The 72,089-nt window shown below is 35.1% G+C and overlaps 1 protein-coding gene across 1 annotated transcript; it reads left to right on the top strand.

The window, feature by feature from the left end:
- The first annotated feature begins 22,656 nt into the window (after window positions 1–22,656).
- LOC149789927 (uncharacterized) lies at window positions 22,657–68,857 on the top strand. The gene is made up of 10 exons (XM_089973144.1): window positions 22,657–22,726; window positions 30,212–31,003; window positions 37,613–37,690; window positions 45,998–46,086; window positions 53,642–53,723; window positions 59,300–59,566; window positions 63,994–64,578; window positions 65,094–65,308; window positions 67,818–68,066; window positions 68,732–68,857. The coding sequence occupies exons 1-10, from the start codon at window positions 22,657–22,659 to the stop codon at window positions 68,855–68,857; spliced, it is 2,553 nt and encodes an 850-aa protein (XP_089829270.1).
- Window positions 68,858–72,089: the final 3,232 nt, after the last annotated feature.

Here is a 72,089-nt window from a genome sequence, read left to right as displayed (position 1 = left end):
CCACTTTGATAACATACTGATGCAAGACAAGACATTCAAATAGCACTTGGATTGTACCCTGATCAAAGATAACACATACCATTGGCATTTTGATAATGCCCTGGTACAAGATCAGACATTAAATGAGCACTTATTACCCTGATCCAAGATATGACATTCAGTGTACACTTAGTATCCTGGTCCATGATACTATATTAAATTAGCACTTAGATAGTGCTGTGATCCATGATAAGATATACAATTAACACTTTGATAGTACCCGGATCCAAGATAAGACATTCAATTAGCACTTAGTACCCTGATCCAAGATAAGACATTCAATGACCTCTTAGATGGTATACAATACGAGACATTCAATTAGCAATAGAATGCACCCTGATCCAAGATAAGACATAATATTGGCACTTTGTACCCTGATCTATGATATGACATTCAGTGTGCACTTAGATTGTACCCTGATCCATCATAAGATATAAATTAGCACCTAGTACCGTGATCCATGATAAGATATACAATTAACACTTTGACAGTACCCTGATCCAAGACAAGACATTCAATTAGCACTTAGTGCCTTGATCCAAGACATTCAATTAGCAATCAGATAGCACCCTGATCCAAGATAACACATACAATAGGCACTTTGATAATACTCTGGTTAAAGATAAGAAATTCAACGAGCACTTAGTATTTTGGTCCTAGAAATAATATTAAGTGTGCACTTAGATAGTACCTTGATACATGATTATACATTAAATTAGCACTTAGTGCCGTGATCCAAAATACATACAATTAAGAGTTAGATAGTACCCTGATCCAAGATAAGACATTTAATAAGCACTTAATGTCATTATCCAAAATAAGACATTCTAATAAGCACTTAGATAGTACACTGTTCCAAGATAAGACATTCAATTAGCAGTGAGTACCCTGATCCAAGATAAGACATTCAATTAGCACTTAGACAGTAAACTGATCCAAGATAAGACATTCAGTTAGCACTTAGACAGTAAACTGATCCAAGATAAGACATTCAGTTAGCACTTAGACAGTACACTGATCCAAGATAAGACATTCAATGACCACTTCGATGGTACCCTGATCCAAGAAAAGACATTCAATGAGAACTTATTGCCCTGATCCAAGATAAGACAGTCAATTATCACTTAGTAACCTGAGCTAATATACGATAATCCATTAGCAATCCAAGATAAGACATTCATTTAGGACTTAGCTAATACCCTGATCCAAGATAAGACATTCAATTATTACCACCAATGTTACAAGACATGACATTAAATGAGTACTTCGATAGTATCCTGATTCAACACAGGATATGCGGTAAACACTTTGATAGAACAATGATCCAAGATAAGACTTTCAATTAGCACTTAGATAGTACCCTGATCCAATTTAACGCATTCAATTAGCATTTAGATAGTACCTGATCCAAGAGAAGACATACAAATTGCACTGAGGTAGTACCCTGCTCCAAGATAACACATTCAGTTAGCACTTAGATTGTACCCTGATCCAAGATAAGACATTCAGTTAGCACCTAGATTGTACCCTGATCCAAGATAAGACATACAATTAGCATTTATATAGTACCTGATCCAAAAGAAGACATACAATTTGCACTGAGATAGTACCCTGCTCCAAGATAACACATTCAGTTAGCACTTAGATTGTACCCTGATCCAAGATAAGACATTCAATTAGCATTTATATAGTACCTGATCCAAAAGAAGACATACACTTTGCACTAAGATAGTACCCTGATCCAAGATAATACATTCAGTTAGCACTTAGATTGTACCCTGATCCAAGATAACACATTCAGTTAGCACCTAGATTGTACCCTGATCCAAGATAAGACATTCAAGTAGCATTTAGATAGTGCCTGATCCAAGAAAAGACATACAATTTGCACTGACATAGTACACTGATCCAAAATAACACATTCAGTTAGCACCTAGATTGTACCCTGATCCAAGATAAGACATTCAAGTAGCATTGAGATAGTACCCTGATCCAAGAAAGCACATTCAGGTAGCACTTAGATAGTTCGCTGATCCAAGATACGAAATTCAGTTACTATCACTGATGTAGGTCTCTGTTTCAAGATAGGACATTCAATGAGCACTTCGACAGTACCCTGATCCAAGACCGGACAGTCGGTAAGTACTTTCATAGCATGCCGATCCAAGATAAGACATTCAATTACAACTGAGATAGTACCTTGATCCAAGGCAAGACATACAATTAGCACTTAGATAGTACACTGATCCAAGATAAGGCATTCAATTAGCATTCAAGACAAGACATAAAATTAGCACTTAGACAGCACCCTGATCAAAGGCAAGACATACAATTAGCACTTAGATAGTACTCTTACCCAAGATATTAAAATTAGCATTTAGATAGTACTGTGATCCAAGACAAGACATACATTAGCACTTAGATAGTATCCTGGTCAAATATAAGACAGTCAATTAGCACTTCCACTGTACGCTAATCCAAGATGAGACATTTGGCCAGCACCTAAGTTGACACGTTTGCTAAGCGCAGCTATAAAGTCATGCATAAGCTATAAATCTACTGTCTTCAAAATATTACCACGGCCATTTGTTCACGGCCAGACTGCCGCGGGTAAGTGATAATCTCTTAGAAAGATGATATGACCAGCCAGAGACCCGTAATCTTTAATCGGCACAGGCTATAGATCCTGCCAACTGGACAACGGTTTGCCGTATCACACCAACATGTTAAAGTTTTGTTCAGGGATGAAAAGAAAGCCGCTGGGTGAATGGGGGTGTTTTTATCCGTCCCTACATGGACATAAAGCGAGAAGGACATTGTCCGCTAAGTTTGATTGGATCGGGTTACAGCGACATCCAATCAGAACTTAGATAGAGGATGTGATTATAATTGAGATCCGAATTATGACTTTCATAACTCGTTAGCAGATGGTTTCTCATGGGAAGATTGCTGAGCAAATAGGGTTACTCCGAGAAAACCACTCATAATTTGGCGGTAAAACTTATAAGCAGATTCTAAGGAGGACAAAGCTTCGAAAAGGAAGCTTTATAGCGGACAGAGAACTTCCGGTTCTGTTGAGTCACGAGTCTCCAAGAGGGGAGACGGAAGTGAGACTAGTCGAACAGCAGAAGGCGACAGAAGTCTAGTCGGTCGAGACAAGTTGGATAGAAGGTGAAGGAGGAGAAAAGTTGAGGAGGAGCAGTATAGAGAAGTCGAAGGAGAGGAGAAGGAATTGGGAGAAATAGGATGGAAGAATGTCATAGATGATTAGAATACAATGACATATAAATCGATCTCACATTGCTGATAAATTGATGCAATAGGTTATTAAAGAGTCGAGAGGAAGGAGTGCAATTGGAAAATTGAATCATTGCCTATTTAACTGTTATCAAATTGTTCTTCATAGAATTTTAAACTGTTGCATATTTAGCCGTCTAACCGTCGGCAGTGCTGACTCGGGCCTCGGAGATTAACATCTTTCACTAATTTAACTTCCATCCAAACTTAAGCCAGGGTGGGACTTGTAACATAGTTTAATTAAACATCGGGAGCACCCCTAACAACCATAACAACAAAATCCTTCACATAGATAGTACACTGATACAATATCAGACATTTAATTAGCACATAGATAGTACCCGAATCCAAGATAATAAATTGAATTACCACTTAGATAGTATTCTAATCCAATATAAGAAATTGAATTGCCACTAGCACTTAGATAGAACCTTGATCCAAGATATGATATTTAATTACCATTTAGATAGTACCCTGATCCAAGATAAGACATTCAACTAGCACTTAGGTAGAACCCTGGTCCAAGATATGACATTTAATTAGCACTTACACTGAACCCTGATCCATGATAAGACATAAAATTATCACTTAGATAATATCCTGGTCCAAGATAAGAAATATAATTAGCACTTGGTTAGTACCCTGATTCAAGATAAGACATTGAATTATCGCTTAGACTGTACCCTGATCAAAGATATGACGTTCAATTAGCACTTAGAAAATACCCTGATCCAAAATAATAAATTCAATTATCACTTAAACTGTACCCTGATCCAAAAAAAATACATTCACTTAACATTCAGTATTACCTTGACCAAAGTTATGACATCAAATTAGCACTAAGATTGTACACTGATCCAATATACGACATTCAATCAGAACTTGGATAGAACCCTGATCTATCAATTAACACAAAATGCCCTGATCCACGTTAATACATAAAAATGGCATTTAGATAGTAACATGATCCACGATAAGAAAAAAATTAGCACTTGAGTAGTACCCTGATTTAAGATCAGAAATTCAATTACCACTCAGATATTATCCTGATCCAAGATAATATATTCAATTCGCACTTGAGTAGTACCTTGATCCAAGACATGCAATAATCATTTAGATAGTACACTGATCCAAGAGAAGACATTCAATTAACACTTGAATAATATCCTGATCCAAGATAAGACATTCAAATAGTACTAAGATAGTACCCAGATCAAGGTTAGAACATTCATACAACATTTAAATAGTGCCCTGACTCAAGATAAGGCATTCAGTTAGCACATAGATATTAACCTGGTCCAAGATAGAACATTCCATTAGCACTTAGTACCCCAAGCCAAGATAAGACATTAAGTAATCACTTAGATAGTACCATAATCCAAGATAGGACATTTGGGTAGCACAAAGATAGTACCAAGACCAAGGAAAAGATATTCAATTAGCATTTAGATAGTACCATGATCCAATATATCACATTAAATTAGCACTTAGTATCCTGATCCGAGATAGGACATTCAATTAGCAGTTAGATAGTACCCTGATCCAAGAAAAGACATTCAGTTAGCACTTAGGCAGTACCTTATCCAGAATAGGACATTCATTTAGCACTTAACCACTAATATGATCCAAGAAAGGACTTTCAATTATAGCTATGGTATATCACTCATCCAGTACATGAAATTCAATTAACACTTAGATAGTAAACTGATCCAATATAAGACATTCAATTCGCACCTAGATAATACCCTGATCCAAGATAGGACATTCAATTAACACTTAGTACCCAAATCCAAGATAAAACTTTCATTTATGACTAAAGTATATGACTGATCCAAGACATGACATTCAATTACCTCTTAAGGTGCCCTGATACATGATACGACACTCAATTAGCACTAGTTAGAAACATGATTCATGATGAGATTGAATTACCAATAAGGTAGGTCCACGAGGCAAGAAATAACATTCAATTAGCTCTTAGATAGTACCCTGATCGAAGATAAGTCATTCAGTTAACACTTAGATAGTACCCAGATCCAAGAAAATACATTCAATTAGTACTTAGATAGTACCTTGATCCAAGATATGAAATTAAATTAGTACTTATATAGTATCCTGATCCAAGATAAGACATTCAATTAGCACCCAGTACCCTAATCCAAGATAGGACATTCAATTAGCACAAAATTCAAGATAAAACTTTCAATTATCACTAAAATATCTCCTTGATCCAAGGCATGACAGATCTTAGATAGTACCGTGATCCAAGATAGGACTTTCAAATAGCACATAGATATTACACTGATCCAAGATAAGACATTCAGATGGCACTTATTTGGTACCAAGATCCAAGATAATTTGTTCAATTAGCACTTAGTACCCTGATCAAAGAGAAGACATTCAATTAGCCCTTAGAAAATACCCTGATCCAAGATAACACGTTCAATTATCACTAAGGTATGCCCCTGATCCAAGCCATGATATTCAATTAGTACTTACTTCCCTGATCCAAGAAAAAAAACATTCAATTAGCACTTAGATAGTTCCCTGATCCAAGATAAGACATTCATTAAGCAATTAGCATTTCCTTGATCCAAGATATCACTTTGAATTATCACCTACATTGCACCATGATCAAAGAAAAGACATTCAATGAGCACTTGGATAGTAACCTGACCAAAAAAATAAGCACAAAATATCCTGATTAAAATTAAGACATACAAAAGGCACTTAGATAGTAACCTGATCCATGATTAAACTTACAATTATCACTTGAGTAGTACCCTGATAAAAGATCAGAAATTCAATTAGCAATTAGATATTACCCTGATCCAAGATAAAACATTCAATATGCATGTGAGTAGTACCATGATCCAAGATAAGACATTCACTTAGCACTTAGACAGTACCCTGTTCCAATATAAGACATTCAACTAACACCTGAGTAGTACCCTGATCCAAGATAAGATATACAAGTAGCATTTAGACAGCACCATGATCCAAGATATGACATTAAATTAGCACTTAGATAGTACCCTGATCCAAGATAAGACATTCAGTTAGCACTTAGAGGTTACCCTGATCCAAGACAAGACATTCAATTAGTGCTTAGATATTACCCTGATCCAAGATAAGACATTCAATTAGCACTTAGATAGTACCCTGATCCAAGAAAAGACATTCAATTAGCACTTAGATAGTAACCTGATCCAAGACAAGTCATTCAATTAGCACTTAGATAGTACCCTGATCCAAGATAAGACATTCAATTAACACTTTGACAGTACCATGGTCCAAGATAAGACTTTCAGTCATCACTAAGGTATGTCCTCACTGCAAGATATGTCATTCAATTAACACTTTGGTAGCACACTGAGCCACAATAAGACATTCAATTGGCACCTATACATTACCCTGATACATGGGAAGTAGCATACTAATTGGGCTGGACATAAGGAAATAATTGTTTCATTGTCCTAGTGAGCACACAGTGTACACTAGTTAATATCCTGCATCACTATTTACTTCCAATTGCCGATTCATAGGTATTGAGTACAATATATGTATACACATAATATGAATGTAGTTTCAAATAATGCTCAGTGTTGTTGCTGCAACACAATACAAATGATAAAATCAAACATGAACACGCATCTGCAAATAAAAGAATTCAAGCCGGCACATGAATGCAATGAATCTCACAACAAGGGCAGTGTCACAGAAGCAATGAATCTCACAAGGCAGTGTCACAGAAGCAATGAATCTCACAACAAGGGCAGTGTCAAAGATGCAATCAATCTCACAACAAGGGCAGTGTCACAGAAGCAATCAATCTCACAACAAGGGCAGTGTCACAGAAGCAATCAATCTCACAACAAGGGCAGTGTCACAGAAGCAATCAATCTCACAAGGGCAGTGTCACATAAGCAATCAATCTCACGACAAGGGCAATGACACGAAAGCAAGTCACAGTGGTGTGGAGTAGTATGATGTATTGAACATAGAACAGGGGCAATGTCATGTAAGCAATTGAAAGTGGTCTGTGGTAGTATAAAATAATGAACCTCACAACAAGGGTAGTGCCAAAGACGCAAGTCACAGTGATCTAGAGTAGTATAATGCAATGAACCTCACAACTGTATTGTCACAGAAGCAAGTCACAGTGATCTAGAGTGGTAAAGTGGAATGAAAAACAACAACAACTGTATTTACTCAGAAGCAAGTCACAGTGGTCTAGGTAAGTATAATGGAATAACAACTGTAATATCACAGAAGCAAGTCGCAGTGATCTAGAGTAGTATCATGGAACGAACAACACAACAACTGTAATGTCACAGAAGCAAGTCACAGTGATCTAGAGTAGTGTAATGGAATGAACCTCACAACAACTGTAATGTCACAGAAGCAAGTCACAGCGATCTGGAGCAGCATAATGCATTCCGTCATATGAGAAAGAAATGGCCATTAATCCATAAATATGGATTCATTTGTCAATAGAGAAAATCTGTTGAAAATTCATTTGTTGTCACAGAAGCAAGTCATGGTGATCTAGAGTAGTGTATTGGAATGAACCTCAAAACAAATATAGTGTCACAGACACAAGTCACAGTGATCTAGAGTAGTATTATGGAACGAACAACACAACAACTGTAATGTCACAGAAGCAAGTCACAGTGATCTAGAGTAGTGTAATGGAATGAACCTCACAACAAACGTAGTGTTACAGACACAAGTCACAGCGATCTAGAGTAGTGTACTGGAATGAACCTCACAACAACTGTAATGTCACAGAAGCAAGTCACAGCGATCTGGAGCAGCATAATGCATTCCGTCATATGAGAAAGAAATGGCCATTAATCCATAAATATGGATTCATTTGTCAATAGAGAAAATCTGTTGAAAATTCATTTGTTGAAATTTAATGCAAAAAAAAAATAAATAAAACAAAACACAACTGAAAAATATTGATTCAAATAAAGCATCTCTGACACAATTAAAGCATGCCCAAACAGTTCTACAATTTCACTGTACTAACTAGCTCACATAAAATGGTTTAAAATGACAATACTGCATAGTAACATTTTAAACACAGAATGATAACCTTTTCAATTGACATAGTTTTGATTAATGCAATGAAAAAGGCGGTGGTGACGCAGCTGGAAAAATAGTTTAATCCTATTTCTTTATTGCAAATGCATTGTTTGGATTTATTCTGCAAAACTGTAATTAATTTCTCCTAAGATGTCGGCCATTCAAAGGTCATGCCTGGCCTTGAGTACAGAACAACACAGGAGGCTAGGGTACCAGACAAATATTTGTCATATTCGTTTAGCTAAAGTGAGACAACAGAACAAATGTCTCATACCAAACTCATCACAATAACCAGTCTCTGGATGGATCGCCTACAGCCACGCTGTCTCATATCAAACTTATCACAGTAGCCAGTCTCTGGATGGAACAACTTCAGCCACATCATGTATAACTGCCAAATATATTATAAAGTGTTTGGAAGGCTGCAGTCATATTATAAATACAGACAGACAGACAGACATATAGATAGATAGATAGATGCATAGATAGAGAGACAGATAGATAGATAGATAGATAGATAGATAGATAGATAGATAGATTATCATTTGGGATCCAAATATAAAATATGTCAACATTCCTTATGTTGTATTTTCTGAATTTATGGTCTCTCAAACTGACAAGCCATCCTCCATCTCACCACAGTCAATGGCTTCAAGGCTACATAGTACCATTCGGAGAAAGAGTACTACACATAGCTGATTGAGAGAGACTACTATACCATAGCTGACCGATAAAGACTACTACACCATAGCTCACTGGGAGAGACTTCTACACCACATCTGACTGGGAGAGACATCTACACCACATCTGACTGGGAAAGACTACTACACCACATCTGACTGGGAAAGACTACTACACCACATCTGACTGGGAAAGACTACTATACCACAGCTGACTGGGAAAGACTACTACACCACAGATGACTGGGAAAGACAACTACACCACATCTGAGAAAGACTACTACACATAGATCACTGAGAAAGACTACTACACCATAACTGACTGGGAAACACTACAATACCATAGCTGAGAAAGACTACTACACGACAGCTGACTGGGAAAGACTACTACACCACAACCGACATGAAAAGACTACAATACCACAGCTGATTGGGAAAGACAACTACACCACATCTGAATGGAAAAACTACTACACCATAGTTGACAGGGAAAGACCACTACACCATAACTGACTGAGAAAGACTACTACACCACAGCTGACTGGGAAAGAATACTACACCATAGTTGACTAAGAAAGACTAATACAGCATAGATCACTGGGAAAGACTACAACACCATAGCTGACTGGGAAAAACTAATACACCATAGCTGACTGCGAAAGACTACTACACCACAGCTGACTGTGAAAGACTAATACACCACAGCTGATTGAGAGATACTAATACACCAAAGCTGACTGACAAGCCTGAAGAAACAAAATTTGGTTATTGTATACAACTGAATATCATATACAAAAAGACACATGATACTAGGAACAATTGCTGATACTTGGCACAGTTAATGATAATTGGTACAGTTGCTGATACTAGGTACAATTGCTGATACTAGGTACAATTACTCAAGAAGAAATACTAGTTACAGTTACTCAGGAAGACAAAATAAAATTTGCTAGAGATTTAATTATAATTGACTGGAATTTGACGCAATAGAAGCTGATTGGCTCAAATAAATCTGTGATTCTTCTAGTGTAGTTAACTGGCATGTGGAACAAGCTGATTGGCTCAAATAGATATGTGATACTTCTAGTGTAGTTACCTGCATTTGGGACAAGCTGAATAGCCTAACAGTAACATAATAATATGACCCCAAAGTTATGACATTTCCAAATCGAGGTTCCATGTCTAACAGAAAAATTGGTATTCCTGATATCATATTCATGACACTTCCAAACAGTGTGACTATGGCAATCGGTAAAACAGAACTAATTACCTCATAGTCACGACACTTCCAAATCGAGTATCTATGGCTAACAGCAAAACAATACTCCTAACCACATAGTCATGACACTTCCAAATCGAGTATATATGGCTAACAGCAAAACAATACTCCTAACCCTATGGTCATGACACTTCCAAATCGAGTATGTATGGCTAACAGCAAAACAGTACTCCTGACCACATAGTTATCACACTTCCAAATCTAGTATATATGGCTAACAGCAAAACAGTACTCCTAACCACATAGTCATGACACTTCCAAATCAAGTGTATATGGTTAACAGCAAAACAGTACTCCTAAACCTATAGTCATCACACTTCCAAATCGAGTATATATGGCTAACAGCAAAACAGTACTCCTAACCACATAGTCATGACACTTCCAAATCGAGTGTATATGGCTAACAGCAAAACAGTACTCCTAACCACAGTCATGACACTTCTAAATCGAGTATATATGGCTAACAGCAAAACAGTACTCCTAACCACATAGTCATGACACTTCCAAATCGAGTGTATATGGCTAACAGCAAAACAGTACTCCTAACCACAGTCATGACACTTCTAAATCGAGTATATATGGCTAACAGCAAAACAATACTCCTAACCACATAGTCATGACACTTCCAAATCGAGTATATATGGCTAACAGCAAAACAGTACTCCTAACCACATAGTCATGACACTTCCAAATGGAGTGTCCTTGTGTTAGGATAAAGCAATACTATAACCTTCTGGCCATGACACTTCCAATGCATGGGTTAACAGTAAAACAGTAATCCTGGAATCAGAATAACTGCACTTCTATATGGACTGTCCTTGCCAAACAACAAAACAGTATTCCTGACCCCCAGTGAAGACACTCACAAAATAAGTGTGCATGCCAACAGTACAGTAGTATTCATGACACCCAAAATAAGTGTGCATGCCAAAAGTACAGTAGTATTCATGACACCCAAAATAAGTGTCCATGCCAACAGTACAGTAGGATTCATGACAATCAAAATAAGTGTCCATGCCAACAGTACAATAGTATTCATGGCACCCAAAATAAGTACCTATGCCAAGAGTGCAATATTATTCATGACAACCAAAACAAGTGCACATGCCAACATCACAATAGTATTCATGACCCCATAATCATGATACTTCCAAAAATGAATTCCCATTACAAGCACTTAAACAGTATGCCTGATGTTGTTGTTGTAGTTGTTGTTGTATGGTTTAACGCCATTTTTCAGCTCAAGATCAGTATTAATGGTGGAGGAAGAACCAGGGAAATCCCCGGAAAGAACCACTGACCCTTGAGAAGCTACTGGCAAGCTTCCTCACATACCCACATGGGCCAAATCCGAGACTCAAACCTACATAGACAGAGGTGAGATGGCAGTGATCTGTAACAGAAAGTGCTTTAGACCACTCGGCCACTCGGGGCCCCAGTATGCCTGATTGCATAATAATGACACTTTGAAAAGGAGTGTTGATGCCTAATAGTAAAACAATATTCTGTCTCATGAATCATGACACTTCAAAATAGTGTCTCTGACTAACAGCAGAACAGTATTCCTGACTCATGACACTTATTTCCTTGCCAGGCATTAAAACAGTGCTCAGCCCCAGTATTTGTGAAACTAATGGATGTCCAAATGTATTGTTCTTACAAAACAGTAAAACATGACTTGGACCACATAGATGTGACAATGGAGTACCCTTGCACATCAGTACTCTGCAAGATGACCGCAGAGCAAATAATCCTCATTTTTATGTGCTCAGCAAGGTGAATACAGAGCATGTCAATGGTATTCATGTAAAAGGTATGCATGTAAATGGTTTGTATGTAAATGTATACATATAAATGGTCTGCAGGTAAATGGCATGCATGTAAATGGTATACATATAAAAGGTCTGCAGGTAAATGGCATACATGTAAATGGTATACATGTAAATGGTATGCATGTAAATGGCATGCATGCAAATGGCATGCAGGTAAATGGCCTGCATAAAAATGGGATGTATGGAAATGGTATGCATTTAAACAGTTTGTAAAATAGATCTCGCAAGCTAATGTCTCTTTAAATTAATCTGTCATAGCCATTAGTTGTACACACTTGTGATGTCATCTCACTTAGCCATTGGTTGTGCAGTCTTGTGATGTCATCTCACTTAGCCATTGGTTGTACACTCTTGTGATGTCATCACATTTAACCATTGGTTGTACACTCTTGTGATATCATCTCACTTAATCATTGGTTGTACACTTTTGTAATGTCATCTCACTTAATCATTGGTTGTACGCTCTTGTGATGTCATTTCACTTGACCATTGGTTGTACACTCTTGTGATGTCATCTCAATTAGCTGATGGCTGTACACTCTTGTGATGTCACTCAATCACTAGCTGTACACTCTTGTGAAGACATCTCACTTAGCCACTGGTTGTACACTCTTGTGATGTCATCTCATTTATCCGTTGGTTGTACTCTTTCCCATGATATCATCTCACTTAATCATTGTTTCTACACTCTTGTGATGTCATCTCATTTTGCCATTGGTTGTACACTCTTGTGATGTCATCTCACTTAGCCACTGGTTGTACACTCTTGTAATGTCATCTCACTTAGCCATTGGTTGTACACTCTTGTGGTGTCATCTCACTTAATCATTGCTTGTACACACTTGTAAGGTCATCTCGCTTAGCAATTGGTTGTACACTCTTGTGATGGCATCTTAAATTATCATCAGGAACCAACAATCAAATAACAGCTGTTTTAATCTCCTTGTCAGCTAAAGTGTTCATCAAAAGATAAACATGACAGACATGGAAAATGTGCCATACATACATACAGATATGGAACTTGACCATAAGCATTACAGGCATAGAAAACATGCCATAGGTACATACAAACATGGAACTTGAACATAAGTATATACAGACATAGATCACATGCCCAGGTACATACAGATATGGAACTTGACCATAAGCATATACAGATATAAAAAAATGACATAGGTAGGTACATAAAGATATGGAACTTAGCTATAAGCATATACAGGCATAGAACAAATGCCATAGGTGCATACAGATATGGAACTTGACCATAAGCATATACAGATATATACAACATGCCATAGGTACATACATATATGGAACTTGACCATAAGCATATACAGACATAGAACACATGCCATAGGTACATATAGATATGGAACTTGACCATAAGATTATACAGACATAGAAAACATGCCATAGGTACATACAGATATGGAACTTGACCATAAGCATATACAGAGATAGAACACATGCCATAGGTACATACAGATATGGAACTTGACCATAAGCATATACAGACATAGAACACATGCCATAGGTACATACAGATATGGAACTTGACCATAAGCATATACAGACATAGAACACATGCCATAGGTACATACAGATATGGAACTTGACCATAAGCATATACAGACATAGAACACATGCCATAGGTACATACAGATATGGAACTTGACCATAAGCATATACAGACATAGAACACATGCCATAGGTACATACATATATGGAACTTGACCATAAGCATATTCAGACATAGAAAACATGCCATAGGTACATACATATATGGAACTTGATCATAAGCATATACAGACATATACAACATGCCACAGGTACATACATATATGGAACTTGACCATAAGCATATACCGACATATACAACATGCCATAGGTACATACAGATATGGAACTGGACCATAAGCATATACAGACATAGAACACATGCCATAGGTACATACAGATATGGAACTTGACCATAAGCATATACAGACATAGAAAACATGCCATAGGTACCTACAGATATGGAACTTGACCATAAGCATATACGGACATAGAACACATGCCATAGGTACATACAGATATGGAACTTGACCATAAGCATATACAGACATAGAACACATGCCATAGGTACATACAGATATGGAACTTGACCATAAGCATATACACACATGGAACACATGCCATAGGTATATACATATATGGAACTTGACCATAAGCATATACAGACATATACATCATGCCATATGTACATACATATATGGAACTGGACCATAAGCATATACAGAAATAGAACACATGTCATAGGTACATACATATATGGAACTTAACCATATGCATATACAGACATAGAACACATGCCATAGGTACATACAGATATGGAACTTGACCATAAGCATATACAGATATATACAACATGCCAATGGTACATACATATATGGGTCTTGACATTAATCATAAACAGACATTGTACTAAGCCATCAGCAAATACACAGAACCATGCCACAACCACAGACATTGTTGTTGTTGTAGGGTTTGACGCCATTTTTCAGCACAAAATAGGCTATACATGGTAGCCAGTATTAATGGTGGAGGGAGAACCCGTGAATTCCCCAGAAAGAACCACTGACCCTCGAGAAGGAACTGGCAAGCTTTCTCACATACTCACATTGGCCGAATCTGAGACTCCAACCCATGCAGACAGAGGTGAGATGGCACTGATCCATAATGTAGAGTGCTTTAGACCACTCTGCCACTCAGGGCCCCCAAACAGACATTGAACATGCTTTAAACACACATATACAATTAACCATGCCACAACTATAAACAGACACTGCACATGCTTTAAGCACACACATACAATTAACCATGCCACATTGCACATGCCTTATGCACTCACATACAATTAACCATGCCACAAGCACAAACAGCCATTGCACATGCTTTAAGCACACACATACAATTAACCATGCCACAAGCACAATTAGACAATGAACATGCTTTAAACACACATATACAATTAACCATACCACAAGCACAAATGGACATTGAACATGCTTTAAACACACATACAATTAACCATGCCACAAGCACAAACAGACATTGAAATGAATACATTATTACAAGTCATTATTTTTTAACAGGAATATTATGCACAAATCATGAGAATATTGGAGACAGAAAGAGTTCGCAATGATTTCCTTTTAGCTGCCATATTATGATAAGAAAATATTACACACTGTTCAGTAAAAGATATAAATAAATCAAAAAAATAAAAGATAGATGCATCTTCTTAATATGAGTTAAGGTTTTGCAAGGACCCTGCACACAACTTAGAGAGTAATGAAACAGGCAGTTTTCTAGTCTTTAAGGTAATTGCATCCTTCAAAATCAGGACCAAGTCTCTTTGTCAATTACTACAATCAACGACTTGCAAGATCACCATACAACACTATATACAAGCGATTTGGAAATAGCATGAATCAGTCGACCCGGTATAATACGGTCAGCAAAACCTGAGTCAACCGATACCGTAATTATCAGAATGACCGAATTTATTCAGAATGAATACGTTGATAATAATTACGGAATCAATTAAATCTGACTTCACTTGCGTGTCATACGGGAATGGGGAAGGCTAAACTGGTTTTTGTTTTTTTAATCGATATACAATTTTCCGATCGGAAGAAAAACGGTTACAATTACCCTAATAAAGGCTGCCGGAAGCAAAAATCAGATGATTACAGATGCGTATACATGTACGGGTAGCCTCCTGATGATTTGGAAAGACACAAGTTTGACATGATAAGGAGACATTTTCTAGTTGGAAGCCGATTGCGGAGACAACGTGTGACCACTAGAGATGATATTTAATAGATGTCACAGCTTCTTATACAACATACTGGACTTCGTCATATCGATCACTGAATGAACCCGTCCTCGGTCGCTTTCATCGCTGTTAAAACTCAATGGGCATGCGCAGGACAGGTCGAGACTAATGAGCCCGTATGGAAGGCGGCACGAGTTACCAGATTCCGGTTAAGCAGCGAATTGTGGATAAATTGTGAATAAAGTATTTTTCCCTGGTATAAGTTTCATATCCATTTTGGTGTAAATAATTATCACGTTTACATACGTTTATCGTCTTATGATGATTTAATAGTTCTGACGTAATGTAAGCAGTCAGAACTATTAGTATTAATAATTCTGACGTAATGTAAGCAGTGCGATAGTTGTAGTAGCAATAAGGCAGTAGTAGTAGTGGTACTAGTAGTAGTAAGAGTATGTATGTCGAATAGCAGTACAGTAGTAGTAGTAGCTGAAGTAGAAATAGTAGTATTAGCAGCAGCAGCAAGATAGTGATTGTAGTAGTAGTAGCAGTTGAAGTAGTAGTGAGAGTATATAGGGGACGCTGACCAGTTATGTACTTTTGAGAGAGTGACGTATGTAAGGTGAAGTTGTTTGCATTTAAAACATCCGCAATGGAGAGAATCTTGGCATACCTCTATGCTACATTGAAGTAATTTGGATGATATTTCTTTGGATATTAAACTTTTAGAAACTGTACATGATCTAAACAAACTGCTAACTAAAATGACTGCTCCCTTGTGCTAAAGAAAACAGACTGAATTAGTCTAAGATACACTATCCGTAGCAGCTATTAAAATAGGGTAAATGAATTTTGACAGACAAGACAATACCATCTAGTGAAAGTGCAATTAATAAATTACTTAATATATAAAATGTTTTAAAAAGCTATCGGCTCTTCTTTATACAGTTTACCTCTGAATTTCAGGAAGTGAAAATGACCAAGTGGAGCTAGCAACTTTTTTGAAAGGTGCAGATCTGGAGTAAGGCCAAGCTGTATACCATAAAACCAAATATTACACCTATAAATCATAAAAAACAAAGGGAATTTAAGTTTGTTTTTTTTTTTGTTTTAACTATACCTAAGATACACGATGTCTTTTTTTTAAATAGCCAGTATAACAAGTGAGGAAAGCCGGGGAAATTCTATTTCTTTACAATTCTACCCCCACCCCCATGCAAAATACGAAACTGTAGAACGCCACCATAAGTAGGAATACGGTAGTGGTAGTAGTAGTAGCAGTAGTAGTAGTAGTGGTTGTTAGTAGTAAACAGATGATTGTGAGCTAGCTAGATGGCTACAGTGCGTCGATGCTAGTGGTCGCGGGTTTGAACCCAGCAGAATCATAAAATTGGTTTATAAAAGTGGTACTTAGCAGCTGCCTCTCACTAGCACCTGCTACATGTCTGCGGCGTGATGCCCCCGTACTGAACGTCACTATAAACTGTCACACTGCTGACATCGTAGCAATATGACTAAAATCGATAAATCTGCATTAAAATTCCACAACCCAAAACAAACTCACCTGAGCTACCTACCTGTGTAACTAACTTGACGGAAACCTAGACTTAGGTAACTATATAACACACTGATACTTGCATGTCAGCACTATATATTTCCGTTATTATTTGAATTTATTTATTTTTCAGATTTATTCTCTCCATCAGCCATGTTGCTTACTCAAGTAAACCTGAAGAAAGAGATACGCATGTTGTAACTAAGTCAGTTGAATATCCATTGTAGTATTTGTCTGCACACGCCAATAGCTTGCCAGATAAGGTCAACACTTAATAGCACGGTTTGTTGTCATGCAATGATTTGCTGGTTTTGTGTATGATAACAAGACTTTGCTTGGAGACAAGTACAATCATTTACAGAGAACACCGACTGGTGAACTTCTGAAAGTTGCATTTTAAGGAATTTATAGATATTCTGTAAGTATCAGTCGACTATTTATTTCTATAAAACATTAATTTATATTGAGTCAACGCGTGAAAATGAAATAACGTTGTGCTTAATGCGCATAGTCCTACATTTACTCAAATCAAGGTCAACAACACTAGTCTCTCCAAGAGTTGTTCAGTTAATGATACGTTATCAATTAAACTCACAGAGTTTTTAAGTTTTCAAACATATGTTATTGATGATACAGAGAGTTGTACATCCTCAGTGACAGATATTCACATACTAAATCCCGGTTAACTCACATCTAGGTTATTTAATGCACAAAAAGTTGTTTATTTTTAGCGAGTGCGATTATAAGGTTAAAATATCATGTGCACGTCATTTCCTGTGACAATGAGGTCAATAAGAGTAGATGAAGATTCTTTAAAAGAAATCATTACTGGTATTTACAGGGATTGTTAACATCCACTATTATTATACTCACCACTAACACCCCATCTACACTATGTATACACAACACTAAAACCCCCCAATTATTTACACGTTCCACTAACTCTCCATATACATTTTTACACAAACCACTAACTCCCTATCTACACTATTTACACACCACTAACAACCCCTCTACACTATTTACAAACGCCACTAACACCCATATACAATATTTATGCACACCAATTACTCCTCCTCTACACTATTTACAAATTCCACAGACTCTCCATCTACACTATTAGCACACTATATCTACATTATTTACACACACCACTAACTCTCCATCTACACTATGTACACAATCCACTAACTCTCATCTACTTTACTTGCACACAGCATTAACCCCATCTACACTATTTACACAAACCCCCAGCTACACTACTTACATCAATAACTCCCCATCAACACTATTTACACACACCACTAACTCCCCTCTACACTATTTACAAACTCCACTAACTCTCCATCTACACTATTTATACACAACACTAACTCCCCAAATTATTTACACACTCCACTAACTCTCCATATGCATTATTTACACAAACCACTAACCAGTAACTCCCTATCTACATTATTCACACACCACTAACAACCCCTCTACACTATTTACAAACGCCACTAACACTCCATATACAATATTTACGCACACCAATAACTCCTCCTCTACACTCTTTACACACTCTATCTACATTATTTACACACACGACTAATTAACCATCTACACTATTTCAGTACACCACTAACTCCCCATATAAACTATTTACATCCTCCACTACTCTCAATCTACAATATTTACACACTCCACGAACTCTTCAACTACACCACTTGTACACACCCCTAACTCCCCATCTACACTATTTACACACATCACTAACTCCCTTCTACACTATTGACACACACAACTAATCTTCATCAGCACTGTTTACACACAACACTAACTCTCCATCTACACAATTTACATACATCACTAACTCCCCCTCTATATTATTTACACTCATCAGTAACTCCCCATCTACACAATTTACACACACCACTTTCTCCCCAGCTACACTATTTAAACACACCACTAACTTTCCCTCTAACTATTTACAAACTCCACTAACATTCCATCTACACTATTTACACACACCACTAACTCCCCCTCTATTTACACACTCCACTAAAATTCCGTCTCCACTATTTACACACTCCACTAAATCTCCATCTACACTATTTACACACATTGCTAACTCCCAACTACACTATTTAAACACACCACTAACCCCTTCTACACTATTTATACACACCACTAACATTTCATCTAGACTATTTAAACACACCGCTAACCACCTCTACACTATTTACACACTCCACTAACATTTCATCTATACTATTTAAACACACCACTAACCTCTCTACACTATTTACACACACCACTAACCCCTCTACACTATTTACACACTCCACTAACTTTTCATCTATACTATTTACACATACCACTATAAAGTGCCACACTGCATACATCGTAGCGATATGACTGAAAATTTGTTAAAGCTGCGTTAAAAATCCAAATAACACACACTCCACCACCACCATTATAATTTAGTATTTACCTCTAAAACTGATCTCCCAATCCACATCATTTACACCCACTAACTCCGATTATATAGTATTTTCCCACCACTAACTCCCCATCTACAGTATTTGTACTCACCAATAACTCCACACCTACATTATTAACACTAATAACTCCCAAAAACAAAGGTACAATGCTTCGTCCAGTCATTGTAACTATTAGCTACTCTAATATGTACAAGATTATTTAGATACACAACACCTCCCTAAGATCACACAAAACCACTAAGATCACTCTACACCTCTTAGATCACACAAAACATACTAAGATTACACAACACCTATAAGATCACACACCACCTCTACGATCACATAAAACCACTAAGATCACAGTACACCTCTAAGTTCACATAAAACAACTAAGATCACACAACACATCTAGGGTCGCACAAAACCACAAAGATCATACAACACCTCTAAGATAACACAACACCTCTACGACCACATAAGACTACTAAGATAACACAAAACTACCAAGATCACACAGTACTTCTTCGATGGTACAAGACTTCTAAGATCACACACCACCTCTAAGATCATTTAAAACAACCAAGATCACACAACACCTCTAAGATCACATAAAACCACTAAGATCACATACCACCTCTAAGACCATATAAATCAACTAAGATCACACAAACCTACTAATATCACACAACACCTCCACGATGGCACAAGACCTCTAAGATTAAATAAAACTACTACGATCACACAACTACCTTAAAATCACACAAAACAACTAGGATCACACAACACCTCTAAAATCACATAAAAACATTAAGATCACACAACACCTCTAAGATGGCACAAAATCACTAAGATCACACAACACCTCACACAATCACATAAAACCAATAAAATCACACAACACCTCTACGGTAACACAAAACCTATAAGATCATACAACACTTCTAAGATCAAATAACACCTCTAAGATGGCAAAAGATCACTAAGATCACATAAAACCACTATGATCACACAACACCTCTATAATCACATACATCAACTAAGATCACACAACACCTCTAAGATTAACTAAAACCACTAATATGTCATAACTTTAATATGACACAAGATCACTAAGATCAAAGAACAACTCTAAGATCACACAAATCCGCTAAGATCACGCAACACCTCTAAGATCAGACAAAACCACCAAGATCACAATACACTACTGAGAACACGCAACACCGCTAAGATGTCACAAGATCACTAAGATCACCTAAACCACTAAGATAAAATAACCACTATGATCACATAAATTAACTAAGATCACACAACACCTCTAAGATCACATAAAACCACTAAGATAACGCAACTTTAATATGGCACAAGATCATTAAGATCAAACAACACCTCTAAGATCACACAAATCCATTAAGATCACACAACACCTCTAAGATCACAAAAAACCAATAAAATCACACAACACCTCTAAGAAGGCACAATATCACTAAGATCACATAACATCACTAAGATCGCACAAATCCAATAAAATCACACAACACCTCCAAGACCACACAAAACCACGAAGATCACACAACAACTTTAAGAATGCACAAGATCACTAACATCACACAACACTTCAAAAATCACACAAAACCACTAAAATCACACACAAAACCTCTAAGATGACACGAAACCATTAAGATCACACAACACTTTTAAGACCACACAACACCTCTAAAATCACACACTAACTGTGAGATGGCACATTATCATTAGGATCACACAAAACCTCTAAGATCACAAAACACCCTAAGAACACACAAAACCTCTAAATTTACACAAAACCTCTAAGATCACATACCACCTCTAAGATCACAAAACACCTCTAAGATCACACAACACATCTATATGGCAAAAGATCCCTAAGATCACAAAACACCTCTAAGATTACACAACACCTATAAGATCATACACAACTACTAAGATCACATAACACCTCTAAGATGGCACAATATCACAGATCCCATAACACCTCTAAGATGGCACAAGACCACAGATCACACAACACCTCTAAGATCACGCTACACTTCTAAGATCACAAAACACCTCTAAAATCACATGAAACCACTAAGACCACACAACACCTATAAGATCACACAAAACCACTAAGATCACACTACACCTCTAAGATCACACAAAACCACTAAGATCACAGTACACCTCTAAGATCACACAAAACCACTAAGATTACACAACACCTCTAAGATGGCACAATATCACTAATATCACAAAACACTGAGATGAATAGGGAACATAAATATGATTGCATTTTGCGTGCAAAAAAGAGTGTATGTAATTGCAGCTTTAATAAGCTCTTTACACACCAAAATGTTTACGCGATTTCATTTGTATAGATATTTTATTTTACAAGCAAGTTGATCTCTGTACAATAATTCATGAACTAAATATTAGTTATTTATATTATATCGACACGGCTAGAATATTCCTGTCTGTATTTTGCAGCCCAGTCATCCTGTCAGCATTGTGTTAGGTTGAAAACTCCTTTCACTTGGAGTGAATAACCCTGAAGCACAATCATATAAAAAATATAAAATGGCTACAGGAGGAGAGAAAGAAGTTGGTTACAGTCTTGCCAAGGTTGGAACTCTGACACTAGAAACCAGTAAGTGATCCATAAGTTGCATATACAAATCCAGTGGAGTTTGTCAATGAATATTTTCATAATCTCCATACGGATACTTGTACTATATTCATTACATGGTGGAAAATGTCAGTTTCTATTTTATACTCATTTGTTTCCTAAGGTCTGACATACCAAATGGAATATGACAGTTAATAAATTCATATTTTCGTAGTCTTTATGACATAAATCTCGTATATTTATTCGAATATTTAAGTGAATACTTTGAATTTCGATCTTAGTTTCATACTCTATTATTACCTATTGTCGGGCATACTTAATGGAATATGTCAGTAAATATTTTCATACCCTGCATGCATATTCTTTTAATACATATATTATAAAGGAAAGACAGGAATGACCGTGTGTACTAGCAATACAACAGCCAGTGGGAAACACATCAGAGTTGGCTAAGCCTAAATACTGCAGTAACCTTAAAACTATAATGTAAAACCATAAGCTCAGGTTTTGGTAATTTGATATTCCAACTGGCTGCAATGCAAGTCTTTTCATTGGTTATACGTGTAAGCTTTCACCATGACACCTATTATACTGGCTTTCTGTAAGATGACATAGTCTGATGGCTATACATACACATATAAAAGAGATCAATAACTGAACCTACTCTCTTTCTTCAGTGTAGTGTGTTCCTAAGTAATGTTCATTCATATGCAAAGTGAACCGACCGATAGCGATTGTGACTGCGTAGTTGACAGGTAGGAACATGTTCTTGTCACTGTTGGCAGGTAATCTTACCACCACAATGCTACGTTTCGTTTTTACTGAGGTTAAAGAATGATTTACCTACATGTATAGCGCCAAAATATCTGCCATTTGGAGAGGTATTAGATTTTTGTAAGAAAAGAGTCGAATTTTTATGTATTCCTTTTCTCGCACGGACGATGTTCAGACTACCTTTCTTGGGATGATCTCGATCTAGAAGCTGTTCTTACGGAGTACAGATATTATGAACACAAAGAAGACTTGTATAGATGACGACGATTTTGTTCATAAAGCATCCCCAAACAGATGTGTTGTTTGTCTCTGGCACAAAGTAGATTCAAGAAAACATACAGATTTTACGCATGCGCGTTATTAAAAGATTGGAAATTAGACGTCACAAGAATAACACTTTGTATTTGTATGTTTTCAACTAACAAACATCTAAACCAAAGAGTCTCATTTTGTTCCTAATTGAGTAGAATTTCGTTGAGGAATAATGTTCTTGTTAATGTCTTTAAGAACATGTTTTGCAAGATTGTGCGTAAAAGAAATCCTATCCTCCAAATCCAGTATAATTTAGTCTATAGTCTAATTTGTTGGCATAAATCTCAAATTTGTATTGTTATTAATATTTTTATTTATCACAAGCATGTCTCCGCAAGATGGCAACATAAGACTGCATTGATCGTGTAATCATATGAGGTGCCGTTTTATTATTGTATGCTGTAAAATACATTCGATGTATGATATACATAGTCTCGTGTATGATAGCATAACTTCAGATTCATTATATTATTATTTCTTTCAATTTATTGTTTTATAAATTAGATGCATTTCTTAAATTTGTCTAATCAATGATTTAAAGTCCGTCCGAACTGAATGAAATGTGTTGGATATAGGCGATATTTCGCAATAGTAAAAAGAGAATTCAAGTGTGAAAAAAACTCGCGACTAAACTTAAATTTAGGAATTTCTTGTACACTAATTAATTAAGATGTTATGCTCGTCAAATATTAACTACAAATTTAGTTGTTTGATATAATAAAATGAAATGATATCACAAGATAGATATAATATCATAAAATAAGGAAAAAGGGTAAAATGGCGCCTCATATTACTAGGTCTAATATGGTTGATGATCATACTATTTAGATTTATATATGAATATTATAAAAACGATATTAGTTTGACATTGGGTCGGTAATAGCCCTACCCACCCCACCGTCAACCAGGGTTATTATCCAGTAAAAGAATACGCTATTATTTTGACATGTGTAGAGTTAGAGGTTGAATATTCTCCCACCAACCAAACCGTCGCTCGTGGGTTGTATCCACCATAGTACATGTTATTATTTGGACATTTGAAGGAAATAGCCATTTAATAATCACTCCACTCGCGCAACCATCAAACAGGGTTACAATCCGTCAGTGTGGACTGGTGAAGAACACTCTGAGTCGTGCAATCAGAGGCTCATAAACGCTTTTAACACCTTGACCTCAAGCCAGTTCGATGTTGCTTGGACCACAGAAGTCACGTTTTATCGTCAGCCAGAACGTCAGACTCCTGTGGTTGGACCATATCACACACACACACGTGCGTGTGTAAGGTATTGTTTATTAAATTTTAATCCGCCTATGGCATTTATAAACATTGTTTAGACCCCTGTCATCAATTCTATAGATCAGTCACGAATTTCCATTGATCACTGATTAATCACTAATGACGTACGAAAATAACGATACAAATATTAAGAATTTCCAGCCACCCACCTCATTCATAAAGGACAGAGTGCGTAGGAATCTGGAGTGAGAGAGAAAACTTATTTGAAACTGAACCTTAACCAAGTAGCCTACTATAACTTGGATAGTTGCAACGGTATGTGTACACTTTCCATGGGATTTATCTACAGTGTTCATAATATCAGTGATACAAATTCGCAATAATCTGTAGAAATTATAAGGTAATTTTCTTGTTTATGAGGCACACACATACTGTAATTTATTGTTGTTGTTGTGATTTTGGATTTTTAACGTAGCTTTAAACATTTTTCAGTCATATCGCTACGATGTCTGCAATGTGGCAGTTTATAGCGATGTCTAGCACTGGGGCATCATGCCGCAGACATGTAGCATGATGTCCCACCCAGTCACATTATCCTGACACCGGGCCGACCAGTCCTAACACTAACCTCTTAATGCTGAGCGCCAAGCGAGGCAGCTGTTAGTACCGTTTTTGTAAGTCTTTGGTATGACTCGGCCGGGGATCGAACCCACGACCTCCCGCATCCGAGGCGGACGCTCTAACCACTAGGCCACCGGAGCGGTCTGTAATTTATTTGATGCTTGCTTTTGTTGCTGTTTTTTTTTTAAACCTATAATTAGGTTGTAAAACAAAATTATTTTTAAATATCAAAATATCCGAAAGTGCCCGCAACATACTGTGTCTATTTTGGTGAGTCAGGCAAGATCCTTTTCTGGGGGGTTGGTGGGTGACACCAGACAGATGCCCCATTCCAAAAAAATATAAAAAGCATTTTATGTTTGTATGTTTCCCCCTCAGATATATTGTATGTTTTATTTTTTTAAAAATTATTATAACACATTTTATTTTTTATTTTTGACGGGGTATTTATTTTCCCTATTGTTATCTATGGGGTTATTCATCAGAGCCTGGTCTTATTCACCTTGCCAGGAGTCCATTCCCTGAAAATTTTGTGACCTTTGCTACAGGTCCCCTAAGTCTCAGTGTTTGCTATTTGTGTTTCAGCTATATTGTGTGTCTGCTATATTTTCTGTATGTTTGAGACAGCAGGTATAACTCAGAATTTTCCCCAGTTATCTTATTTCAATTTTTTGGGTATAGAATACATTATAATATATTTTATATTATTTATCCGTTAATTTATTTTCAATTTAGAATTTTAGCGATCGGGACAGTGTGCTATATTAGTTTAAGAAAATAATTATATGTTTTATTCAAGTGTTAATCTGTGTCGTTCCTCGTAATATGTTCTTTAAATATATAGGTAGGCTGTGCTCGATTCACACTTCTTTATTCTCCTTGTATTTCTCCTGATTCGAGTTAGACCTCCTTTAGTTATTTAAACTATTTTTTATAGCCTTCGTTATCTTCAAAGAAGTAAACTCACTTGGCCATTTGTTTGGAAAGAAATGATTATTTTTTTGGGCCATATTTGTGTTATGAAAGATTACTCAGTTAATATTTCTGGCTGCAAAAAAATTAAAAATAAATTTAAAAAAAAATATTTTTAATTTTTTTTTTTTTTTGCCGACAAGTAATAGACACAAAGTCATATGTCAACTTCGGTGTGATTAGCAATTATAAACATTGAATCTCTCAGGCAATATATGGATCTTTCTCAAAAGGATGAAACCCTAATGACGGTTGTGTACAATTATTGACAACCCATAGTATTCGATTTATCGACACATTATGTTTTGATAGAACGATATTGTTTGATTTCATACATACTCATAATTCCATTAAACAAGATATGTCGTTTTTCAATTTAGTACTTCTTTATAATGTATATCACTTAAAGGGCACCGTAGTTTTGCAAACATATTGATAAGAAAGATTTCGTATGCATAAGAAAATAATTCGTGTCATTTACCCTTTGTCGAGGGGATACGGTACAGTGGGTATAACTGTGTGACAACGTATTCCCGGATTTACTGCGATGTAAAGCCGTATAATAGTGTTTCATAAGCTGTGAAACAGATGACGTTTGCATGTGCTCAGCTCTCACGGGTTGATCTACCTGAAAACCGTATCTTCCACTTCTGTTGATCGGTCCTACCATTTAATGTATTGATGGAATCGGGGGATTAAGATTGGCTGATATATGGACTAGCTCTTTACTCGAGACTGGCAAAGAAACGAAATAACAGACACACATAAGTCGGAACGAACTTTAAGCTCAATATTATGTAGTAATATTTGAAGACTTGTCAGCAATATGGAAGGCAGGGTTAAGTCTAAATTTTGTAATATGCACTCTGCAATATATTGCCAAACTATGCATGTATAACAAAATAAATTATGATTTGATCTAACAATAGTTTGCTCACTTATAAAGTTTAATTTAGAATGAACAATGTCAGTATAAAGTTTGTTAATCACAATGTTTGTAATTTTTTAGAATTATTGTCAAAATTTGGACTTTATCGAAATGAGAATGCTATCTTCTCAATAGCATAATTATGTTCAAATAAAATATTGTGTAATATCCAAGTAGAATTTATAAATGGCATATATATATGTGTGTATTTGTGTGTGTGTGTTAATTACATATATGAATGTTTACGGTTTTTCTAAAAGAGGTTTTGTAAAAATATATGTAAAAATATATGCAATGTAACATTGCTGCAGAACATTCCACTGGGAAACAGTATTTTGTAATGTCAGGGAGCATCTGAAAAATGCCCCCCCCCCAAAAAAAAAAAACAAAAAAAAAATTACAGACACTGCTTTTAGCTTGTCAGAAATTTGCCGTGTGTAAATTGTTGTTAGTAAAACACACGTCATCAGATACGAAATTGTATTTCTCATGGAAGACCAGTGATTTATTTTCGTGAATATACTGAACTCGTCATAATAATGTATCGATGAGAATATATATATATATATATATATATATATATATATATATATATATATATATATACGACCATTATACACGGGTTTAAAATTAAAAATGCCTTTACTTTCCTCCTAAAAGTAGCCACTTTCTTCGCAAACAGTTGTCTTCGTGAAAGATCACAACTGAAATTACATGCACGACATTTGACATGATTAATTCTTTACTATTCTTGAACATGATGAAATGGTGCAAGACCCTTTAGGGAAATAAAACTCGACACATCGATAATTATATATATGGAGTTCGCAACTTCAGGCTTGGTAAATATTTCTCTTGAAAAAGATGATAAATTAACATCAGAACTACTATACAAAAAAGTGATAACCCCAACACATTTACAGTGCCCATGTTTATATATCTTACAAAACTGTTACTTCGAACGCTGCAAATGTTTGCCAGTAGTCTGCACATAACAACATTAACAACCATTTGCCAATAAATGCAATCTTTAAAACATAAACTTGTGTTTATCTGTTTTCCGTTATGTTTGTCTGACTTTTTTTATTTTTCCCAGAGAGTCATTTTGCATGCGGAGTTTGTGACAGTTGAAGACACGCGTTCTGTCAAAACTCGATACTCAGACTCTGTCAGAATAAATCGCTACCGCTGTTTTGACCCCTGTGTCATGTAAACTTTAGTACATCGGGCTTCGCGGATTTGTAAATAAGTACGTTTCTGCATGTTGCATGTTTCCGCCAGCGTTCTTGTCAGTGCAGACGTCATAATCCAAGGCAGGCACCCCAATGCAAGAAAATGCAGCAGACAAGAAAATGAATGAGGACGTTTATTAACCGGAATTTCATTGAAATACTCAGGGTAGTACATACATAAATGGTAACGACTAAATGTTGAGTATGGCAGGGAAATGTTAGATGAATGATTCATTATTATTACTATTATTATTATTTAGTGAGTTTCGTTCACCTGCCCTCCTTACGCGATTCCCCGTTTGCATGGCCAACGCCAATAATATGGTTAAACAACTTTTCAAATAATGAAAAAATTGGCATTCATAAATTTTTTATATTTTCTATATTTTTTCGGCTTTTAATGGAATTTGAAACAAATTTGAAAATTTTAAGTGTTACTATTATAGTTGCAAACTAACGAAGTGTTTTTAATTTTGTTGTGGTTTTATTAACAAATGTAAGTTTAGTTGGCTGTGTTTAATATAGTGTGCTATCATGCTTTTTTATTGTTGTACTCATTAAAATCGACAGCCGTTATTCTGTTTGCAAAACTGGTCTATCCGTTTTATTCCTCATTTTGACTAAAATCCCTTTTTTTATTTTAAAAAATGTAACCCCCCTCATTTTGGTGTATGTCCCTGTTTTGTGATCAGTTATTACGTGGTATTGATTGTGATGAAGACCTTCACTCCATAGCTTTCAAGGAATGACACAGAGTTATTTAATGTAAGGATGGACTCCGTGTCTGAATTTGTCTTGTCCATTTTGGAGGAGTATACAATTAATACACACGTACGTAACATGATTAAAAACGAGAGACGATAGCAGTTTCCACACCGAACCTGTTAACACACTATTATTGGTATCTTCAGTTTACTAAAATACTGTACAGAACTATACTAGTGTGATTACTGGGTCTGTGTGATGTCTGCTGTAAATCTCTCTTGTAATAATAATAAAATGATGACGCCATTACGACGATTGTAATGGTCAGTTATTTAGTATTTAAATTATACATGTATGGTATTTTTGTGTAGATTTGTATCAACGTTTATATTATGAATTATTGTAATGTTTATATCACCTAAATATACAAGTTATTTTAGTATTTTGATATAAATATACATATGCAAATTTAGTAATATATACGACGACAGCCACCATGACCATTGCATTTTTGTGAGAACTAAATTTAGAACAATAGAATAAGTATAATAAATTTAACAGGAATTAATTTTTACAGTCAAAAATATAATTAATTAAATTATTATTAATGTATTAGTACCTACACACTGCAAATATACAAGTTATTTCATATTTTAGTATAATTATATATGTTTAATATTTGTGTGTAGATGTGTATTCATGTTTATATCACTTTATATCCATAGCCGACGAGTACCCCTGGTACATCTCTATTGTCGTCTGCCAAGACAAGATAGTCGTCCTAGACTTCAATACGTACAAAGTCCAGATACATCGACTCCATGATGGAAACTTCCTGGCATCGTCAGACATACTGGAGTCAGTACCACGTGACATGTGTCTGATAGACGCCATGACAATTTGTGTCCTTCATTGGAACGGTCTGATAAAAATAATGGCCATTAATTATACAGACATGTCACGTGATATTAAAACGATCAGGACTTTACGTCTAGAGGGAGTAATGGGTGGATATCATGGTGTTGTCAGATTGAATGACAGTCTTGTTGTCAGTGGTGTTAAACAGGGCACGATGTGCTGGTGTTTTGTGTCACTTAAAGACGGACATGTTGGCACAATTCACCGGATTTGTGAATGGGAAGGATGGAGTTCGAGTAGAATGACAACAAAAGACAACATCATTTATATCGCGTGTGATGCTGGTTATAAATTCCCTGATAATGGTGTATATGGATTCGACATTTTGAATCCCAGTCAATGTAAATATACATACAAACATCAACGTCTACATAGTCCGAGATCAATCGTTATAAATGAAGACGGGAATATTTTCGTATGTAACTATGGATACCGTGATGATTCCTGCATTCATCAACTTACAGCTTCATGTCAACTTGTCGCCATTTTCACACAGGGAATTACATGGAATCTCCGTGCCATGTTCTGGGACAATGGACGTCTGTATGCCACATGTTGGGAGAGTCGTGACATTACTGTATTCCAACCCGTGTATCAAGGTAATTCATATTTCTTATATTGTATTGACATTAAAAACTTTTAATGACGTCATAAATAAAATTACAAACTTCATTTATTGAAAATTCTCAAAGATTTCATTTTAAATTTAGAAAACAAAATGTCAACATGACAGTTTCGTCATGTTGATATGAAGTCACAGATAAATAAAATAGTATTTTATTGTTATAAAATTTATATTAAGTTCATTTTAATATTGTTAAGTGATTTACATTTATTTATACTATTTATTTATAATATCTTTATATATATGTAAATAATAATAATATACTTTCTATCGACATAATTTATCAACGACTGAAAAGGACGACGACATTTTATACCGAGTTTGTCCACCAGGTGTCGCTTTCATTCCAAGCGCGTGCGATTCAGTATGGTTAAATATAGATTACAAAGATGGCCGTTGGATGTATTCACTTGTTCTGTATAAGGTTTCATGAATGTTTTTTTTTTGTTTTTGTTTTTTCTTAAATCATTAAAGTGTTACTTTCATTGCATTTATAAGACTCCAAATTGGAATAAAGCAACAAATTCGGAAATTACACGATTGTGTCTAGCAATATAAATAGACAGAGCGGCTGGTTTGTGTAATTCTACGAATTATCGCACACGTCGGAAATTAAAGATAAGTAACTGGTTTTATATCACTTCCATTAGTGCCTTTTCAGTGACGCATATTAATAGATATATTTTTTAATTATTTTCTGCAGGGAAAAATACGTGAATAATAAAACAAAGAAATTTCTGACAAGTGATTTTGACAATATCACATTATATACTATAAGGTGGGAAACCTAAAGAAGTGTCAGATTTTTGCAGCTATTGGCGAAGTTAGCAAAATTAAAGGACAATTTCATCAGTTTCGAGTGAACTCTTAGACAGATGGTGAAGTTAAATTTTATAAAATGTTTTCTAAGTACAATGTACATGTAGTAAATTGTATAAACTGTATTAATGACTTAATATGATTTTTCTGTCTTTCCTAATTATTACAGCAGTGATGAAATACTAAAACGTTTTATATTGGTTCAATCTGGAAATATTTTTAAAAATTAAATTCATTTTGATTTACACAAATAAATGATAAACTTGTTTAGATACTGCTCATGATTTTATCTAATAAATGAATTATTTGTTTGAAATGAAGATACTAAATGAATTATTCCGCTGCTTAAATAATAGATGTAACAACTGCATAGTCCCTATGATATTGTAATACACAATCTGCTCTCCTAGAGAAATTATAACAAACTTAAAAGTTCATTTACAACAGACTGAACCATTTTACATAATTTAACATTGTAAGAGATATTCAGTATAACACATGACAACTTCAACCTGTAAATGAAGATGACATACAACAATTACAACTAAATAGAGCTCATACAATTTGTCCTTTTAGATGACGTACAACAGTTACAAATAAAACTCATAAAATTTGTCCCTTTAGATGGCATACAACAGTTACAACTAATTAGAGCTCATAAAATGTGTCCCTTTAGATGACGTACAACAGTTACAACTAAATAGAACTCATGAAATTTGTCCCTTTAGATGACGTACAACAGTTACAACTAAATAGAGCTCATAAAATTTGCCCCTTTAGATGACGTACAACAGTTACAACTAAATAGAACTCATGAAATTTGTCCCTTTAGATGACGTACAACAGTTACAACTGAATAGATCTCATACAATTTGACCCTTTAGATGACGTACAACAGTTACAACTAAAAAGAGCTCGTAACATTTGTCCCTTTAGATTTTTAATATGTTCAGAATATTCATTTTGTGCTACATCTCCCGTCAAGACCTTTCCTACATTTAAAGCAATCTGTTAGACTTCATGGTCTTTCACACTGCTACTTTTTTTATCAAGATTGTCCGGTAAATGTACTTTACACACTCCAGTGTATCAGGAAAATCATTACCTATATGAGGATTGTCAGGTAAATGGACTTGCATACTTCAATGTATTAGGGAAATCATTACCTATATCAAGATTGTCAGGTAAATGTACCTTACATACATCAATGTATTAGGGAAATCATTACCTATATCAAGATTCTCAGGTAAATGTACTTTACATACTCCAGTCTATTAGGGAAATCGTGACCTATATCCAGATTATCAGGTAAATGTACTTCACACATTCAATGTGTTAGGGAAATCATTAATTATATCAAGATGTCAGGTAAATGTACTTTACACACTCCAATCTATTAGGAAAATCATTACCTATGAACTAGATAAACTAGATATATTTATTTATGTTAGGAGTTAAAATGTGTCAGCACTAAAATGGAAAATTACATCACCTGTTTGAGAAAGATGAATGCATTATATTTCATAGGGATGGAATTTAATGTACCTCTAGATAACATACAGAAATACATTATATTTCATAGGGATGGAATTTAATGTACCTCTAGATAACATACATAAATACATTATATCTCATAGGGATGGAGTTTAATGTACCTCTAGATAACATACAGAAATACATTATATTTCATAGGGATGGAATTTAATGTACATCTAGAAAACATACATAAATACATTATATTTCATAGGGGTGGAGTTTAATGTACCTCTAGATAACATACATAAATACATTACATTTCATAGGGACGGAGTTTAATGTACCTCTAGATAACATACATAAATACATTATATCTCATAGGAATGGAGTTTAATGTACCTCTAGATAACATACAGAAATACATTATATTTCATAGGGATGGAGTTTAATGTACCTCTAGATAACATACAGAAATACATTATATTTCATAGGGATGGAATTTAATGTACCTCTAGATAACATACATAAATACATTATATCTCATAGGGATGGAGTTTAATGTACCTCTAGATAACATACAGAAATACATTATATTTCATAGGGATGGAATTTAATGTACATCAAGATAACATACATAAATACATTATATTTCATAGGGGTGGAGTTTAATGTACCTCTAGATAGCATACATAAATACATTACATTTCATAGGGACGGTGTTTAATGTACCTCTAGATAACATACATAAATACATTATATCTCATAGGGATGGAATTTAATGTACCTCTAGATAACATACAGAAATACATTATATTTCATAGGGATGGAATTTAATGTACCTCTAGATAACATACATAAATACATTATATCTCATAGGGATGGAGTTTAATGTACCTCTAGATAACATTCAGAAATACATTATATTTCATTGGGATGGAATTTAATGTACCTCTAGATAATATATATAAATAAATTATATTTCATAGGGCTGGAGATTAATGTACCTCTAGATGACATACAGAAATACATTATATTTGATAGGGATGGAATTTAATGTACATCTAGATAACATACATAAATACATTATATTTCATAGGGATGGAATTTAATGTACCTCTAGATACATAAATACATTATATTTCATAGGGATGGAGTTTAATGTACCTCTAGATAACATACAGAAATACATTATATTTCATTGGGATGGAATTTCATGTACCTCTAGATAATATACATAAATACATTATATTTCATAGGGATGGAATTTAATGTACCTCTGGATACATGAATACATTATATTTCATAGGGATGGAATTTAATGTACATCTAGATAACATACATAAACATTCACACAGATATTAAGGATTTGCATCAAATTAGGTAAAATAATACAGATACTAAGGATTTGCAACAAATTAGGTAAAATAACATAGATATTAAGGATTTGCATCAAATTAGGTAAAATAATACAGACATTAAGGATTTGCATCAAATTAGGTAAAATGACAGATATCAAGGATTTGCATCAAATTAGGTAAAATAATACAGATGTTAAGGATTTGCATCAAATTAGGTAAAATAACATAGATATTAAGGACTTGCATCAAATTAGGTAAAATAATACAGATGTTAAGGATTTGCATCAAATTAGGTAAAATAACAGATATTAAGGATTTGCATCAAATTAGGTAAAATAACAGATATTAAGGATTTGCATCAAATTAGGTAAAATAATACAGATGTTAAGGATTTGCGTCAGATTAGTAAAATAACATAGATATCAAGGATTTGCATCAAATTAGGTAAAATAATACAAACCTTAAGGATTTGAATCAAATTAGGTAAAATAACAGAGATAGTAAGGATTTGCATCAAATTAAGTAAAGTAATACAGACATTAAGGATTTGCATCAAATTATGTAAAATAATACAGATTTTAAGGATTTGCATCAAATTAGGTAAAATAATACAGACGTTAAGGATTTGCATCAAATTATGTAAAATAATACAGACGTTAAGGATTTGCATCAAATTATGTAAAATAATAAAGACGTTAAGGATTTGCATCAAATTAGGTAAAATAACAGATATTAAGGATTTGCATCAAATTAGGTAAAATAATACAGATGTTAAGGATTTGCGTCAGATTAGTAAAATAACATAGATATCAAGGATTTGCATCAAATTAGGTAAAATAATACAAACCTTAAGGATTTGAATCAAATTAGGTAAAATAACAGAGATAGTAAGGATTTGCATCAAATTAAGTAAAGTAATACAGACATTAAGGATTTGCATCAAATTATGTAAAATAATACAGATTTTAAGGATTTGCATCAAATTAGGTAAAATAATACAGACGTTAAGGATTTGCATCAAATTATGTAAAATAATACAGACGTTAAGGATTTGCATCAAATTATGTAAAATAATAAAGACGTTAAGGATTTGCATCACATTATGTAAAATAATACAGATCTTAAGGATCTGCATCAAATTATGTAAAATAATACAGATGTTAAGGATTTGCATCAAATTAGGTTAAATAATACAGACGTTAAGGATTTGCATCAAATTATGTAAAATAATACAGATTTTAAGGATTTGCATCAAATTAGGTAAAATAATACAGACGTTAAGGATTTGCATCAAATTATGTAAAATAATACAGACGTTAAGGATTTGCATCAAATTATGTAAAATAATACTGATGTTAAGGATTTGCATCAAATTATGTAAAATAATACAGACGTAAAGGATTTGCATCAAATTAGGTAAAATAATACAGACATTAAGGACTTGCATCAAATTATGTAAAATAATACAGATTTTAAGGATTTGCATCAAATTATATAAAATAATACAGATGTTAAGGATTTGCATCAAATTAGTTAAAATAATACAGACGTTATGGATTTCCATCAAATTATGTAAAATAATACAGATTTTAAGGATTTGTATCAAATTAGGTAAAATAATACAGACGTTAAGGATTTGCATCAAATTATGTAAAATAGTACAGACGTTAGGATTTGCATCGAATTATGTAAAATAATGCTGATGTTAAGGATCTGCATCAAATTAGGTAAAATAATACAGACGTAAAGGATTTGCATCAAATTAGGTAAAATAATACAGATATTAAGGATTTGCATCAAATTATGTAAAATAATACAGATGTTAAGGATTTGCATCAAATTAGGTAAAATAATACAGATGTTAAGGATTTTCATCAAATTATGTAAAATAATACAGACGTTAAGGATTTGCATCAAATTATGTAAAATAATACAGACGTTAAGGATTTGCATCACATTATGTAAAATAATACAGATGTTAAGGATCCGCGTCAAATTAGGTAAAATAATACAGACGTAAAGGATTTGCATCAAATTAGGTAAAATAATACAGATGTTAAGGATTTGCATCAAATTATGTAAAATAATACAGATTTTAAGGATTTGCATCAAATTAGGTAAAACAATACAGACGTTAAGGATTTGCATCAAATTATGTAAAATAATACAGACGTTAAGGATTTGCATCAAATTATGTAAAATAATACAGACGTTAAGGATTTGCATCACATTATGTAAAATAATACAGATGTTAAGGATCTGCATCAAATTAGGTAAAATAATACAGACGTAAAGGATTTGCATCAAATTAGGTAAAATAATACAGATATTAAGGATTTGCATCAAATTATGTAAAATAATACAGATGTTAAGGATTTGCATCAAATTAGGTAAAATAATACAGACGTTAAGGATTTGCATCAAATTATGTAAAATAATACAGATTTTAAGGATTTGCATCAAATTATGTAAACTAATACAGACATTAAGGATTTGCATCAAATTATGTAAAATAATACAGATATTAAGGATCTGCATCAAATTATGTAAAATAATATAGATGTTCACTCAAGAAAATGGGGAATTTTACAGCTGACTAAAACACCTGTACGTAGCTGCATGTCTCCATGGCACAGTCTGTCCTGTCTTTGAGAGACTTATCTATTTCTGTTTCCCATACAAAATGTGTGTTTGTATATAGATGTCGAAAATTAACTTGTTAGGTGAGTTTATTCTTATTTTCTTTTAATCGGTTAAGGATATTTGAAAATTGTTTATATATTTTGTCATGGCCAGAAATTGTTTCGGTATCTATCTCTGGCAGCAATCAACTGCATATACTAAATCTAGTTAAGTTTTGTATTTAAGAGACAGTCCAATCTAGTTGTGTTTAAGAGACAGTCCAACCTAACTGTGTTTAATTTTTTCAGAAGGGTTGATACGTAGGTTGATGCATTCTTTGGGTCTTGGTCGCTCCCGAAAAAATCTTGTAAAACAGTACAGTCAAGGTAAGGGTTGCATGAGATAGTAGTTTTGTTTTAAAAGCATTTTTTAAACCATAGATCACCTTGCTAAATGCCAGTCAAGCTTATGTTCTGACCATGCGTCCTTTGTTATTGTACTCTGCCTATCATCCATTCATCAATATTTGTTATGTCAAAATTGCACATATAAGAATGCCCATATATGTTGTACTGTCCATTTCAATATAAGTGGGAGCATTGTCCATGCTATGTTGTGATGTCCACTTGAATTTCAGTGAAAGTTTTGTGAATATTACTATCAGATTGGATATAAGTGGGGTTGGGGTTGGGTATAATATTGCTGAGCTATTTTTGTCAATGTGGTTCTTGTGAAAAATACTTGGAGGATTTATCAAAACGCCAATCGATAACATTACTAAAGCACTGTATGCAGATCTATTTTTTCATATTAGGATATTAACTGTGTTAATCATAAATGGAAATTTAGGGAATCAAGTTTTGCTTTTGATTGATAGAACTTTATGAAGAAGTAAAGATAAATAGTTTGATTACTTTATATTATTATGTATAATGTATTTATTTATATTTTTAATTGTTAAAATAATAAAGATAATCATGTAAATTTCAAAGTTTTTAATTGTTTAATTGCTGTGTCAGTATCCAGTTTTTAAATACAAAATTTGTTTCTACAAACCACTCGGGGCCATGAGTGGCCAACTGATCTAAAGCACTTTTCATTACAAACCACTGTCTACAATGGTTCGAGTCTCGAATTCAACCAGTGTGGGTATGTGAGAAAGCTTGTCAGTAGCTTCTTGTGAGTCAGTGGTTGTTTCTGGGGCTTTCTTGGGTTTTTCCACTACCATTGATACTGGCCACCATGTATTGCCTATCTTGTGCTGAACAATGGCGTTAAACCCTAAAACACTAACAACCCTCAAGAAAAGAGCTAGAGTGAAATTTGAGTTATGTCCCTTGGTACCATTATTTAAAAAGAATTAAATATTATTCAAACTTATATAATAAACATAAAGGATGAAAAAGTGATAAAATCATATCATAATACTTTTAATAACTTGGTTATAAATAGTTATGTATAATGAAATTATATTATAACAATTATTTATTGTATAACTACTTATTTATTTCTATTAATGCCAGTATTATGCAAATAATTTTTTAATATAATTAGTGTTACAGAGGCAAGGCATGTTATTCTTATTATAAACAAGAACACATGAATACAGATATAAAAACAGCCTAAAAGTCTTACACTTCTGAAACTTATTCTTGTTACATAGGCAAAACAACTACATTTTTGGAATGTTTGTGCAACAATCTGATGAATATTTGAAGAAAAAAATACTACAAATAATATATAACCAAAATAATCCAAAGAAGAATGGTGAACGAGCTCACAAGCTGAAAAAAGAAAATCAAAGTGGCTGCTGCACACAAAAAATCAGAGTTAGAAAAATATTTCAAGACAAGGAAAATAGAGACAGAGGAAGGATCCTTTCTTGAATGTGCCTACAAGGAAGACACACAATAAATGGAAAGAAGACTGGGAATGACCTCATTGATGACATCGCTACAAATAATGAATAAAGATTTTGTAAGCCTAACTCAATCCCTCAAGAGGAAGTGCTTTCAAGGCTAGATACTAAAACCTAAAGGGAACCAGCCATTCAGAGAATAAATCATTGGAAGAGAGACAGTAAACATCAAGAAACTGTCACCAGCATTAAGAAAAATAAAATAAAAACAGACCAACGAGCTACATTTATCAGATAAACCTCTATAAATACCTCTGAAGCTATAGTGGAGAAATTTGATAGAAAATTTAACATAAAGGTGACCAAAGCCAGAATGGGCACCCACCCATTAGGCCCAGTTCTAAATGGGATAAGAATACTTGAGTTTGAGAAGACAAAGCTACAGAAAATATAGGCAGCCATCTTTTTGTTTCGATTTTTAACAAAATAATGGTGGAAAGGCTGTATCCACCACAGAAGTGCAACAGATGTGGGAACCCGAATGAAACTTTCCACATGGATTGGATACGGAATCCACACGTACTTTTACAGAAATATCCATTTGGACATTTTTATTCTGTTGCTGAAGCACTCTTATGGATTTCAGTGTATCTATATGGAAATGTTATGGATTCCTTACGTACTCCGTATGGAAAATCTCATGGAATATGCAAATTAGTTCGTGAGATATGTAGGTTGTCCATAAGGAATAAAATTAAAATTCCATATGGAATTTGTGAATAATCCATATGGAATTTGTGAATAGCCCATCCCGTACAAAATTTTCTTGTGCTTGTAAATGCCTTATACCGACAATGTATGCACCATCAACTAGTTTTTCTGTAGTTTTGTAATGATTACTTAAGTTTTTGAAAGAATGGATCTATAGCTGTTTTAATGAGAGTCTGCTGCCAAAAGAAAAAAAATAATTTTGTCAGTTATTTAGATACTACATAAAAATTAAAATACATACAGTTGTGTATAGATCCATCCCATTCTGTCAGCATTCAATAAAGAATTGATCTTTGTGAATTTTGATTTTTTTTTGTAGAAAGAATTCAGGTAATAAAAGGCATGCAAGACTTAATGCGATTTTTCCGTGACAGAGACTTGATTCAGTACCGAGGCCTAATGGCAGTTACTTCCCTTCTTTTAGTCAGGAGACTGGTTTACGAATTTGCAGATATGTACACAAAATATTTGAGGCACAGGAAATACAAAATGACCATGGTAGCCTTGTGTTTAAATTAGGTAGAATTTTCAAGACTGAACCGTCTTAATTGTAGCTCATTAATTTGGGAAATTCATTGTAAGCAGAACCAATATATATGCAGCAACCGATTCTAGAACCAAAAATAATTTGAAATAATGGAGTTATCATGTTGGTGAGTAAACTTAAAGAGTGTTGTATTTTGCATTTACGATCTCATGCTAATTATGCTATGCGGCGGTGTGGCGGAAGTGTGGTTTTACTTTTACAATTTAAATGCATCCAATAATGACTTTATAATGTATCTTTAACAATTCTTGAGATGACGACTATAAAGATTATTATTATTTACTGCTGTGCTTGCCAAACTGCAGTACCGTAATCAGTGCAGTGCTGTCACTTATCGACAATAGGGTCACGAGATTATAACATTACACATGCTTGTTAATCATATTTACATTATTCTTGTGATCTTTTTATTCCTCACATATCAGATTGAACCATTGTACATCTAATTTCTTTCATTCCCAAAGAAGATGGCAGTTATTATATTTCAAAATGCCTTACAGTATCAAGTTTCAATGCATTTTGTGTGTTTAAGCCTCGAAAGTACCAGACATTAATTTGACATTTGTCTCAACCATTTCAAAATGGATGGCAAAGCTAAAACTTATGATCTCCTTAAATGACGATCTTGAATAACACAGATGTCATGTTAAGTGATTTTTGAATGTTGAACTAAAAATGAAATGTCTTTTGCCAAGGAGGTAAATAGTCAATATTTTTCCAGGTTACATAGTACAATGTGGCTGTAATCATTTTCAATGGATGATACCTGAATCATACCAGAAGTAGAGGATGATGCATAATTTTATACTGAGAGGATTTTGTTTAGAAGAGGTGATTCAGTGTAATTCAAATGGCTAACATTCTTGTTCTTCAGCTAATAGTGTATGATTTTGACAGATGAGAGAGAGATGATTTTGACAGATGAGAGAGAGAGAGAGAACCTAACCGTTTGACACTATCCTTCCCCCCAAATGGATTTCTATACGGAAGTGAATTAGTAAAGACATTTAAAAAGCCATACAAAACAAAAATATGGAGAGTTTCCCCACACATCCCATTCACGTTATTTTTCTGATTAAATATTATTAAATGATTTGGTGACTGTATTCTTTCTTTCATTGTGACAGAAAGATCTCATGCTAATTAATGTACACCATATATTAACATTTTCTTTTTAATATGGGATATTACTGATACTTTTTGGACATCAAGAGTTAGAAAATGGATGTATGTGACCATCTATAGAATAATTCAATTGATGCCGTATCAGTTCTTCTGATGCATCTAGATAGGCCAGCTTTGTTTGCAAGCTTGCATAAGGTTGTAATTAGTAAGATTATGCAAGCTTGTAATTAGTAAGATTGTGCAAGGTTGTAATTAGTAAGATTGTGCAAGGTTAAAATGAACAAATTAAGCTTCTGCAAGCTTGCTGCAGTTTCAAGTCTGAGTTTGCAGTACAGTTGTATTGCATGCTTGCCGCTATCTTAAAAATAAGCTTGCCATTTTGGTTTGGCTAACCTGACATTTTAGCAAGTTATTTTGTTGATACAAATCTAGACTGGTGTAAGCAACTGAAGCACATTTGCTCTTGTAGTAAACTTCACAATTTACTTTTTGCAGAGAATTATATGTTATCTATCACTCAACCGTTGGAAATTATTTTGCTTTGCATGGTTGGGACAAACTTTTTGGAAAGAAATGCTGCACAATCTTTCTGTATATACTTTCCTAAAGAGTGTGACTTGATTTTTGTCTGCCAATATGATACACTTGTTAATATTTAAAACATGTGTTCATTTTGCTTTATTAAAAGATAAGCATGTGTTTTATGTTAAATATATCATTGTACACGTAGTTAGCAGATCTCACAATTTATACTATAAATTGGGTTTTGTTTGCATCAGATTCATTTTCTTAACCACTTCTGCATCAAAAATAAACACCATGCTAATTATATGCAATTTACAACACGCTTGCTTTTTGCTTTCTTATGCACCCTTCGGCTTTTAATCACCCTGCTAACCTGCTTTGTAACATAACTGCATGTTGAGTGGTATCTGTTCCATATAAGCCATTAGCCAGGAAACCTAGTACAGGAGCTGGGGGTTCAGGTTAGAGGAAGACATGATTGGTTTGGTTTGTGGGTTTTAACACTATTTTTCAGTAATGATAGTATATACTTGCTGGCCAGTATATTTGGTGGAGGAATAACCTGGTATGCTACCAACAAGCTTTTTCATACACCTAAATTGGCCGAGCTGAGACCAATTCATGCACATGTGAGAGTCATCTATAAAGGTGAGAGCATTAGACCACTCTGCCACCAGTGTGGTTCCAGGAGTGGGGTAAATCTGGAACAGATTACATAGATATACAGCGAATGAAATTGACAATACAAAAATTACAGTTATCTTTTTTTATTGTCAGTCACTGCATCTTATGTTCATCATGTTTAACATGTTCCCACACAGCAAAATGCACATACACTGATATCCAATAAATATCCATTAGCCCAGACTCTATGTTGCACTTTTGTTCCAGGTATATATGCAAGTGACGTACATGTATCAGACTTGGGTTCAAATACAATGTAATTGGTATAATTAAGTAATTAATTGCAATTATACTGTATTTCGGTCTGTAATTGAATATCAGCATTATTGTGATGTCCATCAGTAGCATGTGTATAGCTTTCATGTCCAGCATCACGCCCAGTCAGATTAACTTATAGGAGAGGGGGTGTTTATATGCCTAACCTGTTGCTCAGTGTTTGTGTCATGTGCAGACAGAGCATATATATATATATATATATATATATATATATATATATATATATCATCCTAGTGTCATGCATGTAGGTGAGGGAGTGTTTATATGCCTACCTGTTGCCCAGTCCTAGTGTCCTGTGCTGGCAGAGCATATTTATATTCTGTTGTCCTATCATCATGGTAGATGTAGAGAGGGGGGTGTTTATGTGCCTACCCAGTTGCCCGATGCTAATATCATGTGCATTCAAGAGGTATTCATATGCATATCATATCGCTTGATACTAGTGTCATGTGCATATATATATATATATATATATATATATATATATATATATATATATATATATATATATATAACATGCAAAATTTGTTCTCTGTGCTACATTTCACTGTCGGAGTCTAGTCCAACATACCTATCTGACGTCACTCATGTGTACACACCAGCAAGATACTTACGCTCCTCTTCTGACAATCGTATACTCATTATTCCAGGCATGAAAACAAAGTTATATGGACAGCATTCTTTTGCTTACCAGGGCCCAGGAATGTGGAATGAATTGCCCACTGAACTTAGACACAAAGACACAGTCATCACATTCAAGAGAGCTCTCAAAACTCACTTATTTCGATAGCAAGAGCAAACTTAAAGACCTAATAATGTTTCCTACCTGAAATATTCTCAGCATGTTTTTTATTTTTTTAATATTGTTCTTATTTCATGTTGTTTGTTTTTGTAATAATATTATTATGTTTCTTATCTTATAGGTGTTGTCTAAAGTTATAAAGTGCTTAGAGCTTCTAAAAAATTAGGCGCTATACAAAGTCCTCATTATTATTATTATTATCATTATATATATATATATATATATATATATATATATATATATATATATATATATATATATATATATACTGGTATATTTACATGTTCCTGATCTTAGTGTCCTTGGTATGGAGGGGATAATTATATACCTGTGTGTTGCCCAATTTCAGACTTAGTCAAAATAAGCATATACATGATAGAGAAAACTGAAAATCACTTTCAAGTTTTGATTGATATAAAAGAAATGTAGAATTTGTTTTAAAGAACCTCCCAAAATTGATTAAGCCACATAAAGCGATTTGTTGATGTACAGATGGACATAATTATTAGAATGCTCCAATCACATGACTGACTTTGCAATTAACAAAATTATTCTGGAAATTCTATACAATATGTATAGGTTACTGCATTTTTATGGGTAAATATGAACAAGGTTTTCAGATGTAAATATTGCATGACCTTGGAAGTGCATTATATCCATCTGACAAAACAAATTTATATTTTCCCATACAAACACATTAATAATTATGTACAGTATACACAGCACATACATGATGTGAAAAATATGGCTTGACACTAAATAATTAGTCAATTTTAAAATTCAAATTATCCAGCTTGGAACACATGCACAGAGATCTGTGTAAACATACTACTATCCTGCATTGAACAATTCAACTATGAAAATGATGTAAAATTACAGAAAAGCAGGCAGTATTTTTGTACCAGAATTGTTCAATTTTCTAAAGATTTTATCCATTTAAGACGTTGATTAGGAAAAGAAGAAATGATAGGAGCCTGCCTTATGTCACTGGAAATGTTGTTCCATACCAGTGGACCAGTATATTGAACACTTGTTTTAAACAATTCCTTCTTTGGTTATGGTATAATATAATTTTCACTTCTTACGGACCTTAAATTTGGATTACCACCAGCATCACTTTCGTAAAAGATATTGCTTAGATAGACAGGAATTGCTTTTCTAGATACTTTATACATCAATTTGGCCTTTCCAAGAAATATTTTTTAATGTATTGTTAAAGTTACCTTTATATTATTCACTGCATCCTGAACATTGTCTATACGTTGATCTAGAATTAAATGGCAAGCCCTCTTTTGGAGTCATAAGAGTGTTGTTATGTTTGAATTAGAGGTATTACCGCAAATTACATTACAGTAGTCCAGATATGGTTGAATATAAATTTCATAAAAGATGGCATTATACTGAAGAGGAATGTTATGCTTTTTTTTATTTTCCACAGTAGCCAAAGATAAGAATTAACCTTTTTTGAAACATGTGAATAGACCAAGTAAGATTGTTATCTATGAATACACCAAGAATTCTATCTTGAGAGGTCATATTAAGGCTCACATTGTCAAATAGAACCTGGAGTTTGTCCCTCTCTAGCCTTGCTCATTTTTGTTGTGTTGTAACTAGTAAAGCTTTCGTTTTTTTTCTGTATTTATTATCATACTGTTTTCCTTGCACCATACTTGAAGTCTGTTGAGAGCATTTTGTTACTTATTTTGAAGTATCATTTTGGTTTTACCCATCCCAGACAGTGTAGTATCATTTGCATAGAGGTCAGTGGAAGAAATTGAAATTCCAATCTTAAGAGGTAAATCATTGATAAATATAATGAATAACAAAGGTCCAAGGTTAGAGCCCTGTGGTACTTCACAATTATTATGTGTATGAGGAAATTTTGATTTGATATTCTGTTCAGAACATAATTTAAATATTTATATGTGCATATACAAAAAGCGTCTTTGAGATTCATCCAGTTAAAGGATGTCTGTAACAAGAAATTTCTTATTCTCAGGCTTTCACAAATTAATTTGACTGCAGACTTGTTTATTCATATTTTAATATCTCCATTTAAATTGTCCCTATCAATGAAGCTGACAGTTTGTTCTGTTTTTGTGTAGGAAAGCACAGAGTTCCTGAAGTTCTGGTGAGTGATGAAAGAAAACAGCCTGTTACTGAGAAGACGTCAGCTGTCAAAGAACAGGGAGCTGTAAGTACTCCTTATCATGGACCATGTACAGATTTCCACCCACTCAATATTTGTAATGTTGTCATAGTAACAATTTTAAGCATTAAGATATCAAACAGGATTCCTGGATATATCATAGCAATGCATATTCTCATGATGGAAGAAAATGAAACATTTATGTTGGGTTATTGTTTTTCCTGAACAAAAATCATAAACCAAATATTGCTTCTATTTTCATTCAGATGCTAGCAAGCTGTATTCATCTGAATATTTGTGATTTGCTTTATGAACACTGTTTGATACAAGTTTTGTATTTTTCGTTTTCCATATGTTAGATTGAATTACTAAGTGATATTTCCCAAGTTTTCTGCCAGAGCACCTGGCTTGATAAGCTAATGGTTTGTAAAGGCAGAACTCTATTTTCAAGTTCACTTTTGATTGAGTCACAAATTCAAAACATGAACTTGATTAGTGCCAAGTAGAGTTCCACAGCTTCCTGAGAATGTTTGACTTTAATCCTTTGACTTGTAAAGGCAAAGCCCTCTTTTTATTTCATGTGACAACATTTGGATTGAGTTTTATCCTTGCTCTGTTGACACTTCTAAGCTCCATCCGAGCATACCGGTACTGGTTAGAACTTTGAAGTGACACCCTGTTAATCTCTAAAAGTGTGTTTTGGAGTGGGTTTCCCGTCTCCCTTAGAGGTCTGTAGGTGTTATTGTTTAAAAAAGTAATGTGATATAAAATTGTGCAGGGTTGATTTCTTTTTTATCCATCAGATTCTTAGAGTTTTTTATTTATCCCAAGAAGAAGCAAACACTTTCTTCCCTTTGTCCGTGCTGACAGTGGGCCTGATTTCTACCATTGTTGCTTCGGATTTAGGGTTGTACTATTATTCCAAAGGCTAATTACGGTCCTGGAATAGTTTCCTTCCATCTTCCTATAATAATTTAAAAGTGACTTTTCTAGAGTCATTTTGTTCGAGCATGTGTTTTTCTTTCTTTTGTTTGTGTAATGTATGCATGCATTATTTTTTGGACAGCATAGCTAGGTCAAATCTAAGGGTTGTTTACATCCTATCTAAAACTTCCCAAGAAGAATAAATGTCTAAAAGCAGTTTTTCTGTTTGGTGAGTGTAAGTTGTGCGTTTATATAATAAATTATTCCTTAGCCTAGAAAAGGGGGTTACCATGGATGGACACTAGGGGGCAAGAGTGGTGAACTTTATTTCATGGACAACAGCTTTGGATCCATTGCCAGATAATGTTTTTATCAAACTGGTGAAAATGACATAGGGGCCCTTGAGCCCAACATAGTGGTAATCAGTTATTGCAATTGAGTAGACAGTTTCTGGATCGTGATGTCCAGTTTGTTTTATTTGGAGCATTATTGCCTTGGTTCCATCCATGAGGGATGACCCATTATTCTGTAGGACGGATGGATTCCATGGTGTTTACATGAACCTAGATGGTGTGCATCTGAATGCACAGCGGTGCAGGTGGTTTTACAACAGACTATTGTCTTCAATTCAAAGACATATTCAGTGACTTTAATATTTTGAGTTGAAATTTTGAATGTTTATATTATGGTGGAAAGTCCAAGAACAGAATCTTTATTTGAAACTCTCTGCTTGAAATCTCCATCATATTTTCTCAACATTAACAGTTTTTGTTTTGTATTCTTAATAGCCAAAGATATTTTTTTCTTAAAAGTGTAAGGTTAAAATATTATGTGATTTATATAATCAGGTCATGTTTGCTATTCTTTTGAGTTGTTAGTGGAGGTGTCAATGTGGGTCCTTTTAAGGTGTCAGGTTATGACATCCCTACTATTTTACTCTGCCACTATATTCTAATTTTGTACAATTTGGTTTATAATGAGCTACTGATGTCTGTGTATCTAGGATTAAATCACGGGGTGCCCGCAGCTAGAGTCCTGTTTAGGTGTCACGGTTGACATCTCCAGTGCGGGCGTGTCGTGATTTTTCTTTTTTCATATGAATTATAACATTTAAGTCATTTGAAGTATGCAAGACTTCATATTTTACAGTTAAAAATTTTGAAATAAATTCTAAAGTTCAGCCGTATTTGTTGTTTTCTTTTTGGTTATTAATGGAGAGGTCAGTATGGGACCTGTTCAGGTGTCACTTTTGACATTCCCATAACCACACCCCGCTGTAATTTTTTTTTTTTTAAGAATTGTCAGATTTTTTCTTTTAAGGTTGTTGATTTAAATTTCTGTAATACATGTGTAATTCATGCATTAAAGAGAGGCTACAGCAGCGGATTCCAAAAATCTGCAGGTGTATTTATCCTCTTTTTCTTGAAGAAAGAAGTATGTGTTACAAGTGATGTCATCTAATGATTGCCACCTAGTTCTACAACTGTATTCTAGCTTGCAGCTAGAAAGGGATTGCAGGTCTTGTGTTTTTAAAGTAGCATTTAGGCTATCCAGACTGTTCTAATGTGTTTTTCTGTAATTAAATTTCCTAGTGAATGGTGTAAGTCTGGTGTTTTTGAACTAGCCTTTAGGCTATCCAGACTGTTTTGATGTGTTTTTTAATAGGGTTTTAGTAACCTTTTTTATTCCTTCTCTCATTTATTGCCATACATAAAAAGTTTATTGTTTTGATGTATAATTGTATAATTGTTTGTGATTAATTTGGTTGGTGTAGGGTAGCTTAAGTGGATTGAAATTACCTTGTTTTCTAATAATTTTATTTATTAATTTTTGTCTTTGGTTGGTGAGGTAATACAATCTAGTATTATGTGCTTTTTACTGTCAATTGCAGTTTTGCAAAGAAAGCATTTGCATAAGTGGGGTATCATGTTTCTATTGTAGGCTTCTTCATCTGTCCACCACACATTGTGTAAATAAAGATACATGTTTGCTTGTTTGTTGGGCTCTTTAATCCCCTTGCAATGTTTCCATATACTTGGCCAAGCTACATTTGTTACTTTGGTGGCCTAGTGGTTAGAGCGTCCGCCTCGGATGCGGGAGGTCGTGGGTTCGATCCCCGGCCGAGTCATACCAGAGACTTAAAAAAATGGTACTAACAGCTGCCTCACTTGGCGTTCAGCATTAAGAGGTTAGTGTTAGGACTGGTCGGCCTGGTGTCAGGATAATGTGACTGGGTGGGACATCATGCTACATGTCTGCGGCATGATGCCCCAGTGCTAGACATCACTATAAACTACCACATTGCAGACATCGTAGCGATATGACTGAAAAATTGTTAAAGCTACGTTAAAAATCAAAATCACATCACACACATCACATTGATTTCAGCATGAATGGGTTTGTATTTAGTTGTGTCTATTATTTGTTTTTCTATCATCTTTTTATCAGCAGTTTGCCATAAATCTTTTTTTGATTGAAATTTTTTAATTGTCAAGGTTATTTTGCATGTACATTTGTGTGGGGGGGGTAACTGATATTTTTAGAGTTTTATTTTTTTTGGATATCAATTTTATTAGTAAGTGATTTTCTAAACCAGTAAATATATAGTCCTTGTTCATTGGTTAATCCATATGAATTATTTTTCCAATTGTCAATTAGTAGGATTTCTGTTTTATTTGCATTAATTTGTGAGCCAGAGGCTTTTCTAAAATTAGTATATTGGTTGATATGATGAAAAAATGATGATTTGGTAGTTAATATATTAGAGCAATCATCCGCGTGTTGAAAAGTTTTACATTCTGTATTCATGTTAGGTATCTTAATTCCTTTTATTTGGTCATGTTGTTGTATTGCTCTTTGTAATGCTTCAATTCATAAAACATATAACAACATGGTATTAATGGCCATGAAACAGAATGTGACTGCTTGGATCAATGGCTATGGAACATAATGTGACTGCTTCTATTAATGGCTATGAAACAGAATGTGACAAGATGGTATTAATGGCTATAAAACAGAATGTAACTGCTTGTATTAATGGCTATAAAACAGAAAGTGACTGCTTGGATTAATGGCTATATAACAGAATGCGACTGCTTGGATTCATGGCTATGAAACATAAAGTGACTGCTTGTATTAATGGCTATGAAACAGAATGTGACTGCTTGGCTTAATGGCTATGGAAGAGAATTTGACTGCTTGGATTAATGGCTATGAAACAGAAAGTGACTGCTTGGATCAATTTCTATGAAACAGAATGTGACTGCTTGTATTAATGGCTATGGAACAGAATGTGACTGCTTGGGTTAATGGCTATGGAACAGAATGTGACTGCTTGTATTAATGGCTATGAAACAGAATGTGACAACATGGTATTAATGGCTATAAAACAGAATGTGACTCACTGCTTGTATTAATGGCTATGAAACAGAAAGTGACTGCCTGGATTAATGGCTATGAAACAGAAAGTGACTGCTTGGATTAATGGTTATGAAACATAATGTGACTGCTTGGATTAATGGATATGGAACAGAATTTGACTGCTTGGATTAATGGCTATGGAACAGAATGTGACTGCTTGTATTAATGGCTATGGAACAGAATGTGACTGCTTGGTTTAATGGCTATGAAACAGAATGTGACTGCTTGGATTAATGGCTATGAAACAGAATGTGACTGCTTGTACTAATGGCTATGAAACAGAAAGTGACTGCTTGGATGAATGGCTATGAAACATAATGTGACTGCTTGGATTAATGGCTATGAAACAGAAAGTGACTGCTTGGATCAATTTCTATGAAACAGAATGTGACTGCTTGGATTAACGGCTATGAAACATAATGTGACTGCTTGGATTAATGGCTATGGAACAGAATATGACTGCTTGGATCAATGGCTATGGAACAGAAAGTGACTGCTTGGATCAATTTCTATGAAACAGAATGTGACTGCTTGGATTAATGGCAATGGAACAGAATGTGACTGCTTGGATTAATGGCTATGAAACAGAAAGTGACTGCTTGGATTAATGGCTATGAAACAAAATGTGACTGCTTGGATTAATGGCTATGAAACAGAAAGTGACTGCTTGGATCAATTTCTATGAAACAGAATATGACTGCTTGGATCAATGGCTATGGAACAGAAAGTGACTGCTTGGATCAATTTCTATGAAACAGAATGTGACTGCTTGGATTAATGGCTATGGAACAGAATGTGACGGCTTGTATTAATGGCTATGAAACAGAATGTGACTGCTTGGATCAATGGCTATGAAACAGAATGTGACTGCTTGGATTAATGGCTATGAAACAGAATGTGACTGCTTGGATCAATGGCTGTGGAACAGAAAGTGACTGCTTGGATCAATTTCTATGAAACAGAATGTGACTGCTTGGATTAATGGCTATGGAACAGAATGTGACTGCTTGTATTAATGGCTATGAAACAGAATGTGACTGCTTGGATCAATGGCTATGAAACAGAATGTGACTGCTTGGATTAATGGCTATGAAAGAGAATGTGACTGCTTGGATCAATGGCTATGAATCAGAACGTGACTGCTTGGGTTAATGGCTATGGAACAGAATGTGACTGCTTGGATTAATGGCTATGGAACAGAATGTGACTGCTTGGATCAATGGCTATGGAACAGAATGTGACTGCTTGGAGTAATGGCTATGAAACAGAATGTGACTGCTTGGATTAATGTTCAGAGTTGGTAGGGATAAGGGACTATAACTCAGCTTCTTACAGACTTTAATGTTGAGATAGTTAACCTTTAAGATTTAAAACTAATTATACAGTCTGTGGAAAGCAGATGTATTTAAATGAGGCCAACTGCTTCACAGTGTGGTCTAGGATGACTGATGGTGGATTTATTTGCAACAAGGTGGAAAACTAAACTGCCCACCTGTTTCTTGCTGTTACCAGACCTGATTCCATGGGCCATCAATGCTCTAGCTGTTTCCAGACCTGACTGCATGGGCCATCAATGCTCTAGCTGTTCCCAGACCTGATTGCATGGGCCATCACCTCTAGCACTCAGCTGAGAGTTACTTTAGGTGACAAATCATGGATAACTGGTGATAGATATACACAAACAAGTCTTAGTGATCTTAATGTTGCCCAAACAGATGAATTCACTGATCTCCCATCCATATCCATAACAAGAATGCTTTCGTGAATGGCTATTTTCCTACATGCAGTGAATAGAAAGAAGTTGACAATGCAGTTATGGAGATGATCTTGTAATATAGACGACCATACACTCAAAATGCATTTAAGGAAAAGTGAAGAGATTTCACGACCAGGTGTCACTGAAATGTTGCAACCCTATCGGCTCACATTCCACAACTGGCCAGCTTCTTTCTCTTTGATCAGAGGATATCTATCTTTGATTTCTAAAACCTTCAGATGTCATGGATGAGAGGACACTGGTCACAACAAAGACTTTTCTAAACTGCTAATTGTGATCAATGCCAGCCATTGTTTAAACAATCAGTACTGTGGGATTATGTGATTATATTGAAGGAGTTGAATATTTAGTAAATTACATTTCACTTAAGTGAAACTGTCCAGTATTAAGTAATATTCTTTATTACAAGATTTCATTGAAGGAAAAACAATAATTGTGTTAAATTTTGTTGTGCTGTCATGGCAACACATAAGCATTCTAGTATTGGAATACCTTGGAACAGATTTCAGATTAGTGAGAAATTGATAATTCAAGTAAAATTAGAATTACAATCCAAGGATTCACATGCTGTACGTTATTATTATTCTTGGCCTTTATTTGATTTTGTGTTTTATTGAAATTTTTACATTTGGAAAACTTGAATGCTTGTTTTTTTTCTTGTTTTACACAATTTTTAAGCCCCTAGAGGTAACACTTAGTTTCAAGGTTAAGTAGATGTGGCACTAGGCTACATACCTGCTTTGTCAGCTCTGGCTGGAGTCAGAAAGAAGGAAGTTGGAACAACTTGCTGCATAGATGATCAATTAAGGGATCAGTTATACTACTAGCCTAGGAGCCTCACTCATTAGGTTAGTCCCATGACCCCAATGAGCATCTTCAAGTTGAGAACAACCAAATTTAGACAGGGGCAATGGAACCCCTCTTGCCTTTAGTGAGGATAAAGGACAATGATTTCAACACCATCATAGTGGACTCAGTTGAGTTCTCAGAGGAACCAGTGGCAGTGGTCCGTTCCATTAGGGTTTCTGACTCCTTTCCACCAGTCAGATTAGGTGATGGAAGAGGAGGCTAGGTCAAAGTTGACAGCTGTTTTCACCCAGAGCTGTCTCAAGCCTTTTTGACAGTGCAGATGAGACAGTTTACCATAGGCAGAGGAGTTTCTCTGAGCATAATTTTGTCTAGATTTTCTGTTCCATCTGCACTCGGCAATACGATGGGAACTTGCATAGTTTCCTTAGAGACAATACAAGACAAGAGTAGGGTTGGCCTGCTGTCTCCTATTGTATGCCTTGGCTCCTGGTTTCTGTCTCAAGCTAAAGTGTCATCTACCAGCTTGGCCAATGTTATTGCCCATTGGATTAGGGCATAGTGCAAATGGAGAGATTGGCCAAGGCATGACTATACACCATAATGTAGCAATGTTATTAATGGTTCTTTGTAATTGCATGTCAGCTAATTGATCTCTCTTTTGTTATCTAGGTAGATCAGTGGCAGTCAAGCGTAGAGAGAGAGGTGCCTCCAGTTGTACAGGTCCCAGTGGATTCTGTTGTTGACAACCAAGGTAACGGTAACTGCATGCATTGTAACAAGTGTAGTAATAAATTGAGTATTGTGAGGTATTCCTATAGTAGGTACATTAGGCAATATATACTGATGTATAGAATTATGTTTCTTACATAAGACCAGTAGATATAGACTATTATATTTCATTTTATCTGGTGCTTTACGGCACAGCTACTACATTCGTTGGTTGTGTGTATGACATATTAACTACCCCACAGCTGTGGCTGCCTTATAGAACAGTAGAAAAAATTAAAGTGGCAATGTAACCATTCATAAAATACTTAAGCATCAATCATTTAGGAATTTACACATTTGGGTTGTTCATATTTCAAAGTATGTGGTTGTTTTAAGATTTGAATGGATGAGGGAAATTTGATTTTGATTGGAGTGTGCACCAGTGAAGAGCATAGGGTTGATGATTATTGATAGAAACTGTAAGGAAGAAAATATTAAATCTTCAGAAAATCATCTGTAGTTATTCCCTAAAGTAGAGGTAAATTGTTGACTTAAATGTCCAAAATCTTAAAGGGAATCTATGTCTGGGCAGGAGGATTTCATCTCCCACAGGACCTGAACCTTACACTGGTCTGAGGTCCTGGACTGATTCTGTTTAGCTGCAGACTGGTAATATGTAAGCAACAATAGTCCACTGGACCTTTGAATTTCTTATTTGTTCCTGTAATTGAAGATAATGTGCTTTTTAATCCTTAAAACATCTGAAATGATTTTTAAGAAATAGCACCAATACAAGAGGAAGTTGAGCCACAGTGAGTGGCTAGTGTTGTAAAATATCTCTGGAAATCTGCAAATTTAGTTGGCAATATGCTGACTGCTAGGCTTAGGCCTGATCCTTGTGGATCAACAATTTGTTCTACATAGCTAAATCTTTGCATCAGTATTATCGGGTTACTATATGTTCTAGATGCTAAGAGCTTATTCAAGTATGTATCTACTGGCACAAGGCAAGAATCAACCACAGAGAATTTGTCTGCCTCAAGATGTGTTGCAATAGAGGTCATTTGAAAAGCAGGTCTGACAGGATCACTGGAAAAAATGTATGGCCATGTGTTGGGCATATCTACCAAGTGTTCCATTTTTTCCTGTATTGGATCTGTAGCTTGGATCTGAATAGTTATACTTTTCCTTGTTTTTTATTTTAAAAAATTTATTCCAATTCTTTTTTTTAGATGAGGCACCCTGTTCCAGTATGACATAAATGTATTGCATATATATAGTATAATTATAAGGATATGGAGTTAAAAGGACAATTATGTGGTCAAGTTTAGATTTGTGAGGGAAACCATATTGTCAAGTAGAACATTTTGCGTTTTGCATCAGAGCATCGGATTCCTGCATCACAGAAGTCTAATTAAATTATTACAACAGTCTGACTCCTGCATCACTGCAGTCTAATTCAATCGTTACAACAGTCTGACTACAGCATCACAGCATTCTAATTCAATCATTACAACAGTCTGACTCCTGCATCACAGCAGTCTAATTCAATCATTACAACAGTCTGACTCCTGTATCACATCAGTCTAATTACATCATTACAAGAGTCTGATTCCTGCATTACATCAGTCTAATTCAATTATTACAACAGTCTGACTCCTGCATCACAGCAGTCTAATTCAATCATTACAACAGTCTGACTCCTGCATCACAGCAGTCTCAGTCATTACAACATTCTGACACCTGCATCACAGCAGTCTAATTAAATCATTACAAGAGTCTGATTCCAGCATTACATCAGTCTAATTCAATTATTACAACAATCTGACTCCTGCATCACAGCAGTCTAATTCAATCATTACAACAGTATGACTCCTGCATCACAGCAGTCTCACTCCTTCAACACAGCAGTCTAATTCAATCATTACAACAGCCTCACTCCAGCATCACAGCAGTCTAATTCAATCATTACAACAGTCTAACTCCTGCATCACAGTAGTCTGACTCCTGCATCACAGCAGTCTAATTCAATCATTACAACAGTCTGACTCCTGCATCACAGCAGGCTAATTCAATCATTACAACAGTCTGACTCCTGCATCACAGTAGTCTCACTCCTACATCACAGCAGTCTAATTCAATTATTACAACAGTCTGACTCCTCCATCACATCAGTCTGACTCCTGCATCACAGCAGTCTAATTCAATCATTACAACAGTATAACTCCTGCATCACAGCAGTCTGATTCAATCATTACAACAGTCTGATTCCTGCATCACATTAGTCTAATTCAATCATTACAACAGTCTAACTCCTGCATCACATCAGTCTAATTCAATCATTACAACAGTCTGACTCCTGCATCACAGCAGTCTCAGTCATTACAACAGTCTGACTCCTGCATCACAGCAGTCTAATTCGATCATTACAACAGTCTGACTCCTGCATCACAGCAGTCTAATTCAATCATTACAACAGTCTGACTCCTGCATCACATCAGTCTAATTCAATCATTACAACAGTCTGACTCCTGCATCACAGCAGTCTAATTCAATCATTACAGCAGTCTGATTCCTGCATCACAACAGTCTAATTCAGTCTTTACAACAGTCTGACTCCTGCATCACAGCAGTCTAATTAAATCATTACAACAGTCTGACTCCTGCATCACAGCAGTCTAATTAAATCATTACAACAGTCTGACTACTGCATCACGTCAGTCTAATTCAATCATTACAACAGTCTGTCTCCTGCATCACATAAGTCTGATTCCTTCATCACATAATTCTGACTCCTGCATAACATCAGCTTGACTCTCACCTCACAGCAATCTCACTCCATCACAACAACCTGACTCATACATCACAACAGTCTGAATCATTACAGCATAGTCACTCATTACAGCAGTCTACATCACCTCAGTCTGACTCCTGTATCATGGCAATCTGCCATCTGACTCTATTTATCACAGCAATGTGACTCCTTCATCACACCAATCTCATTCCTGCATAAGTATGATATCTGCATCAGAGCAGTGTGCAGTCTGATTCTTTTATCATAATAATCTGACTCCAGCATCACAGGAGTATGATTCCTCAATACAGCAGTCTGAACCCTGCATCACAACCATTTGCAGTCTGACCCCAGTATAACAACAGTCTGACTTCTGGATCACACTGGTCTGATTCCTTTATCACAAGAGTTTGATTCCTTCATCACATCAGTCTGACCCTTGCATCACACCAGTCTGACTTCTGGATCAAAACAGCCTGATTCCTTCATCACATAAGTCTGACTCCTGCATAACAGCAGCTTTACTCTCATTTCACAGCAATCTCATTCAATCACAACAACCTGACTCCTTCATCACAAGTCTGACTCATTACAGCACAGGCTGAATCGTTACAACAGTCTGATTCTTGCATCACAAGTTTGGCTCCCGCATCACAACAGTCTTGCCTGACTATTGCCTTATAATTGTCTAACTCCTTCATCACAGCAGTCTGACTCCTGCATCACAACAGTCTAACTCCTTCATCACAACAGTCTAACTCCTTCATCACATCAGTCTAACTCCAGTATCACAACAGCCTCACTCCTGCCTCACAGCACACATACAGAATAATATCCTATGTTGCTTGGATACCACACACATTAGATACATGCAGATTTGCTAATGAAGAATCATCTTTCTTCTTGGTTTTAACATGAATTTTGGCATTATTTTCATTTTTTCTTCTGAAGTCGCCAAGTTATTAATTGAAAGTTGAAAGCCCTTCATCCTCATTTGACAATCCACACTGCTCAAACAAATGTTGCAAAAATGCTATAACAGCGTGTAAGTGTGCAAATCTCAAACAATGGTGCAAAAGTGTTTTGACATTGTGCACTTGGAAAGCAGTGATGCATTAGAACTCTTGCAAACTTAGTTCAAAGTCGCACATTTAAAAGTACACTGTGCAGTATCAATTTTTTATTTTGCTGTTAAGATGAACTGAAAAAATAAGAATCTAAACAAAAACTAAAAAGTAGGGTTACTTCTTGAATTGCAATAATTTTACCCTGTTAATTTGCGAATCCACTTGTAGCATGCTACTGAATTGCAAAACCACTGTTAATTATAAATTATGTAGATGTAGTTTAATATAAAATAATGCTTGAAATTGTGATAATTATTTATAGCAGGAAAACCAGGAGCCCCGAGTGGTCTAAAGCACTCACCATTATGGATCACTGTCATCTCACCTCTGTCTATGTGGGCTTGAGTCTCCAATTTGGCTAGTGTGGGTATGTGAGAAAGCTAGTAGCTTCACGTGGGTTGGTGGTTCTTTCTGGGATTTTACCAGGTTCTTCCTCCACATAATACTGGCCACCATGTGTAGCCTATCCTGTTCTGAAAAAGGGTGTTAAACCCTACAACAACAGGCTGACCTATGTATAATCAGTGTTGGTGTGCATATTACAATTAAACAGCAGAAGGAAAAGAGTGTAGAATTGTTAGTTTATCACCATATGCAGGCAAAAATTCATAAGTGATGTCTAATGCCAGTTTAGATAAACTATCAATGAAAAAAGCAAAATTTGTTGCAAAGTGACAGTATATACCCTAATAAATTTGGAGTATGCACATTTGATTATAGCTCCCCATTTTAAGAAATTCTAAGATTTTTGTAATTACTTGTTCCTAGAACACAAAAAGAACATTTCAAAAGAACTTGCAGTAATGTAAATTAAATCCCAAGGAGTCCTAAAAGTTCTTTCCCAGATTCAAATGCATTGAGTTTAGAATTGACTCCAGTTGCATTCCAAATGAACTCTAGTTCTAAATGCGTGTATGTGTCAATAACCATGAATGTGCTTATGATCTGACAATTTTGATGTATCACACTAATACTATCCTAAATATCATTATAACGGTTCCGTTTTCCCCAAAAAGTGATTTGCTCCAAAACTATTGAGCACTTTTGTAATTCTAGTGAATAATTTAATAAACTAACTTTTCTCAAATATTAACTAAAACTTACTCATCCTCTTAATATTGATCTTAAAATAGGATTGATTACTTATCTTTGCTTCTATAATAATCTTATATAAAAACCTATAACAATACTAGGACAAGGATGAGGGTCAACAGTTCATTTCTAGAACATTCTCAAAGTTGACAACAAACTCAAGTGAAAAACTAATGTCCAGAACAACGATGAATGTAAACATGTTTACATCTAGTATTAATGATCTTAATATATAATTTAAGACCATAGAGATGTATTAACTATGTAACTGTTGTTTACAAAATGACATACTATTAGTTAGGAAGGCTATGAATTCAATTACTGACCAAGGTCACTCACACAATAGAGATATACATAACATATAATCAAGGAGAAAAGTCAACACACAACACAAATTAAATATACATAACATCATTACAAGATTATAAAAATAATTATTTAATGAATTTGAACCTTTTGTTTTCATGTGTTTTAATTTTTAAATGTTTGGCAAAATATAAATCGGCACACATGTGATACTTTTCTTTTAAACGTATGTTTGTATCTTTGTTAGATATTTTTTGCAAAACTTGTCTTACATAAGTTTTTGAAATAATTTGATTTCAGGCTCTCTCATTCCTGTGGAAATCCTTCGCATGGATGATAAATCTCGTCAGCTATACAAAGAAGCTCTGCAAGATGGAAAGGAGAAGGTTTATAACATCCGAGTGATGGTGGTTGGTCAGTATGGGGTCGGAAAGACAACACTAACAAAGCGCCTCCTTGGACAGCAGGTTGATTTGTCCAAAAGAACAAGTACAGAGGGAATCGATGTATATAAACACTGTTGCAAAATCGCTCTGGACACTGGGGAATGGATAGCACAGCATGAAGGTAGGCCATCATTATCCCTGAGATTTATAAACAAAATACCGGAGTTTAATGATTCTGCCTGTGCATAAGTGTATCAGTAATAATGCCCCAGTGTACAAAACATTAGCTTTGCACAGAAAGACAGGAGTTTTATAATTATGCATGTCCAAAGTGCATGTCTAATGATACACAATTCCTAAATTTTATAAAGAACCGATGGGAATTTTATAATTCTGCTTGTCAAGGCCCATGTGTAGTGATTCATAAATCCCCTTTTACAAATCGCCTTCGCCTTGTTTTACAAGATAAGACAGAAGTTTTCTGATACTGCCTATCCAGAAGTGCACGATTAATGATGACAAATAATTTATATAGTGTAAAAATTGCCATGTTTGACAAAGAAATTACAGGAGTTGTATGTTTATTCTGTCCAAAGTGTACTGATGCATAATTCCTCCTGTGATGTAGAAATCACCAAGTTCTAAAAAGACAGGAGTTGTTTGAATCTTGCATTAGAAAGTGCATGGTTTTTATTCTTAAATCTTCCTGTAATGTACAAATTCCAAATCTTTATAAAGAAAAAACAGATGCGTTTTATGATTCGGTTTGTCCAGAGGTACATGAGTACTAATGCATAATTCTTCCTAATGTACCAATATCAATGTTTACAAAAAAAGACTGGACATGTGTTAATCTACCTGTCCAAAAGGACATGAGAAATGCTATACAAATCTCTTATAATGTGCAAATAAACCTTGGGTTTTGACTGAGGTCATTTCGTGTCCTGCGTTAGCTTTGAACTTTGATTCATCCCCAATGTTGCAGTCAATGTATAGTGTGGGGTACCACACCAATTTTCTATGTTGGTATTTCTGTATATACAGCAATACTTACAACCTTAGTGTGCAATTATATTATTGACCAACAATTTATTGTTCTCGGAGAGGGGCCTGACACCTTTTTAATAAAACAATCATTTATATCAATAGCTAGAATAATATCTTGCGCTGATTTATAGCAAAGTAGAGGCATTATTTACCAATTACTTTGAGAAAAATAATCTTGAGATATAAGAAAATAAAATTTCCATTGTAAAACAGAAAATCATTGTGTCCACTACCACAACCAAAAATTTCTAATAGCAAATTAATTTGCTATGTGTATGTTAACAGAGGTATAAATTGTAATCTAGATACTACATTGGAATGATAAACAGGAATAAAAATTGTAATATAGATACTGTAACTATATTGGGATGATAAACAGGGGTATACATTGTAACATAGATACTGTAGCTACAGTGGGATGATAAATAGGGGTATAAGTTGTAATCTAGATAATGTAGCTACATTGGGATGATAAACAGGGGTATACATTGTAATCTAGATAATGTAACTACATTGGGATGATAAACGAGTATAAGTTGTAATCTAGATACTGTAGCTACATTGGGATGATAAATAGGGGTATAATTTGTAATCTAGATACTGTAGCTACATTGGGATGATAAACAGGGATAAAAATTGTAATCTAGATACCGTAGCTACATTGGGATGATAAATAGCGGTATAACCTATAATCTAGATACTGTAGCTACATTGGGATGATAAATAGCGGTATACCCTGTAATCTATATACTGTAACTACATTGGGATGATAAACAGGGGTATAACTTGTAATCTAGATAATGTAGCTACATCGGGATGATGAAGAGGGTTATAAATTGTGTAATATTTCAACAGAAAACAAGTGTTCTCCTCATGCCATCTGATATTCAATGGGGACACCACTGCAGCCTTATTTAATAAATAAAATCTCATTATTGCTTCTATTGCTGAGCGAAAGTCATATCAGCATGGGGCTTTTGTCTAAAGATGTACTATGGTGTCTGTGTTATACTTCAGTAAAAACTGTGCTGCTCTGATATTCAATATGGCTACCATGTCAGTATAGCCACCAGGTCAGGCCATGTGAATATGGCCACCGGGTCAGGCCATGTCAATATGGCCACCAGGTCAGGCTGTATCAATATGGCTACCATGTCAGTATGGCCACCAGGTCAGGCCGTGTCAATATAGCCACCTGGTCAGGCTGTATCAATATGGCTACTGTGTCAGTATGGCCACCGGGTCAGGCAGTGTCAGTATGGCCACTGGGTCAGGCTGTGTCAATATGGCTACCATGTCAGTATGGCCACCGTGTCAATATGGCCATTGTGTCAGGCATTTATAAAATCATTATGCTATTCTAACTTAATTGAAAGTTATGTCAACATTGGGTTCTCAACAGAAGACTCTTACCTGGTAATGCTTAAGATTTGACCTGAAGTCTTATGGAAGGAAACTTGTGGAATAAAAGCAAAAGTGATGGTCATGTTTAGTTGGATCTTGGTTTTGTATTTGATCAGTGAAATTGGTCAGCAAACCAGACTAACTGTACCATAGTACCTCAGACGCCTTAAACTGCACATATGTTGTGATACAGAACAGCTGAACGATGAAGCAATTGTCTGTTTTAAACGGCGTCCATGAAAAGAGCAGTCAGGATCAAAAGAGACTATAAATATCACAAATGATTTAGTAATACAGAAAATAGCAAGATAATATTCAGATTCATGGGGGAAATAGTAGGGAGGACAAAAGTTACATTTAGTGGACATTATGTGTTGATTTGGTTTTTGCCACTTGGTGGGAAGGACCATTTTACATTTAGTGGACATTATGTGTTGATATGTGTATGCCACAGGGTGGGAAGGACAACAATTACATTTAGTGGACAATGTATGTTGCTTTTAGTATGCCACAGGGTGGGAAGGAAAAAATTTACATTTAGTGGACATCATGTGTTGATTTGAGTATGCCACATGGTGGGAAGGACAACAGTTATATTTAGTGGACATCATGTGTTGATATGAGTATGCCACAGGGTGGGAAGGACAAAAGTTACATTTAGTGGAAAATCATGTGTTGATTTGAGTATGCCACATGGTGGGAAGGACAACAGTTACACAAGTCCAGAAAGCTTATGTCATACCCTGTATCTGGTATATGCTGTGCAACACAAGTCCAGCAAATTTTGTCATACCCTGTATCTGGCAATATGCTGTGCAACACAAGTCCAGTAAATATATGGCATACCCTGTATCTGGTATATGCTGTACAACACAAATTCAGTAAACTTATGGCATACCCTGCATCTGGTATATATGCTGTGCAACACAAGTCCAGTAAACGTATAGCATACCCTGTATCTGGTATATGCTGTGCAACACAAGTCCAGTAAACTTATGTCATACCTGTTATCTGGTATATGCTGTGCAATACAAGTCCAGTAAACTTATGGCATACACTGTATTTGGTATATGCTGCACAACACAATTCCGGTAAACTTATTGGCATACCCTGTATCTGGTATATGCTGTGCAACACAAGTCCAGTAAACTTATGTCATACCTGGTATCTGCTATATGCTATGCAACACAATTCCAGTAAACTTATGGCATACCCTGTATCTGGTATATGCTATGCAACACAATTCCGGTAAACTGATGGCATACCCTGTATCTGGTATATGCTGTGCAACACAAGTCCAGTAAATGTATGTCATACCATGTATCTGGTACCTTTGTGGAAACTCTTTTAAAGCTGATTGACAATTAACCCTTTCCTCTGCAACTTATCATTTGGTAATGGAAACATACCAACAGTGTGTGTGTGTGTATTGGATTTTTTACGTAGCTTTAAAAACATTTCAGTCATTTAGCTACCATGTCTGCAGTATGACTGTTTATAGCTATGCCTAGTACGGGGGTATCATGCTGTGGACATGTAGCATCATCTTTCACTTGGCCATATTATCCTGACACCATTCGAACTAGTCCTACCGACTTGAAACATAAATATGTAATTAGTGTTTAAGAACACAATCAGTAAAAGTACATACTGTAAATACATTTATTGAAGATTTTAACTGCCTCTCAAACCTATTAAAACTATTTTTATTATCATACCATACTCTCGTTTGCATACCTTATATAAATTAACATTTCAAAATATCTAAAAAGTAATAAGTAATTTTTCAGCATTTGAAAATAAATAATTTTAAAATAAAATCTTAGTAAAATTATGTAATGTAAAGATGTATCAAAACTTTTAAACAACCTTAGTGAATAAGAGGCTATGTTGTGCAGTATCATGAAGTACTTTGATCAAATATTTGTAGTTAATGTTTTCGTGGCACAGTATCGGGAAGTACTTTGTTCAAATATTTGTAGTTAATGTTTTCTTGGCACAGTATCATGAAGTACTTTGATCAAATATTTGTAGTTAATGTTTTCTTGGCACAGTATCATATGATATGTAGAGACAATGTAAGCAAGTACTAGTTTAGGCTCGCTATTCATCTCTGTATTTGGATTTAGAACAATTATCTTTCTGTTTTTCTGAAAGATTCAGAACAGTTGTTTCGAGATCAACGTCTCGTGAAGCTCCTGACCCATCAAACTGAAAGGCCTGAAGTCAGTAATGAGCAGAGAGGTCAAACAGAGGTTATCTATCAAAGGGAGACAATTGAAGATTTGTGTGGTCCAGTCCATTATAGTGACAGTGATGATGATGATATATCATCCAGCATTTCAGAGTCATACTTGGAGCAAGAAGCTGATAATACCAAGCATCAATCGGAAGAATCATCTTCAATCAAGGTGGATCAGAGTCCCCCAGCTAAGGATTCAAGTGGTGCTAACATTGAGGAGGGTGAAAGACATGTAAACAGTAAAGCTGATGCAACAATGGAATTCCTTCAGTTGGTTGTTGAGAAGGTAGACAAGCTGGAGAAGAGATTAGTAGAATATGCAGCATTGGCCATGTGGGACTTTGCAGGCCAATATGTATTCTACACTACACACCAAACCTTTCTCACATGTCGTGCTATATACCTTTTGGTCACAGATCTTAGTCAGCACATCACAGATTTTGTGAAAGATGATGAATGCTTCTTTGATGTAGAAGGAATAAAACTGTGTAAAGTCCAAGGTAATTTCCATTTCATATGATAATGTTAATCCATTTCTAGGAAACATAAAAAACAGTCTGTGTCAAGTTCAAGAAAATGTTAATCCATTCCAGTTAACTGATAGTAAGATTGTAGCTTACATTATTCAGTATTATATATATATATTGAATGATTATTATATGTACCGGTAACGAAAAATTGCTAATTGTTTCAAGACCAGAGATCAGATCAAAGCATCATAACCTGAGAAAGATTTGGTTTCAAATTAGTTATCCACTTCATTTTGTACAATTCAAGCTTACATAATTGACAAGCAGAGTGTATCATTAAATATTGAAGAAGTAGTTAAATCAGATTAAGTTTAATATAATGCATTCAGACAACAAAGCCTTTGATGTGAATCCACTATTAACTGAAATGCTACTAAAGAAAGAAAGATCCCTGATCCTTTCTAATGTTATTGTGTGACTTGGAGTCATACTTGCAGAGTAGAGGAATGTAAAATATAATTAAATTTGTCTCTGCTCACTTTCAGACCTGGTTGAGGTTTGGCTCAATTCAGTACATTGCTGTGCACAGTCCTCTGTAACTGGTGCAGATTCTAAATCTGATAATGCAGTGACACCCCCAGCTGCTGACACTCGACTGACATCCCATGGAGCTAGTACCCCAGTGTCATCCTTAGATGTTGGCATCCCAGTGACTCCACCTGTGATTCTTGTTGGTACACATGTGGATAAAATACAACAGGTACATTGAGCTATTTAACAAGCAACATAATCCTTAGGTTACATACTTTGTCATCATGGCTTGGTGTGTAGCCTGTAGAGGTCAGTATGCAGTAGCACACTTAGTTTTTGTATACATTGTCACCATGGCTTGATGTGTTGGCTGTAGAGGTCAGTATGCAGTAGCATACTTAGTGTTTGGATACATTATCACAATTGCTTGACATGATGCCTGTAAAAGACAAATAAATACACCACTCACATCCACAAATTGTCAAATAAATGACTGTGTCACATTTTTCTCCTTTTCTGTAACCTTGGAAGTAAGCTTTGTTGTTGCAGGTTTAACGCAATATTTCAGCACATAATAGGCTATACATGGCGGCAAGTATTAATGGTGGAGGAAGAACCCGGGAAAACCCAGGAAAGAACCACTGTCCCATGCGAAGCTACTGGCAAGTTTTCTCCGATACCCATATTAGCTGAATCCGAGACTCGAACCCACGCAGATGGGAGGTGAGTTGGCAGTGATCCATAATGGAGAGCGCTTTACATCACTCGGCCACTCGGGACCTGTGGAAGTAAGCTCTAGTCTTGGGATCAGTATGTGAGAAAGCTGCCAGTAACTTAGCAATGGGTTGGGCTGTTTCTCATCCACCAATTATACTGGCTGCCTTGCATTACCTTTCTTGCTTCGGGATATGGCACTGAATCCAAGATAACAGCAACAACAGCATTTAAAATGGATATACAAGACAGTTTGGAAATACAGTTGCTAGCAATTATGTAATCATGTTTGTTCGATCCCATGGGAGGGAGGATGGCATATTACTTTTGTGGTTCTCCATGTTTGTATCCAATGTGTAACTATCCATCTGTCTGTCAGATTTTCTCAGAAACTACTGAGCCAAACCGTACAAGGATTAAATATTGAAATAAGCTTGATTGAATCTACAATATCAAATTGCGCTGTCAAAATTCATTATTCTTCACTTGGAAAAGGGATACAAAATGACAAAGACATTCAGACTTTTTTGCAATGAGATTATAGATAGATTTAGAACTGGACTTTTGGTTAGCAAAAATTATAAAAGTTATTTACAACAATCAATATAACTTGTTAATTAAACCTTCCTTCAGACCTGTTTTGAGAATGTTTCTTTAAATACTTTAGTAGAACAACAACTACTTCACAGATCATCCTTCACCCCTAAACTAAAACGTTTTAGCTTAGAAAGCCAATTTACCTGCTCAACCATGTGGCTTTACTAAGTGATCTCCTATAATACAGGGATTAGTGCCAACTCCCTTGAACATTGATGTTACTGCTTCTGATCATGCCAATTAGCATGCTTTCTACACAGAGGGGTATTGTAATCCATACACAAGTAGCATGTTTTCTGCACACAGAGGGGTATTGTAATCCATACACAAGTAACATGTTTTCTGCACACAGAGGGGTATTGTAATCCATACACAAGTAGCGTGCTTTTTACACACAGAGGGGTATTGTAATCCATACACAAGTAGCATGTTTTCTGCACACAGAGGGGTATTGTAATCCATACACAAGTAGCATGCTTTTTACACACAGAGGGGTATTGCAATCCATACACAAGTAGCATGCTTTTTACACACAGAGGGGTACTGTAATCCATATGCCAAGTATCATGTTTTCTCACACAGAGGGGTATTGTAATCCTTACACAAGTAGCATATTTTCTGCACACAGAGGGGTATTGTAATCCATTATGCCAAGTAGCATGCTTTCTACACACAGAGGGGTATTGTAATCCATATGCCAAGTAGCTTGCTTTCTACACACAGAGGGGTACTGTAATCCATATGCCAAGTATCATGTTTTCTCACACAGAGGGGTATTGTAATCCATACACAAGTAGCATGCTTTTTACACACAGAGGGGTACTGTAATCCATATGCCAAGTATCATGTTTTCTACACACAGAGGGGTATTGTAATCCTTACACAAGTAGCATGTTTTCTGCACACAGAGGGGTATTGTAATCCATTATGCCAAGTAGCATGCTTTCTACACACAGAGGGGTCTTGTAATCCGTTATGCCAAGTAGCATGTTTTCTACACACAGAGGGGTATTGTAATCCATATGCCAAGTAGCTTGCTCTTTACACACAGAGGGGTATTGTAATCCATACATAAGTAGCATGCTTTCTACACACAGAGGGGTCTTGTAATCCATTATGCCAAGTAGCATGTTTTCTACATACAGAGCGGTATTGTAATCCATATGCCAAGTATCATGTTTTCTACACACAGAGGGGTATTGTATTGATTGTAATCCATATTTTGTTAGTTTTTGATTTTAAGTTGGAGGAGTATTCTCTTCAAAGGACTTGTTTGTTAAACCTCAGAAAACGATATTGTCAATACCAATGGTATATTCATATCCCAGCCTCAAATCCAATTCATTTCATGTATCTTGCAACCTTGACATGTCATTTACTATATCAGCAGGTGTTGTTTTCCATATTATACATTCTTTCTCTTTTAGGATAAGCGTCAAGAAGTTGTCAACAAGTATTTTCAGCAGATTTGCCGCATTTTGAAGGATAAGCCAAGCTTACAACACCTTGTGAGTTTTCTTGCTATTGACAATTCCCAGCTTGACCCACAGCTAGAGACCTTGAAAAAACAGATTTTCCAACTGGCTTCTGGGCAGTCATATTGGGGAGAGGAATTACCTGCTAATTGGCTTCCCTTGGAAGAAGCACTCATGAAGCTTAAAGCCTCTGGCATCAAGGTACAATAAATGCAAAATCATATTCTACCAAATACTGTAATCTTTCTACCAAATTTAAGTATATGACGTCTACTGTTTGTGTCCATGATAAGCAAGCAGGATATCCTACATGGATGGTTCTATCAACATGAGGTTTTCATTAAGTAACATATGATGTTTAGTTGGTTCTAAATATAAGAAGTGCTGACGTGATGTTCAATATGACTGCTTTAGCAGCCATCTAGAAAACCTTGTTATCGCTTCTCCATTTGGATGGTTCTATGATGATAAGGTTTTCACTAAATGATTTCTTAAAATTTAATTGTTTAAATTTTAGTCATATTTTTTTTAACATCATGTAATTGGCTGTTGAGCAGATTCAGCCACGTGAGTAGTCTAAGACCATGTTGGGCCTCTTGTTATAATTGTGTGTGTTATCATCATTACAGTTCTTATGTTATTTGTGATAATGTCACAGAGAGAGAGAGAGAGAAAGAGAGACAGACAGACAGAGTGAGATAGAGACAAATAAAATGTGTTGAATGTAATTAAAACTAACGATAATAAGTCATCATGAAAAACAGAGTCATCCTGTCTTGCAAAAGATAATAAAATCACATGGGGAATTTCTCTAATGACAAACTTTAGCCATGGCAAAACTATTTTTATTAATTTTTTCTTGTTAGGTCATTCCACACAGTCTAGTTGAGGAACTGAATCAGGGAGGAGCTGTTCCGATCAAGACCACAGAACAACTTGAGCTGTTTCTTAGGTTTCAGCATGAGACAGGCAACATTCTCTACTTTAGGTAAAAAAGAAAGTCCCTTTGGGTAAATAATTATTGTGCCAGTCTTGTTTAAGAAAGAAAGACTGGCAACATTCTTTACTTGAAGTTAAAAGAAAGTCACTTTGGATAAATAATTATTTTACCAGTCTTGTGTAAGGAAGAAAGGCCTCTTGGACTTTTGGGCCACTGATTATTGTACCAGTTTTGTGTGTCACATTAAACTTCTATAACTCTCTATATAATGCGTTGTGAAAGGGTGTGTTATAAACTTGACAAGTATTGCTGAGTTTAGTGTTTAATTCGAACCCAGCATGTATTATTGCATTGATGCTAGATTTGCTTGCTTTCAAAACATTATCAACTGATGTACGAGTGTTAATCCATAAGTTTTGGTAAAAGAAAATAAGTTTAGCTGCAAGGTGGAAATATCATGATGCTCTTAGCACATCATTTCAGAATATCCTTGACTACTTATTGTGTCTTAGATTTTTAAATGAATGTTATTTACATACAATTCATTTATTCCTATCTAAACATCTGAAGTGGAATCAGTCCCTTAGTTTCATTTCAGTTAATATATGGCAGGATCTATTTATTTAAATTATTCATTGAAATTACAAAGTGCTCAGTAATACATTCAAACTAAATAACTTTTTGGGGGTTTTTGTGAATTTATTTAGAGGCAGTTTGGATTATATCACTGTGTTCAAGACTGTTAGTACATCATCACTATTCCAGGCTATTGGTACTTCAGCACATTCAAGATTGGAATTCATTCGTTACAGCACTGGAATTAATTGGGAATAATCCATCCTTTTAGATTTGTGATATAAATTTTAGAACTATTTGGGATTTAATTCACATTACAGTAGTTTCTTCATAAAGTTTCACATTATATTTTATGCAGATAAATTATTTGTTGCATTTTGCTAAGCTTGTCCGGCTTTCACTCTTTTTCTGTTCTTTAAGAAAGGAGATGCGGGAGGTTTGATCCTGGATGAGTCATACCAAAGACTTCTAAAAATGGTACTAGTAGCTGCCTTGCTTGGCGCTCAGCATTTAGAGGTTAGTGTTAGGACTGGTCGGCCTGGTTTCAGGATAATGTGACTGGGTGGGACATCATGCTACATGTCTGTTTCATGATGCCCCAGTGCTAGACATCACTTAAAACTGTCACACGGCAGACATCGTAGCGATATGACTGAACATTTTTTTAAATATTAAAAATCCAAATCACACACACACACACACACACACACACAGAGTTACTTTTTAAGTCCTTATAGTTGTGTAATAAACTCCCTTGATTACTTTAAACCAAGTTTTGTTTACATGGTGGTAGTGATGAGATTCTTATGGAATTTGATTGTCAGTATTTAAGTAAAGTTATTGCCTCTAATTTTCAAACTCACCCACTTTATTTTCTATAGAATGAATAACCCCATGATTGTTGTCCGAGTTCCACAAAATTTGGTATGTTAATGGATAATGATGAGGCACTGGATGATTTCCACTGAATTTGTTATGCTAATGGATAATGATGAGGCATTGGATGATTTCTGCTGAATTTGTTATGCTAATGGATAATGATGAGGCATTGGATGATTTCCACTGAATTTGTTATGCTAATGGATAATGATGAGGCATTGGATGATTTCCACTGAATTTGTTATGCTAATGATAATGTATATGCTTTGTATGATTTCATTGCATAATAACTCCCCTGATTAGTGTCAGATATCGGCTCAGTTAGGTATGCTACTGGATAATGATGAGATCTTGGATGATTCCAGCTGAATTTTGTATGGTACTGGATACAGATGAAGTCATCCCAATTTCATTGACACAGAATAACCGTGTCCACATGACACTTTTGTTATTCTGCATCATTTAGCAGAATGATTACCACTGGTCATCAGACAGACAGCTTCACACTGAAAAATCTCATTAATTCCCTTGATTATTAATGGATTTTGACAAAATATTACAGACTGCTTGATTCATATTAGCCCAATTATCTCCCTTGATTATTATTGGATTGTGATCAAATAGTATAGACAGTTGATACTGACAAGCCCAATTAACTTGATAAATTATTATTAGAGTTTAACCATTTTTTATTTGCAGGATGGCATTGATGTGTTCAGTTAATTACAGATAGCTTGATACTGATCAATTCAATTAGCTTTCTTAATTATTACTGGATTTCAAACAAATATTGCAGATGGCTTAAGACTGATGTGTCCAATTAACTCCCTTAATTACTAATGGATTTCAAACCAAAGATTGCAGCTGGCTTGATACTGATGTGTCCAATTAACTCCCTTAATTATTATCGGATTTCAAACCAAATATTGCAGGTAGCTTGATATTGATGAGACCAATTAACTCCCTTAATAATTACTGGAGTGAAACCAACTATTGGTGGTGCTCTACAGTTTTGAACTTTGCATAGGGTCAGATTTATAAAGAAAAAGAATTTCCTCAGTTTTCATCACTGTTTATACTGATATTTAAAAAGAACTTGTATAAATTTGGTATTGTACAAAGAACTTTTATTTGCCTTTATTTTGTTGTGTGATTGGTGTGTGTAATAAATATTGTCCAGAGTATACATCTTGGCCTTACTATAGATGTGTAACTTTCTAAATACTGCTAGCTCTGCTTGGTCATTTTCCCTTCCTGGACTTCAGAGATAAATTGTAAAATACAAGGAGCTGTTAACATCTTTTATATTTATATTTCTGGTAATTCATTCATTGCTTTCAGAAGCAGGTATTGTCTAGCCTGGTCAAATTTGTTTCTCGATTTTATTTACTGATAAAGACGATGTTCATTAGACAAATTCAAGCTAAAAAAATTTTAATACAAGGATGGAAATGTAAACAATTTCACCTCACCCTTGCCACTCTCTCAGAATTTCATAGCAACTTAGGTTATGCTAAAGACAGGAACATGAAACTTGCCACAGTTATTCCTGAGATGTCACCAATAACTTGTTTAGTTTGAAAGGAATGGAACAGATGAGGTTCATGGAGTATCTGCCTCATATTCCAGAGGTCACAGGTTTGAACACTGGCCAAGTCATATCAAAGACTTATAAAAATAGTACTAATAGTTGCCCAGATCTATCAACCCTTCTGATTTTGCTGTAAGTCTAACGACAACGATCCTTAAAATACTGATTTAAATAATAAAAGGAAAAACTATGGAAATATAATTGTTGCAGTAAAATCTGCATACTGTAGTATCATCGG

The sequence above is a fragment of the Sinohyriopsis cumingii genome, chromosome 10 (genome assembly GCF_028554795.1).
Source record: "Sinohyriopsis cumingii isolate HCF-2022 chromosome 10, ASM2855479v2, whole genome shotgun sequence".
Lineage (NCBI taxonomy): Eukaryota > Metazoa > Mollusca > Bivalvia > Unionida > Unionidae > Sinohyriopsis > Sinohyriopsis cumingii.
The sequence above is the reverse complement of the archived record's forward strand: the minus strand, read 5'-3'. Positions and strand labels throughout refer to the sequence as shown.

Excerpts from the sequence above, each read along its gene's own strand:
- LOC149789927 (XM_089973144.1), top strand. The coding sequence starts at position 22,657 with ATGGCTACAGGAGGAGAGAAAGAAGTTGGTTACAGTCTTGCCAAGGTT. Across the intron at positions 22,727-30,211 it reads AACTCTGACACTAGAAACCA|CCGACGAGTACCCCTGGTAC; the intron begins GTAAGTGATCCA and ends TTATATCCATAG. Across the intron at positions 37,691-45,997 it reads TGTAAAACAGTACAGTCAAG|GAAAGCACAGAGTTCCTGAA; the intron begins GTAAGGGTTGCA and ends GTTTTTGTGTAG.